The sequence below is a fragment of the Aquarana catesbeiana genome, linkage group LG07 (assembly GCF_042186555.1).
Source record: "Aquarana catesbeiana isolate 2022-GZ linkage group LG07, ASM4218655v1, whole genome shotgun sequence".
Lineage (NCBI taxonomy): Eukaryota > Metazoa > Chordata > Amphibia > Anura > Ranidae > Aquarana > Aquarana catesbeiana.
The window spans coordinates 272713050-272785138 of record NC_133330.1 but is presented as its reverse complement, the minus strand read 5'-3'; positions in this window follow the sequence as shown (position 1 = coordinate 272785138).

Sequence of the window (72089 nt, the reverse complement as noted above, 5' to 3'; positions counted from 1 at the left end):
TATCCTGTATGCATAGATCCACCCCCTGTCTATCTGGGGAAGGCCAGCTAACACAGGCAGAGTAGCCAACCTGCACATGCTCAGTTGTGTCTTTTATGCTGGAGAGCACATTTACTTGTTGATCAGAGCTAGCCAGGTCACATGATATTGACATCACACATGTGGGCATGTATACAGGCTGTAGTGGAACTGGAAATCTCCCCCTACCTAAACTCTCAGCACTGGAAAAACTCTGCAGTTTATCATGTAACCGTGGTATACAGATCATCCAAAAAGATATATAGTGGCAATATTTTAATGTAAAAAGAAGATTTATAAGCTGTGGGCACTGTGGGGGATGAACTATTTTCATATTACTGGGTTTAGTAACACTTTAAATACCTTCCAGAAGATATTTGGACGCCAATGGGATATCTAGTCCCAATTTCACAGTAAGTTATGTATGAGTCTCATTCAGTATCTACATAAACACACTCCATACTATTACCATAATAAGACTACCAATCTCCTATGGTTTCATACTAATCGAATGCTAGAGGCACCTATCATTCCCTGACTCAGTGTTTTATGGGTTTTACGGCATAACTTTCACTTAAGTTATACCTTACATACAGTAGGTGGAAATTTCTCCTCCTATAACCAAGGGCTGTGTGTGAACCATAACATAGGGACCTGCTGCTATTTCTCATACAACTCATTTGACAGACTGAAAGCGTTCACTGATGTGGCATTGCTTTACTTAAGGATGCTTACACACAAGGCAGTGTGCTCCAATGAGTTTTTTTTGTGGCATGGTGTGTTAGGCAGTCTATTGAAAATGAATGGGATGGAATGCACCTCAAAGCATGAAAAAATAGATGCTGCCTGCATTTTTCCACAGTGCAACACAACACACTTGTTCTAAACTCTAGTGTGTTTCAGAGGTGGCACTGCAGTGCACACCAGCGAGTGTAACGTGCGTTATCATGGGTTGTGGTAAAGTGTGCAATGGCCTGTGACCTGCTAATCCTTGTGGTGCCACTTTAAGAAAACAAGAATTTGTATAGTCCCACTGGTGCTCATTAATGGGGTGCCGGCTGAAAATATCACCATCCAGTAGTGTATAGCCTGCTTAGAAAAATTGCCGCTCTCCCAATCCAGTCTGTGTGGTAACATGTGAGATGACCTCAGCCTTGCACCAATCCACAAGCCACGCCCTCTACCGCAATGGCCTGGTGTGAATGAACCCTCACTCTTTGCATTGAGAACAAGGAGGGATCAATCAGATCACATAGAGATTTTTCAGCAGGATGTGTAAAGACAATTGCTTCCAACTATCGGATCAGGCAGTATAAGGCGAGCTTTTAGCAATTAAATAACCTTCCTGTATAGGTAGGTGCAGAAATGTATATGTATGGGCCACACCCTCTCTGCCCTATAGTTCTCTTAGATATCATATGTTAAAATGGATGATGACATTAAGTGCTCTACTGGCACATGTGTATAGCTTTAGAACAGCATTATCAATAATTTCCTGCAAAATCTGTGCTGTTGGTACCTGTCTGGACACCACCAATCCCCCAGCCACATATGCTAGTGTTGACCATCACCGTGGAAGACCAGATCCACTGCAGATCATGCCATCTTCCACTATAAGGAGGCTCTGCACCTGTACGGGCTGCTTTGAGTTGACAGTTACCTTAACTAAGAATTAAATTTAATACCGTCAGATTCCCCCTAAGGTAATATCAAGTTCCTGTTTGCTACATAACACTGCAGTGTGTTTACTTATCTTTTCTGGTTATTACTGGACTGGACGATCTTTCACATCACAAAATTCACACTTGTGTCACCACTAATTAAGAGGCACTAAAATTATAAATAAAATCTTGTTTCTTAGAAGAACATAGCGCTACCTACAACAGTCAATTACTGTTCAGCTGTCGAGTTCTCCTGCTGGTTAGAAAGCGTAACTGTGAAGGTTACAGGTACTATGCTATGCTATGAATCTAGAAGAGGATGTACATCAGTGGAGGAGAGTAGAGAGGACCAGTGGTCTTAGATGCCATTGCAAAGCTAGATTTGCGGTCTCCCATACCAGAACCAACTGGCAAGGTGCCTGGATGAAAAATCTAGGTGAGCATAGCTGGCTTCACTAGGTAAGTGGTAGAAAATACCTGTCAGGATAAGTTAGAGGTGAGAGGGTCCCGAAAAAACATATTTTAGGTTGGCCGTAGACAGATTGTATTTTTTGATCAGCAAACAGATTCCTCCATCCACACAAATGAGGTGGATAGAGGACTCATCCCCGCTGTGCCATTGGATTCTGACAGCGGGACCCCTCTTCTGGTCCAGAACATTTTTTGAACAAATCTGTTTGAGAGAAGTTGATCATTAGATCAACTTCTGTCGAGCGGGAGCAGCCACACATGGATCAAAATTCAGCGGGTCTCTGCTGAACAACCCAAATTTTGATCCATCTATAGCTAGCTTTATACTTTAAGAAATGATTATCATTAGGATATGGGTCTCTTTAAAATACATGTATTGTACTTATTTGTAACGCATGTAGTGAATCTAATCTTAAAATGTATGCAAGCCCTAACAATTAACTTTTCTTTTTTGCTCTGATTCCCCTGTCAGTACAACCCATGATTGCAGGAAAGAAATTCACACCATCTATGGCCAGCCTTAGATGGGAATTTCCAGCTTGGTCAAACTATCTACTTAAATCTCACTAAAAACTGGGCATTAGCTTTAAAGTGGTTGTAAACCCTTACACACCACTTTTACCCACAGGTAAGCCTATAATGGGTAGGTACCGTGAATATCTCCTAGCATTGCACCGTTTAGGGGATATTCACTATATCAGCATGTACAGATAAAGGGGTAAGTACAGCGCTGCGTTAGATCAAAAAAAGGAAGAATACTGAGGTAGCAGCTAACACACCCGTAGACTCAGGGTAAAAATAACAAAAAATTTATATAAAAGTGTAGCGCTATAAACTCAATAAATGTGTACATCAAAAGCCCAGAGATGCATGTGTACAGTGAATAAATTATGTCAAAACAATATATAACTATAAAAGTGATTGACAATATGTAGTTAATCAGCAAAACTACTAAGTGAAACAATAGTGCACCTTATAAGCAAATATAACAGGGACTAGTATAGAGGAAGCAGTAACGATTCAATACATTCAGCACCTCAAATATTATGTGAAAAACCTTAGAACATAATAGTCCATTTCAAATTTGTGAAACAATTTGTGAAAAGCACCAAAAGTCCATGGGGGTAGTGCATAAGCAATGATGGAAAAATGTCTCCCGAACTCACAGGTGGATAGGTAAACCAAATCTGACAGGTAAATGAACAGTGGAAGGACCGTAAGTGCACAGAAGATTTAAATCAGTGGCGGGGCCATCACCAGAGAATGAAGAGGCTTACCGGAACTCAATGACCTGAAATGGCATACGCCATACAAGTCAAAAAAGCTTGATGACCAACAGGTCTGGGCAATATGTCTTGTCAGATGTCATCAGCATACAGCGAAAAGGGATATCAGCATGGCTTCCACATCCATAGACACTCCAACATAAGTCAAACGAATGGTTCGTATGTCATGCGAGTAGTAAAAATACTCACATAGCGTGATAACGTTTAAATACTGGTGTATTAAAATGATTAAAAACAGACTCACATGTTTAGAAGATAGGAAACAGCATAAACATCATATAGCGGCAGTCGTGAGGGGTCCACCCGACATGTTTCAACTAAAAAGTCATCATCTGGGGTGTGGAAACCTCTCACCCCACCGCTCTATAAACAAATAATGACCCCCACTGGGAGTGTCTAAATACCGGAAGTGCACCAAATGACCGTTAGTTCCGGTTATAGGGGTCATAGAAAATTATAATATTAGTAATCCAACATATATAGAAATTCAAGGGCAAAGTCATTAAATACTATCTGACACTGACACTTTAGGGACTTACGGCCGGCCTCAGATTGAGGCTTGGTCTCACCTCTCTGGAGCACAGTGGCGTCTCTATTTGAGACGGGTTGGAGAGTGATTTGAGAGCGAGGTCTGGTTAATGAGTTGGAACGCACTGACGCCATACTCGTGGGCGGGAGTGACGTCAGCGCGCCAAATGGAAGTGAGGCTTGAATATACTGGTGGAGCGCGGCGGCGTCACTGTGCCCACACCAGAAGTATTGTGATACTGATAGCGAGGCTTGGTCTCCGGACGGACGAGCAGGGCCAATGCACAATATTTTACTACATTTTCTGGCTATTTGCAATTCCTGTGGGATAGTATTTAATGACTTTGCCCTTGAATTTCTATATATGTTGGATTACTAATATTTTAATTTTCTATGACCCCTATAACTGGAACTAACGGTCATTCGGTGCACTTCCGGTATTTAGACACTCCCAGTGGGGGTCATTATTTGTTTATAGAGCGGTGGGGTGAGAGGGTTCCACACCCCAGATGATGACTTTTTAGTTGAAACATGTCGGGTGGACCCCTCACGACTGCCGCTATATGATGTTTATGCTGTTTCCTATCTTCTAAACATGTGAGTCTGTTTTTAATCATTTTAATACACCAGTATTTAAACGTTATCACGCTATGTGAGTATTTTTACTCCTCGCATGACATACAAACCATTCGTTTGACTTATGTTGGAGTGTCTATGGATGTGGAAGCCGTGCTGATATCCCTTTTCGCTGTATGCTGATGACATCTGACAAGACATATTGCCCAGACCTGTTGGTCATCAAGCTTTTTTGACTTGTATGGCGTATGCCATTTCAGGTCATTGAGTTCCGGTAAGCCTCTTCATTCTCTGGTGATGGCCCCGGCACTGATTTAAATCTTCTGTGCACCTACGGTCCTTCCACTGTCCATTTACCGGTCAGATTTGGTTTAACTATCCACCTGTGAGTTCGGGAGACATTTTTCCATCATTGCTTATGCACTACCCCCATGGACTTTTGGTGCTTTTCAAAAATTGTTTCACAAATTTGAAATGGACTATTATGTTCTAAGGTTTTTCACATAATATTTGAGTTGCTGAATGTATTGAATCGTTACTGCTTCCTCTATACTAGTCACTGTTATATTTGCTTATAAGGTGCACTATTGTTTCACGTAGTAGTTTTGCTGATTAACTACATATTGTCAATCACTTTTATAGTTATATATTGTTTTGACATAATTTATTCACTGTACACATGCATCTATGGGCTTTTGATGTACACATTTATTGAGTTTATAGCGCTACACTTTTATATATATTTTTTACTATATCAGCATGTGCCAACGTCATCAGCACATGCGCAGTGAAGAAACAGCTCGCTCGTGCCATTTCTTCAGCTGCCGTGACGTCATCGTGGCTCCGGCCAATCACAGCGCCGGAGCCCGCGATACCCGGAAATAACTCTGGGAGACACGTCGCTGGCCACAGCGGTGTGCCGGAACCGATGCGAGGGCTTCGATCTAAGGTAAGTATTTAATTTTTTTTTCCGTGCGTTTACAACCACTTTAATTCCCAGTGATATAATTTGTAATCCCCTTCACAGCACAATGTGCCTCTATGCCACTCAGTGCTTGTAGTGCATGTCACTCATCAGATTCAAATGTCCCCTCTCTAAAAAGGTAATTGAAGGCTTACTTAAACACTAGTCATTGCTTTTTCCTTTACTCCTTGGTTCTACAGTTTAAATTAAAAATATATCCTCATAGTGTAGTATTATAAAGCACTTTATCAAAATGCAAGTAGGTAATACACTTACATTAAAATACCTGTTGAATATCTCTTTAAAAATTATATACTCACTGCTATTAACATCCAATTAGGCACTCCTAGGCTTGTAAGTGGCGTCTGACATCACTTGTAGCCCCACCCTTGATACGTTTCCTCCAGTAGACTTGGGAGGTTGTGTGATCATTAAAACTTCCTTTGCAACATGCACTCATAAACTCTGACTTTCCCATATTATCTAATAATACCAACACCCAACTTTCAATATAAGCTTCATTTGTATATGTAATTTACCTAAAGCAAAAAAAAAATTTTTTTGGCTGGACATTTTATTATGATTTTAATCGAATTATCTCCCTTTGAAGCGCTCAGTAACTTGATAAACAGTTCCTGTACAATATATAAATTCCCCAGGCTTTGTTGTGACCTACAATACCTCACTATGACAACTACACGGTACACTAAATAGTTTTGCTTAGTATTTTATTGTTCTACCATTCTTTTAAACACAATAGATAATGAATCAAGTCAAGAAAGAACCTACTGACCAAATAAAATGTCACCTTATCGAAGATGGTAATGTACTTTAATAGTCATGTGAGGTGAAACTGAAAAAAAAGACAATCCTGTTGCAAGTGTACCTAATGCCACGTACACACGAGCGGACTTTATGGCAGACTTTGCCCGGCAGACGGGATTTCGTCGGACAATTAGATCGTGTGTGGGCTCCAGCGGACTTCGTTTTCTCAAAAGTTGGACGGACTTAGATTTGAAACATGTTTTAAATCAATCCGTCGAAATCGAGTCCGGTCGAAAAGTCAGCTCGTCTGTATGCTAGTTTGACGGACAAAAAGCCACGCTAGGGCAGCTATTGGCTACTGGCTATGAACTTCCTTGTTTTAGTCCGGTCGTACGTCATCACGTACGAATTCAACGGACTTTGGTGGATTGTGTGTAGGCGAAAGTCCGTCGTAAAGTCCGTCGAAAAGTCCGCCGGGCAAAGTCCCGTAAAGTCCGACCGTGTGTACGCGGCATAAGGATAAGAAAGCTCCAGCTATTGCCTTTCGCCTCACGCACACTGCAGCTGTCAAACGCCTGTTTTACACGCGTCTGAGGTTTTTTTTTCCTGCCCCTAAATTCTTCTCTATGTTAGCCTATGTAGATGATTTACTAAAACTGGTGCACACAGAATATGGTGCAGCTGTGCATAGTAACCAATCAGGTTCCAGGTTTTATTGTCAAAGCCTAATTGAACTAGCTGATTGGTTACTATGCACAACTGGACACGATTCTGTGTGCACCATACCCCTCATGTGTCCATGCACACAGGCATTTAGAGGCAATGGTGTTTACAAGCAGAAATCTGAACGAGCCAAAATCTTGTTCGGGAGAGCAGCTTTTGGTCAGAAAAAAAGTTGAGTGTGCCTAAATGATTGGTGTGTTTAGCGCTTAAGCTTTCATTCCTTTCAATTGTGGAATTAAATGTGATAAGTAGTGGCGCCAGAAAAAATATTAATAATGAGTGCAGCTGCCCCTTTAAGAGTGGACAAACCACTCACAATAAGTGTATAGATATATGTGAAAAAAGTTGTGTCGCTAACTCATATGAAACTTCATTTTACAACATAAAATCATAAATTCATATATAATATCCAAAAGTGAAAAAAGAGTTTTACAAATAAAGTCCAAATCAATTTCTTCAATATAAGTTCATTAAAAAATCCAATCACCGTGAAAAAAAGAAACAAAATCTTCAAATGGTGCTCCACCACAAAAAGTGCATAAAAAATGCAAACTCACTAAAGCTATAAAATAATTAAGCCTCATGAAAATGGTAGGTTTCTTCCAACCAACAGCATATATGAGAGCAATCCCTCTATCTTTGGCACTAATCAGATAATAGGGCTCAGGAAAAACATATGGGTGATCATAGCGCAATATGTTTATTGTAAATAGATAAAGGCAAGTAGATAAAGTAATGCGCACTTACATTTAGATGTGCTATATGCTAGCATCAACATGTACAGCTTAGAATCTATGTGCATGTCGTTCTGTTAGCCACGGCGTGTGTTCCGAAGCACAGGGGTTGGAAACCAAATAAACCAGATGTGACGTCAGTAAAATGCAGAAGCCATTTCCATAAGGCTTGATTATTTTATAGCTTTGGTGAGTTTGCATTTTTTATGCACTTTTTGTGGTGGAGCACCATTTGAAGAATTTTTTCTTTTTTTTACGGCGATTGGATTTTTTTATGCATTTATATTGAAGAAATTGATTTGGACTTTATTTGTAAAACACTTTTTCACTATTGGATGTTATATATGAATTTATGATTTTATGTTGTAAAATGAAGTTTCATATGAGTTAGCGCCAACAACCTTTTTCACATATATCTATACACTCATTCATTTCAATGGCTAAAACAAATGACTATTCTGACTAATGAAATGAATGAACACCCAAACAATGTTTGAAAAATGCTCCTTTAGACATGTTTTTGATGCTGTTTTTCTCCTGTCAGAAGAGCATAGTGTGCATGAGTCCTTTCCTGGAATTAGAATACCATGTACTTTTATAAAACTTACATTATAACTTAGATCCTCTTACAGTGAGTATAATAATCATACACTGTGAATTACCGTATTTATCAGCGTATAACACGTGCCGGCTTATAACACGCACCCCAATTTAAGATTGAAGTTTTGGGAAAAAAAACTTTTTAAAAAAATAAACCACTTTGAAGCAAAATAATGGTCAGTGAGCATCAATGCAGCCTGATTAGTGCCCATCTGTAGCGTCAGTGCAGCCTGATCTCTGCCCATCTGCAGCCTAATCAGTGCCCATATGCAATCTAATCAGTGCCCATATGCAGCCTAATCAGTGCCCATCTTCAGTCTAATCAGTGCCCATCTGCAGCCTAATCAGTCCCCATCTGCAGTCTAATCAGTGTCCACCTGCAGCATTGCTCAATGTCCATCTGCAGCCTTGCCGAAATATAGGCTGCCACCGAGGGGAAGGAGTGGATGAGCACTGCCGAAATAGAGCCAGATCTCCTGTGTACTTTGCTCAGCGTCACGCTCAGTCACGCCCCTTGGCCCGGATCCTATGATGGACATAACGCCGGTCCAATGCCGGGACATCAATGCTAGGAGATGTCCAGGGGGTGGGACTGAGCGTGACTGCAAGCCGAGTACACAGAAGATCCGGCTTTATTTCGGCAGAGCTCGTCCCCTCCTTCCCCTCGGTGGCAGCCTATATCGGCGTATAACACGCACACACAATTTTCCCCCGATTTTAAGGGGGAAAAATTGCGCATTATACGCAGATAAATATGATATATAAAATGATAAATAGGGTTGCATGTTTAAAGGGCCTATTTGAAATGAATATATTTGAGACAGATATATGACACTGAGTGTTGTATATATTTGTTTTTCTTTAGTTTTATGTTCACCAGGACAAATAGAAAAAGTGAATCTCCCCGGTGGGGACATAGACAAAGGTTTAAACTGCTCCCTGCTTTATTAACCACTTAGCAACTGCCCCATGTACATTTACTGCAGCAGGGTGAATACGTGCTCAGCGCTCTCGGGTAAGGGGCGTGGACGCCTTTCGCACCAGCTGTGCTGTGATTTGTTACAGCACAAATCGATCAGCGTGTCCTGGCAAATGATTTATCGCTGGGACCCGCTGATCAGCTCCATTATTAATGGAAGTGAGCACTGTGTTGTAAACAACACAGAGCTCTGTACACTGGCAGGTGATCTTGCTGTTTTTTTTTTTTTTTAATTCTCTGCAAAGCAGGGGAAAAACAAGATCGCTGAGTAAAAGCAGCACTCATTACACATTGTTAGACACACAGTTATCCCCTTGATCACCCCTAGATGTTAACCCCTTCCCAGCTAGTGTCATTAGTACAGTAATAGTGTTTAGTATTAGCACTGATCACTGTATTAGTGTCATTATTGATGTCAGTGTCAATTAGTGTACCCCCCAGCCAGCGTCATCACAGTCCCACTATAAGTCGCAGATCACTGCCATTACAAATTTCAGTGTATATATACCATAGTTTGTAGACGCTATAACTTTCACGCAAACCAAATAATATATACTTACTGGATTTTTTTTTACCAAAGACATGTAGCAGAATACATTTTGGCCTAAATTCATGAATAAATTTGATTTTTTACATGTTTTATTGGATATTTTGTATAGCAGAAAGTAAAAAATATTGTTTTTTTCCAAAATGTTCTGTCTATTTTCATTTATATAATAAAAAAAAAAAAAAAAAAAAAAAAAAGTGGTGATCAAATATCACCAAAAGAAAGCTCTATTTGGGTGAAAAAAATTATACAAATGTAAATTGTGTACAGTGTAGCATGACCCTGCAATTGTCATTTAAATAGCGCAGAGCTAAATAGCAAAAAATGGCCTGGTCATGAAGGGGGTAAAACCTTTCGGAGGGCAAGTGGTTAATAAAATGAAGACCAGGGAGATATTTTAATTTCCTACTGACTATCATGTCATTACTTTCTCTAGTAATGATTTAAAAGTGAGCAGGAGAAGCCAATGAGAGGGGTACCCAGAAGTGTTGGTATCCCTGTAGACATCAGTAGAAGATTTCTCCAAATTGGAGTGGTGATTCGTGGTGTGGGCACCAGGAAAGTTAAAGTGATATTAAAGTTTTGGGGTTTTTTTTGCTAAAATAAAGAGATTTTATACTTACCTGCTCTGAACAATGTTATTGCACAAAGCGGCCCCTTACTTCCAATTTTAGAGTCCCCCACCAGTGTTGTCAGGTCCTTGTTCCTTTGGGTACCTGTGAGCAAGCAATGGGGTACACGTGCGGTCATGCCACTCGCTCCCTCCCCACAGGATTTCACTCACAGCAGCAGCAGCCTATGTCTTTTTTGAGACCAGGAAAAGAGAGCAGTGGCACTGCAGTTGGGACAGTGCTGGAGTGTGAGAGGACATTTAGAAATGGGGGGAACAGGTATTTGAAGTTTTTTACCCTAATGCAGAGAATGCGTTAACCACTTGCCGCTCGCCATATAGCAGAATGACGGCGGCAAAGTGGTTTCAATACCCTGACTGGGCGTCATATGACGTCCTCAGGATATTAAGCCGCTGCGCACCCTGGGGGGGCACGCATCGCGGCGGTCGTTGTTGCGGGGTGTCAGTCTGACACCCTGCAACTCCGATCTAGGTAAAGAGTCTCTGACGGAGACTCTTTACCACGTGATCAGCCGTGTCCAATCACGGCTGCTCACGATGTAAATAGGAAGAGTCGGTGATCGGCTTTTCCTCACTGGCGTCTGACAGACGCGAGTAGAGGAGAACCGATTGGCTGCTCTCCTGACAGGGGGGTCTATGCTGATTGTTTATCAGCACAGCCCCCCCTCGGATCCCGCCCAGGACCACCATCATGCCGCCCAGGACCACGAGGATGGCCATCCACACCGGACCACCAGGTATGCCCGCCCTAGACCCCAAAGGAAATACTAATCTGTGCCCAGGCAGCTGCCAATCAATGCCCAGGCAGGTGCCAATCAGTGCCCACTCACAATGCCTACCACTGCCAGTGCCACCAGGGATGCCTATCAGTACCTCATATCAGTGCCGCTCATCAGTGCCACGTATCAATGCCCATCAGTGCCGCCTATCGGTGCCTATCAGTGCCGCCTATCAGTGCCCATCAGTGTCCAGCAGTGCTGCGTATCAGTGCCACCCATAAGAACCCATCTTTGCAGCCTAGTCCCATCAGTGTCGCCTATCAGTGCCCATCAGTGCCCACCAGTGCCACCCATGAGTGTCCATCAGTGCCGCCTATCAATACCCATCAGTGCTGCATATCAGTGCCACCCATCAGTGCCGCCTACCAGTGCCCATCAGTGCCGCATATCAGTGCCCATCATCAGTGCCCGCTCATTGGTGCCACCTCATTGGTGCCGCCTTATCAGTACCGCCTTATCAGTACCGCCTTATCAGTGAAAGAGAAAACTTACTTATTTACAAAATTTTAGAACAGAAACAAAAGCAAAACTTTTATTTTTTTCAAAATTTTCAGTCTTTTTTTTATTTGTTTAGCAAAAAATAAAAATTCCAGAGGTGATCAAATACCACCAGAAGATAGCTCTATTTGTGGGAAAAAAATGATAAAAATTTAGTTTGGGTACAGTGTAGCATGACCGCGCAATTGTCATTCAAACTGCGACAGCACTGAAAGCTGAAAATTGGTCTGGGCAGGAAGGTGTATAAGTGCCTGGTATTGGAGTGGTTAAGGTAAAAAACCTTTTGAGATTAGAACCACTTTAAGTATTTACAATTTTCTTTTGCCTTCAAAAGTTTACTATCGCGATAGGGTCACTTTAAATGTGTTATTATTACTTTCTAAATTATTACAAAATGTGATGCAGTTCAGACTAAAATGTATAAGCTAAGATTGAAGCCCAATTCCAGGCAAAATTTTAATGTGCATTTTGGTGCACTGCAATGCATATGTGTTAGAGTTGTATTGCCAAATGCCGCGTACACACGACCAGACTTTCAGGCAAAAAAGGTCAGACAGAATAATTTCATCGGATATTCCGATCATGTGTGGGCTTCATCGGACTTTCACTTTCAAAAATTCTGACGGACCTAGAAATAGAACATGTTTTAAATCTTTCCGACGGAATCAATTCCTAACGTGAAAACCGTTCGTCTGTATGCTATATCGATGGACCAAAAACAACGCAAGGGCAGCTATTGGCTACCGGCTATTTAACTTCCTTTTTCTAGTACCGTCGTACGTGTTGTACGTCACCGCGTTCTAAACGATCCGTGATCGTGTGTACGCAAGTCCGTTTCAGCGGAACTCCGTCGGAACGCCGTCAGAAAAATCGCCAGAGTTCACTCTGACGGCAAAAACGGTTGTGTGTACGCGGAATTCGTGTGTTGGGTGCATTTAAAGTAATTTTGTGACTGGTCCCTAAAGCCTCGTATGTACGATCCAATTGTTGGCCAACCGAGCGTCTGATTTTTGTCCAAAGGGCGTGTGCCTGGATCTTGTCTTGCACAGTTACATAGTAGGTGAGGTCGAAAAAAGACACTAGTCCATCAAGTCCAACCTATGTGTGTGATTATATGTCAGTATTACATTGTATATCCCTGTATGTTGCGATCATTCAGGTGCTTATCTAATCGTTTCTTGAAACTATAGATGCCCCCCGCTGGGACCACTGCCTGTGGAAGGGAATTCCACATCCTAACCTGCATACTAACGGTACACAATTGTCGGTCAACAAACACGAACATAGTGACATACTAGACGTACTACGTGACTATAAAGAGGAAGTTCATTTCTCAAGCGCCACCCTTTGGGCTCCTTCTGCTAATTTCGTTTTAGTAGAAGTTTGGTGAGTGTTGATTCGCGCTTTTCATTTCATGCCTTTCAGTTAGTTTCTGAACGGCCTTTTGCCAACCAACCATGTTGCGTAATCGGAAGAGAGAACGTGTTATTATTGGGCTTGGAGTTATTGCTTTGACCCAAGTCCAGTCCAGGAACAGGATGAGGAGGAGGAGCTTTTGGACCAAAAATTGGTTGCTTAATCATGACCAATTATGTCATATGCCATTGGTGCGGGAGCTCCAGGAGGATAATCTGAATGATTTTCTGAATTATTTCCGCATGAGGGACCAGAGGCGGCTCTAGGCTTTGTGAGGCCTTAGGCAAAGCTTACACATGAGGCCCCACGGACTGGGACGCTCCGTGATGAGGCCGCTATTCCTCAGGCTGCGGGCAGTATCTGATTTGTCCGTCAGCTCCTAAGCCACAGAGTCCCAGTGGGGGTAGGCGGAGCCGCCGGCGTCAACTTGTGAACAGTGATTGAGAACAGGCAAATTAGGCGACCGTGAGGCCCCTGTGAGTGCGAGGCCTTAGGCAACCGCCTAATTTGCCTAATTAGAGAGCCGCCTCTGTGAGGGACCACTACCTTCACAAACTCTTGGCATTGGTGATCCCCTGTATTAAGAAGCAGGACACATGCATGAGGCTTGTCATCACTCTCAAGCAAAGGCTCATAGCCACCTTGCGGTACTTGGCGATGGGGACAAGTCTCCAGGACCTCAAGTTTACGACTGGGATCTCCCCCGGGCTCTGGGACTCATTATTCCAGAGACCTACTCAGCCATTATTCAAGTCCTGCAGAAGGACTATATTAGGGTAAGCATATCTCCCAACATTTTGAGATGGGAATGAGGGACACCTACTAGCAAATGTATGTAGGCATAGGACACATCCCCTTAAAGGAGAATTAACCAAAATAAAAAGGTTAATTAAATCCACAAGGGTTTTTTTTTTTTTTACCACCAATATTCCTTTATATTGGCTTTTACAATTTACAAATGCAGCAATTTAGAATTTGGATGAAAGGTTTAGCACTGGGAAACACTGTTTGAAAGATAAAAAGTGTATTTTATATACAACTATATAGATCAGACCAAAATGAGGGACAAATGAGGGGGAAAGAGGCACAGAGGGACATTGCTCCAAATCAGGGACAGTCCCTCGAAATCAGGGACAGTTGGGAGCTATGAGGTAAGTTTTTACCTTTAAGATCACATTCTATGTATTAATGTTTGCTAATGTAGCAACCTCAGGGGACTTTTTCTACGACCTTATCAAAGTATCAGATAATTACTTTAATCTCTTCACCCCAAAGCAATTGCTAATTATTTTCTTTCGGGCTTACCGTTACCTTACTTCCAGTGTCCATCCTAGGGGTATTCATCACTCGTTCAATTGAAACACTGGCTCCAACACTTATGCCGCGTACACACGATCGGACTTTCTGGCATACTTGGTCCGGCACACTTTCCAATGGACTTTGTCCGCCAGGTGCGCCGGACTTTAAAATGGACAGACTTGCCCACACACGACCGGACTTTCTGGCGGGCTAGGTCCGCCCGTCTTTCCGACGGACTTTCGCCGGAGTTACGCCGAACCCCCTACGCCGAAAAAACGGCATGGGGTCCCCCCTAGAATCCATACCAGCGGAGGTCCGGACTTCTGGGCTTCTTGTCTTCTTCCCTCTTCTCTTCTCCAGATGTTGACACGTCGCTCTCTCCGGCTGGACTGCTCTCTGAGCACACCATTGTGACTTATATAGGCGGAGGTCACAGTCCCTGGGCATGCTGGGACTGTGACGTTTTAGGGGGCGTGGTCAACATCACTCGGTGACCACGCCCCCTAAAACGTCACAGTCCCAGCATGCCCAGGGACTGTGACATCATAAGGGAGCGGGGTCTCCTCCTATATAAGTCACAACGGAGCGCTCAGAGAGCAGTCCAGCCGGAGAGAGCGTCGTGTCAACATCTGGAGAAGAGAAGAGGGAAGAAGACAAGAAGCCCAGAAGTCCGGCCCTCCGCTGGCAAAAGAGCGGCCTGAAGACAGCGGAGGAGCCGGCCGAAGAACTGGAACACCGGGAGAAGAGGCCGGAGAGAGCGGAGAAGAACCAACCGGACGCCGGGAGAAGAGGAACCGGAGGGACCCCCAAAGCCGGAAGAAGACCCCCGAAGCCGGAGGAAGACCCCCCCGGAGCTGTTTAATAAATTATTTTAAAGACCTGTGTAGTGTGTTTTATTATTGACATTTTTCCCTAGGTGGATGGGTAGGGGTACCATGTACCCCATACTCATTCACATAGGGTGGGGGGCAGGGATCTGGGGGCCCTCTTATTATAGGGGGCTCCCGGATTCCGATAAGCCCCCCTCCCGCAGACCCCGACAACCAACGGCCAGGGTTGTCAGGAAGAGGCCCTTGTCCTCATCAACATGGGGACAAGGTGCTTTGGGGTGGGGGCCCCGCAGGGCCCCCCTCCCCCAAAGCACCCACCCCCATGTTGTGGGCATATGGCCTGGTATGGTTCAGGAGCGGGGGCGCTCGCTCGTCCCCACCCCCTTTCCTGACCGGCCGGGCTGCGTGCTCGGATCGGGGTCTGGTATGGATTTCAGGGGGGACCCCACTCCGTTTTTTCGGCGTAGGGGCTTCCCTTTAAAATCCATACCAGACCTAAGGGCCTGGTATGCCTCACGCTCGCCGCAATAGGAAAATTTGTTTTTCCTATTGCAGCGAGCGCGAAATGCAATACCCTGCCCTTGCGTCGTATCTGGTCCGTTGGACCAGCATACAGACGAGCGGGCTTTCCGTCGGACCAGCACACAGACGAGCGGACTTTCCACCAGAAACTGAGTCTGACGGAAAGATTTAAAACATGTTTCAAATCTAGGTCCAGCGGGCTTTTGGGAAAAAGTCCGCCGGAAAAGTCCGCCGGAGCCTACACACGGTCGGATTGTCCGGCAGACTCTGGTCCGCCGGACCAAGTATGCCGGAAAGTCCGCTCGTGTGTACGCGGCATTAGTCTTTTTTTCTCTTTCCAAGTTTTATTCAGTAACATCACATGCAATAGAAAGACAGAGGGTGAAAAAGGGATTCAGGTACCTTGATTGTTGCGGTCGGAGATAATTTCTACATCCAGCGAATAACACTTCCAAAGCTGGATTCAGCAATCACCGGATAGGCCTCTCTCACTGACCTAGCAGCCGATGCAATGCTCAAAACACGGGCTCTGCCACAGACCTTACTATTCTGGGTGAACAAATCGTGGATGATCTAAACGGTCTCTGCCACAGCCCGTACAGTCTCGAAAGAACTGACTGTGGTACTAATTCAAGATGCGTCTCCGACTGAGTTCCCAGGCTATTCTCAAGATACCAGCCTTATGCTCGGTCCTCTCCCAAAGAGTCCTCCCCTGGTCACTGCAGTCCCTTGCTTCTTCCCGCAGGCCTGACAGCAAAGAGACCATCATGCCGACCCATAGGCCACCAAGACTCTGATCCTTCCTTTAGTAGCTAGGCCTTAGATCTGCCAAGCTCAAGGCAGAACTTTAAGGATTCGTAGTCTCCCAGGCCTGGAGGGCCACGATGTGGGGAGCGCCAACCCACCCCCACGAGCCCGGGGGGGTCAGGACGCGCGGACCAACCGATAGCAAAAAAAAACCCCTAAAGATGGCGCCTGTGCCTTGAATACCCCTACCCAGAAATATCCGGTGTGTGAACCGTTCCCACCGAAAAGCCTCTGAGCAACGAGTAGTCAATGTGTTTGACCAGACTGTATTTCCCAATCCACCAATGATGACAGCACCACCCATGGTTAGATGGAAATCTGCACAGTCCAGCCAATCTGGCACAGAAAATTAAATTAAATTTAGGCAATAATAAGTTAAGCCAAAACTGTAGCTTCAACTAATTTAAATTTCAAAAAGAAAATAGCGTCTGCTTAATAGGAGCAAGGCGCTACACTAATGTATTGTATTAATTTGTTGATTACTTAATTCTCAATATTGTAATATGCTGTGAATGTCCTCTTTGTCTTCATGCATGCTGTAAGCTTTTCCTGCTCCTTTTTTGTCCTACTTGCATATTTTCCTTCGCTAACCTCCCCAGCATGCTATCCTGGGCCCATACACACCTAGCCTAATAACTTAACAATGTATTTTGTCAGCTACATTTTTGTGCTTACCCTAAACAACCCCTAAAATGTGTCCAAATGTTATTGTTGTCCTCAAATTCAGACAGAGTGCAAGAGGCAATTTTTTGGGGCCCAAACCCATTTGGAACACTCCCTCCCCCCCAAAAATGCTAAGTCAACAGATACAAATACTCTATCTGCTGACTTTGCAAAACCCATACACACCTTTTTTGTGTTCAAAATTCTATATACATTTACCAAACCATGCAGTGCAAGGGCCTGCCTGATTACCTACAAATTGTAAGGCAGAAAATGTTTGTCTCCTATTATATTGATAGGTTATTTCTGAATGTCAAAATGTGCTTCAATTTGGACAGTGTATATCCAGATTTTTATCTTACAGTAGACAATGCATCAACCCTGGGCTTCTGCCTCTCCTTCCAGCGGCCCTCTGCCTATCTGCTCCTCTCTCCTCTCGGGACAGTTTCAGGTAAGCCAGCCATAGCATGGTAATGTCATGTCATACAGAAAACCTCATCTTACATGTTACGTTTGTAACAGACTTCCTCAGAGACAGGTTAATTTTGTGAAGTGAAACACAAAGGTGCTAGCAGTTAGGGCTGAGAGGGAATTTAGACATCAGCTGCACAGACACAATCATTTTTTTAAATTATTTTTGTATGGGCAAGTCAGCATGTGATTTAACTGAGAAAAACCACAAAGGAATGAAACATCAAGTGTTGAGTGAGGTTGACCCTACCTTCTAGATCCTTTTGTGAGTATTGTGAGTATATATTTCTTCTCTATTTAAGTCAGAAAACATAGTACAATTTCTGTATGTATGGGAAAGGCAATGCTATATTGCATAGAATTATAGATTTTATCCTGTACTCTAATATTTAAATATCTACAGCCGTGGCCAAAAGTTTTGAGAATGTCACAAATATTAATTTTCACAAAGTCTGCTGCCTCCGTTTTTATGATGGCAATTTGCATATACTCCAGAATGTTATGAAGAGAGATCAGATGCATTGCAATTAATTACAAAGTACCTCTTAGCCATGAAAATTAACTTTGGTGCAATTTGACATGCGATTTGACATGTCAAATTGCACGTCAAATCAGTGGCAATTGCCGGCAATGGCACCGTCCTAATCGGTGCGACACCGCACTTGCGGTGCCGCACTGATTTCAAAAATTTGTTTCTGTACTACTTTTTGCGATTTCGGAGTGTGATTTCCATTGACATCTGTGTAGAAGCCTGCACAGATGTCTGTGAAATCGCAGCCGAAGTCGGGACTGACATGCGGGAGTGAAATCGTGCGAGTTCAGCTGAACTCGCACTGCTTCATTCCCGCAGCTCAGTGTGAACCTGGGCTTAATCCCATAAAAAAATTTCCACTGCATTTGTCAAGAAGGCTTCAGGGCGCCGAAGAAAGTCCAGCAAGTGTCAGGACCGTCTCCTACAGTTGATTCAGCTGTGGGATTGGGGTGCCACAGGTGCAGAGTTTGCTCAGGAATGGCAGCAGGCAGGTGTGAGTTTATCTGCACGCACAGTGAGGTGAAGACGTTTGGAGGACGGCCTGGTGTCAAGAAGGGCAGCAAAGAAGCCACTTCTCTCCAGGAAAAACATTAGGAACTGACTGAAATCCACCAAAAAGGTACAGGGATTGGACTGCTGAGGACTAGGGTAAAATCATTTTCTCTGATAAATCCCCTTTCCGACTGTTTGGGGCATCCGGAAAAAACCTTGTCCAGAGAAGAAAAGGTGAGTGCCACCATAAGTCCTGAGTCAAGCCAACAGTAAAGCATCATGAGATCATTCATGTGTGGGGTTGCTTCTCAGCTAAGAGAGTAGGCTTACTGACAATTTTGCACAAGAATGGTACAAAAACATCCTCCGAGAGCAAATTCTCCCAACCATCCAAGAACAGTTTGGTGATGAACAATACCTTTCCCAGCATGATGGAGCACCTTGCCATCAGGCAAAAGTGATAACTAAGTGGCTTGGGTAGAAGAAAATTAAAATTTTGGGTCCATGGCCAGGATACTCCCCAGACATTAATCCCATTGAGAACTTGTGGTCAATCCTCAAGAGGTGGGTGAACAAAAAAACCCCACAAATTCCGACTAACTCCAAGCATTGATTATGCAAGAATGGACTGCCATCAGTCAGGATGTGGCCCAGAAGTTTATTGACAGCGTGCCAGGACGAATTGCAGAGGTTTTGAAAAAGAAGAGCCAACAATAACTCTTTGCATAAACTTAATGTAATTGTCAATAGACTTGTGCACAATGGAAAATTTAGTTTAGTTTAGTTTCATGTTCATTTGTAAAATACATAATTTTGTTCTGCTATATTTGTTATGTTACGTTAATTTTTTTCGGATAATTCGTTATTTCTGTAGAATGTCGATATTCGTTATACCGAATCGATTAGTTTTGTATGTATATCGATTAGATTCAATATTTATGTATGTATATATATTTGTGATAACTATTCGTAGTTTGGAAAGTCGTTTGTTTATTGAATCCATTAACACACACAATGACAATATCTCTTCTCCTATGCGCAAATACAATACAACACCCTTCTCACTCACTTCTCAGGAATGCACTTTGCCAGTAATCCAACCTCCAGCACAAAACTAATCAGATGATTGGACTCACACAGGGGCAGCATTAAAGTTGTTCCGCCCCGTACAGCTCCACTTCAGCGCGGCTTTCAAAATGACTTCTGTATAGAAGTCAGTGCAAGCCGCTCCAATGTCGCCCCAAAGTAGTACAGGAACTTTGAATCGCTCCTATTAGAACAGTTCTATTGCAATGCATGGAACACGACTTGTCAGGCAGCAAAGTCACCTGACAGGTCGCCCCTGTGTGAGCCGGCACTAAGATTTACTCTGAGTTAACCTTTTATTTCATTAGACCTTTAACAAATGAACAAATCATGCCAAATTCATTTGTTATTTTCGCTATCATTTCTTTTGTATTAGTTGTAATTCGTTATTTTTTTCTTCGGACATTTGACGGCATCCGAATGTCTGAAAGATGCAAAATTCAGCCGAATTTTCGATTAGTTAACAAACGAGTTGCACATGTCTAATTGTCAATGTAGCATGGCCCCCTTGGGGACTGCTGAGAATGACCTGCTCATCTGCACGGCCATGACCAAGTGAACCTTCCAACCCACCTGACACTCTGGGTTCAGACATCCTGTTAATACTATAGAGCAAGAATCAAGCAACTCAGTGATATAAGGTTCTAAAATGTTTTACTTGAACCAAATAGGAAAAGGTTTATTTTACAAAGAGAGGAGTAAATCCGCTGAGCATGCGAAAACAGCATCAACTCAGTAAACAGACTGCTCCCAGGGACACAATAATGCTTAAACAATGAATAACGCTATGCACACAAGGATGCACTATATTAAGATCCAAAGTCACCTCCTAGTGGATGTTCTAGTTAACCACACAAGTGGCCACACTTAGATAGATGTAATGATGTAATCTAGACAGCCTATTTTAGTTTAATGGAAGAGCTAATCTCACGATGGTGTTATATATATATATATATAGGCTTCCTAAGAGTAATGGCAATGAAGTTCCACGTGGCAGGCCTGTTGTTCTTTGCTAGCTAGTTTGAGCTCGTTAACTGTAATCTGTTTTGTTGCAGATGAAAGCAATGGATTCCAAGTGGTGAGGTCCTAAGGCATCTGAGTACAGGGTTCCAGCAATGCAGTAAAGTGTTCTTGGGTAGAGATGTGTGCGCACTGTGTTCTGTAATGGTGGTAGTGAATAGATAAAGATTGAGCAGCTTGCTCTCTCACCAACAACCCAAACATACAATATCTCACAAAAGTGAGTACACCCCTCAGATTTTTGTAATAACTTTATTATAGCTTTTCATATGACAACACTGAAGAAATTACACTTTGCTACAATGTAAAGTAGTGAGTGTACAGCTTGTATAAAAGTGTAAATTTGATGTCCCCTCAAAATACCTCAACACACAGCCATTAATGTCTAAACCGCTGGCAACAAAAGTGAGTACATGCAAGTAAAAATGTCTAAATTGGGCCCAATTAGCCATTTTCCCTCCCCGGTATCATGTGACTTGTTAGTGTTACAAGGTCTCAGGTGTAAATGGGAAGCAGGTGTGTTAAATTTGGTGTTATCACTCTCACTCCCTCCTACTGGTCACTGGAAGTTCAACATGGCACCTCATGGCAAAGAACTCTCTGAGGAACTGAAAAAAAGAATTGTTGCTCTACATAAAGATGGCCTCGGCTATAATAAGATTACCAAGACCCTGAAACTAAGCTGCAGCACGGTGGCCAAGACCATACAGAGGTTTAACAGGGCAGGTTCCATTCAGAACTGGCCTCGCCATGGTCCACCAAAGAAGTTGAGTGCACGTGCTCAGCGTCATATCTAGCGGTTTTCTTTGGGAAATAGATGTATGAGTGCTGCCAGCATTGCTGCAGAGGTTGAAGGGGTGGGAGGTCAGCCTGTCAGTGTTTAGATCATACCACACTGCATCAAATTGTCCCAGAAGGAAGCCTTTTCTAAAGATGATGCACAAGGAGGCCAGTTTCCTGAAGACAAGCAGACTAAGGACATGGATTACTGGAGCCATGTCCTGTGGTCTGATGAGACCAAGATAAACTTATTTGGTTCAGATGGTGTCAAGCGTTTGTGGCGGCAACCAGGTGAGGTGTACAAAGACAAGCGTGCCTACAGTCAAGCATGGGAGTGTCATGGTCTGAGACTGCATAAGTGTGGCGGGCAATGGGGAGCTACAGTTCAATGAGGGGACCATGAATGCCAACATGTACTGTGACATACAGAAGCAGAGCATGACCCCCTCCCTTCAGAGACTAGGCCGCTGGGCAGTATTCCATCATGATAACGACTCCAAACACACCTCCAAGGTGACCTCTGCCTTGCTAAAGAATATGAGGGTAAAGGTGATGGACTGGCCAAGCATGTCTCCAAACCTAAACCCTATCGAGCATCTGTGGGGCATCCTCAAATGGAAGGTGGAGGAGCGCAAGGTCTCTAATATCCACCAGCTGCATGATGTTGTCATGGAGGAGTGAAAGAGGACTCCAGTGGCAACCTGTGAAGGTCTGGTGAACTCCATGCCCAAGAGGGTTAAGACAGTGCTGGTAAATAATGCTGGCCACACAAAATATTGACACTTTGGGCCCAATTTGGACATTTTCACTTAGGGGTGTACTCACTTTTGTTGCTGTTTAGACATTAATGGCTTTGTGTTGAGTTATTTTGAGGGGACAGCAAATTTACACTGTTATACAAGCTGTACACTTAATACTTTACATTGTAGCAAAGTGTTATTTCTTCAGTGATGTCACAAGTAAAGATGTAATAAAATATTTACAAAAATGTGAGGGGTGTACTCACTTTTGTGAGATACTATATATGCAGTTTCTAGACAGGAACACGAATGGCAACACTCCAGCAACGGATCCTCTGTCTCGGCCTTCCGTAGTGACTTGTGACTTGCTCCACATGACAGCACCTGGATAGACGCTGTAACTAATGCTAGTGACAGGATGTCCGACAGTGGGTAGCAGGACTAGGCCACTCAGGCCTCGGGGTGGAAGTAGCGTTCTGCGTGGTAGGCCGTGACCTCTCTCCCTCACAGAGAGGTCCGTCTTGAGTCAGGCCCAGGAGGAAGAGAGCATGCGTGGATTTCTAAGCTCCTTTTATCATCCCTCCCAGCAACCTTCAGGCCATTGCATGGATCCCTGGGATTTGTAGGCTTATGCCCCGTACACACGGTCGGATTTTCCGATGGAAAATGTCCGATCGGAGCGTGTTGTCGGAAATTCCGACCGTGTGTGGCCTCCATCGGACATTTTCCATCGGATTTTCCGACACACAAAGTTGGAGAGCAGGAGATAAAATTTTCCGACAACAAAATCCGTTGTCGGAAATTCCGATCGTGTGTACACAAATCCGATGGACAAAGTGCCACGCATGCTCAGAATAAATAAAGAGATGAAAGCTATTGGCCACTGCCCCGTTTCTAGTCCCGACGTACGTGTTTTACGTCACCGCGTTCAGAACGATCGGATTTTCCGACAACTTTGTGTGACCGTGTGTATGCAAGACAAGTTTGAGCCAACATCCGTCGGAAAAAATCCATGGATGTTGTTGTCGGAATGTCCGAATAAAGTCCGACCGTGTGTACGCCCTATTAGAGTACATGGATGCACAGCAGCAGATTCAAAGAGGACTACATTCTCTCCGCCGGCACACAGATATGAGGTCACTGGCTGCACGAATAATCATGGGGACAAACAATGTTTAGAACACTGGAAGGTACAAAGCTTTGTCCATATCGCTACATCAATAAAAGCCTTTGACACTTATGAATTGCTTGTAATGACATCTGACAAAAAGATCTAGAGAAACTGACGCAGCAGGCCTTGAAAATGAATACTTGTGTCATTCTCAAAACTTTTGACCACAGCTGTATGCTTTGTTAGTATAAGGCAGTGAAGCAGGCATAAAACTCCAGGGGAATTCTCCTCTATTGAATGTAGAACCAGAAATGTCTGCACGGTCAGTTTGAAATAAGTTCTGTCCTCTGCAGAAGTCAGTGGCAAAAAAACATGCAGTGCCTTATCCTAGTGCAAACACGTACGCACAATCCACTGGGTCACCTATTAGCGACAAACAGAACAAGTTAGAAAACTATTTTCTAAAGTAGCACTGCCATCTGCTTGGATACAGCAATATATGTAACTTTAAATGAAATTTTAAGGATATTGCCCAGGCAAATAACATTTTGATTGTTTTTTTTTTAAGCAGTGGTTTCGTGCATAGCATACATCTATGTAGAAAATGAATAACTTTGCAGTCATTGGGATTTAGTAACGACTGCAGGCCATTACTGAATCTTAAAGTTACATAGCTAAAAAAGTCACCAATGCACAAATGTATCCACTAAGAATAATGTAGAAAAAATACAGGGGTTATAACCCTCCCTTACTCTTTTCAAAATTATAAAAAAAAGTTTTGCCTTTAGTGACACTTTAACCACTTCAATACAGGGCATTTTCACCCCCTTCCTGCCCAAGCCATTTTTCAGCTTTTAGCGCTGTCGCAATTTGAATGACAATTGCGCGGTCATACAACACTGTACCCAGATGAAATTGTTATCATTTTGTCCCCACAAATAGAGCTTTCTTTTGGTGGTATTTGATCACCTCTGCAGTTTTTATTTTTTGCGCTATAAACAAAAGAATAGTGACAAGTTTGAAAAAAAACACAATATTTTTTACTTTTTGCGATAATAAATATCCAGTTTTTTTTCTTTAACCGCCTCCCGACCGCCGGCCGTCAATTGACGGCCAGGCGGCGCGGCTCTTGTTGCGGGAGGGCGTCATATGACGTCCTCCCATTTAAACAGGGAATGCGCGCGATCGTGCGCGCGCATCCCTGTTCCTTCGGTGGCGGCGTGTCACGGAGACACCGCTCGCCACCGTGGGGGGTGAACAGCCATTGGACATGGCTGTTTACCACGTGATCAGCCATGATGAAGTCACGGCCGATCACAGATAGGTCCACCCCATTGTGCACGGCGCACACGCGCAATCGCGAGCGCGCTGCGCGTGCACGTCGGTGACGGAGTGTTCCCGGGAACACTACTCGTCACCGACGCCGGTAAACAGCCATTGGCTGGCTGTTTACCCACGTGATCGGCTGTGATCCATTCACAGCCGATCATAAATGTAAACACAGAGCGGTAACTAGCTGTTACCAGCTCTTCTCTCCTCACACACCGTTTCCAGTGTGAGGAGAGAAGAGCCAGAAGCAGTGAGTTACCGATCTGTGTTCTGTAGTGTCTGCACCAACACCACACCTGTCCCATCGCCCCCCCCCAATTGTCATCTGTCACCCAACAGTCACCAGTGTCACCCAATAAAGTGCACCTGTCACATAAGGGACTGCCATCAGTGACCGTCAGCGGTGCTCCTGTCACCCGTCACAAATCAGTGACCATCAGCGGTGCACCTGTCACCCGTCAGCCATCACCCGTCACCCATCAGTGACCGCCAGCCGTCACCCGTCACCCATCAGTGACCGCCAGCCGTCACCCGTCACCCATCAGTGACCGCCAGCCGTCACCCATCAGTGACCACCAGCCATCACCCGTCACCCATCAGTGACCGCCAGCGGTGCTCCTGTCACCCGTCACAAATCCGTGACCATCAGCGGTGCACCTGTCACCCGTCAGCCATCACCCGTCACCCATCAGTGACCGCCAGCCATCACCCGTCACCCATCAGTGACCGCCAGCCGTCACCCATCAGTGACCGCCAGCCGTCACCCATCACCCATCAGTGACCGCCAGCGGTGCTCCTGTCACCCGTCACAAATCAGTGACCATCAGCGGTGCACCTGTAACCCATCAGCCATCACCCGTCACCCATCAGTGACCGCCAGCCGTCACCCATCAGTGACCGCCAGCCGTCACCCGTCACCCATCAGTGACCGCCAGCCGTCACCCATCAGTGACCGCCAGCCATCACCCGTCACCCATCAGTGACCGCCAGCCATCACCCGTTACCCATCACCTGTCACCCATCAGTGACCGTCAGCCATCACCGATCACCTGTCACCTTTTAGTGACCGTCACCCATCGCCAGAAAGTGTCCGTGGCCTGTCACCCATCAGTGACCATCGCCTGTCACACCGTCATCACCGATCAGTGAACGTCAGCTGCCACCTATCGCACAGCCCATCAGTGACCGTCACCTGCCACCTGTCACACCGCGTCATGTCCAAAAGAGTATACAGCAGTGAGGAGGCGTTCCAGATCCTCTCCATGACCGATGAGAGCAACGGGGAGTTCTCATCAGATTCCAATTTGGATTCTGATTCAAGTTCAGCATTTGAACCAAATAGTGAATCGACAAATGATTCGGAGGAAGAATGGGTCCCTTCCAAAAGGGCACGGCACTCTGGAAACCAGGATTATATTCCCAGGCCCAGTACCAGCGCTGCCACCACCAATAGACCCCAGGAACAAATTCCCAGGCCCAGTACCAGCGCTGCCGCCAGCGTTAGGCCCCGGGAACAAATGCCCAGTACCAGCGCTGCCACCACCAATAGGCCCCAGGAACAAATTCCCAGGCCCAGTACCAGCGCTGCCACCAGCGTTAGGCCCCAGGAACAAATGCCCAGTACCAGCGCTGCCACCACCAATAGGCCCCAGGAACAAATTCCCAGGCCCAGTACCAGCGCTGCCACCAGCGTTAAGCCCTGGGAACAATTGCCCAGTACCAGCGCTGCCGCCGGCGATAGGCCCCAGGAACAAATGCCCAGACCCAGTACCAGTCCTGCCACATCACGCATGAGTACCAGCACAGGAAATTCCAATCCAACTACTGGAGTGTCACAACCCCCAAGAGCCAGGGCCTCTACATACATGCCAGATGGTCTTGCCAACCCAATATGGCTGCCTTCCAACTCGGCATCGCCAATTATTCCCCCGTTCACAGCACTGCCAGGTGTGCAGACCAACACCCAAAATTTCTCAGAGATTGATTTCTTTCATACGTTTTTGCCCGACACTATGCTGCAATTTATTGTGGACCAGACAAATTTGTATGCCCAGCAATATATTGCCAACAACCCCCAATCATCCTATGCCCGTCCTTTTGAGTGGAGAGATCTGAATTTGGAGGAGTTCAAAATGTTTATGGGCCTCACCCTAAACATGGGGATTACAAAAAAAAATGAAGGACATGCCTATTGGTCCACCCACCCCATCCACAATATGCCCATTTATTCTGCCCTAATGTCCAGGTCCCGATACAAGATGATAATGCACTTTCTTCACTTCAGCGACAACACCCAGTGCCCTCCCCACAATCATCCAAATTACGACAAGTTATACAAGATTCGCCCACTGATAAATTTCTTTTCTCAACAATTTGCAGAACTCTATGTCCCCGATCAGAAAATTTGCGTCGATGAGTCCCTGGTACCCTTTTCAGGCCGGCTAGGAATAAAGCAGTATATTCCTAGCAAAAGGGCCAGATACGGAGTAAAGTTATACAAGCTATGTGAGAGAGCCACGGGATATTTGTATGCATTCCGCATATATGAAGGAAAAGATTCCCAGCTCCAGCCCCCTGAGTGCCCGGCCTACATGGGCACAACTGGAAAGATTGTATGGGACCTGGCATACCCACTTCTAAACAAAGGATATCACATTTACGTTGACAACTTTTACACCAGCCTGCCCCTTTTCAAACACTTATACATCGCAAAAACCCTGGCCTGTGGAACCTCCAGAAAAAATAGAAAGGGCTTCCCACAATCTTTAGTGAACAAAAAGCTGCGAAGGGGGGAAAGAGCATCATTCAGATGCAACGAAGTGCTGGCCTTGAGGTGGAAGGATAAGAGGGACGTGCACATGATGTCCACCATCCATGAAGACACTGCAATTGTGGTACAAAGAAGACAAGGTCCCATTGAAAAGCCAACATGTGTCCAAGATTATAATCTCTACATGGGGGGGTAGATTTTAACGATCAAATGATTCAGCCCTATTTGTCAATCAGGAGGTCCCGATTCTGGTATAAGAAGGTAGCAATTTATCTCATCCATTTGGCCATTTACAATTCCTACGTAGTCTACACCAAATCCATTGAAAGCCCCGCCCCCTTCCTAAAATTCATAGAAGAAGTTGTCACGTCCCTCATCTATCACCAAAGACCCCCCCAAGAAGACCTTCGCTCTGAGGCTGTTTGCCGACTCCATGAGCGCCACTTCCTCTTCAGCATTCCACCATCTGAAGCAGGCCGAAGACGGCAAAAAAAATGTCGCGTGTGCACCAAAAGAGGATTTAGAAGAGATACCAGCTACCATTGTCCCCAGTGTCCCTCCCAACCTGGCCTTTGCATTGGTGAATGCTTCCAAATTTATCACACATCCATAAACTATTAGCCCATATTTTTAACCATTTCCCCATTTTCATCATCTGTGCTGACCATTTTCCATTCTTTCCCAAATAACCATGCCACTGCCTTCCATGTGAACTGACCCTTGCCTGTTTTTTGACTATGCCTCTGCCTACCATTTGGACTGCTTTCATGTGAACTGACCCTGGCCTGTTTTGTGACTATGCCTCTGCCTACCGTTTGGACTGCCTCCACGTGAACTGACCCTGGCCTGTTTTATCAACTACTCTACTGCCTACCGCTTGGACTGCTTACATGTGAACCGACCCTGGCCTGTTTTATGGACTATGCTTTTGCCTACCGCTTGGACTGATCTGTTGCCCTGCTACTGTAGTACACAGGGGTCTCACATATGTGAGGGGCTCCAGAATTGTTTTTCCGGTTGGAGAAAACAATTATTTTTGTTTTCTCCGGGTTTCGGAATTAGGGTCTGGAGTCCGGAGGCTTCATAGAGATTTGGGTGGGTCGAAGCCTCTGCCCCTGTGCCCCTGTGCACAGGTCTTACCTGATTGTGGCCCTCAGCCTGCTGCTGACTTACTGCCACCATGCCCATGCCTGTCGCGGTACAATAATGAGTGTCTGCAGTTAACAGTGTACCAGGACCAATATTATGGCTGTGCTGGCTGTCTCTGCCTGGACAATTTCTATGGACTGTGCTGTGCCGACTATAGACAATATTCCTGCCTGCTGCCTGGATAGTTAATATTGCTGTCGCTAAGCACCTCCCTGCCTGCTGCCTGGACCAGTGCTCTCCTCTGTGGATACTACTAAAAGCACAGGTAATGCTTTTTTTTTACCCTTTCTGCAATAGAATTTATTTTGGATTGTAATTCTTGGTATGTGCATGCTATGTGTTAGAAATATGAAGGGTTTTCAAAAATGATAGGTTGCCAGGAAATTATATATGTCATTTATGCTCCTAGAACACCTGATGGTGCTACTTTGATGTTGGGCCTCTGTATGTGGCCAGGCTGTGTAAAAGTCTCACACATGTGGTATCGCCATACTCAGGAGGAGTAGCAGAATGTATTTTGGGGTGTCATCTTTGCTACGTACATGCTATGTGTTGGAAATATCTGATAAATGGACAACTTTGTGTAAAAAAAAAATGCGTTTTCATTTTTTTCCACATTTTCCAAAAACTTTTGGAAAAAAATGAACCGTTCAAAAGACTCATTATGCCTCATAGATTATACGTTGGGGTGTTTGCTTTCCAAAATGGGGTCATTTTGGGTGCAATTCCATTGTCCTGATGCTCCAGGGCCTTCAAAAATGCAATAGGTGGTTGAGAAATGAGATGTGTCATTTATGCTCGTAGATCGCCTGATGGTGCTACTTCAATGTTGGGCCTTTGTATGTGGCCATGCTGTGTAAAAGTCTCACACATGTGGTATTGCTATACTCAGGAGGAGTAGCAGAATGTATTTTGGGTTGTCGTCTTTGCTACGTACATGCTATGTGTTGGAAATATCTGATAAATAGACAACTTTGTGTAAAAAAAAATGTGTTTTCATTTTTTTCCACATTTTCCAAAAACTTCTGGAAAAAAAAGAACCATTCAAAAGACTCATTATGCCTCATAGATTATACGTTGGGGTGTTTGCTTTCCAAAATGGGGTCATTTTGGGGGCAATTCCATTGTCCTGGTGCTCCAGGGCCTTCAAAAATGCAATAGGTGGTTGAGAAATGAGATGTGTCATTTATGCTCGTAGATCGCCTGATGGTGCTACTTCAATGTTGGGCCTTTGTATGTGGCCACGCTGTGTAAAAGTCTCACACATGTGGTATCGCTATACTCAGGAGGAGTAGCAGAATGTATTTTGGGGTGTCATCTTTGCTACGTACATGCTATGTGTTGGAAATATCTGATAAATGGACAACTTTGTGTAAAAAAAAAATGCGTTTTCATTTTTTCCCACATTTTCCAAAAACTTCTGGAAAAAAATGAACCGTTCAAAAGACTCATTATGCCTCATAGATTATACGTTGGGGTGTTTGCTTTCCAAAATGGGGTCATTTTGGGGGCAATTCCATTGTCCTGGTGCTCCAGGGCCTTCAAAAGTGCAATAGGTGGTTGAGAAATGAGATGTGTCATTTATGCTCGTAGATCGCCTGATGGTGCTACTTCAATGTTGGGCCTTTGTATGTGGCCACGCTGTGTAAAAGTCTCACACATGTGGTATCGCTATACTCAGGAGGAGTAGCAGAATGTATTTTGGGGTGTCATCTTTGCTACGTACATGCTATGTGTTGGAAATATCTGATAAATGGACAACTTTGTGTAAAAAAAAAATGCGTTTTCATTTTTTTCCACATTTTCCAAAAACTTCTGGAAAAAATGAACCCTTCAAAAGACTCATTATGCCTCATAGATTATACGTTGGGGTGTTTGCTTTCCAAAATGGGGTCATTTTGGGGGCAATTCCATTGTCCTGGTGCTCCAGGGCCTTCAAAAGTGTAATAGGTGGTTGAGAACTGAGATGTGTCATTTATGCTCGTAGAACGCATGGAGATGCTACTTCAATGTTGGGCCTTTGTATGTGGCCAGGCTGTGTAAAAGTCTCACACATGTGGTATCGCCATACTCAGGAGGAGTAGCAGAATGTATTTTGGGGTGTCATCTTTGCTACGTACATGCTATGTGTTGGAAATATCTGATAAATGGACAACTTTGTGTAAAAAAAAATGCGTTTTCATTTTTTTCCACATTTTCCAAAAACTTCTGGAAAAAAATGAACCGTTCAAAAGACTCATTATGCCTCATAGATTATACGTTGGGGTGTTTGCTTTCCAAAATGGGGTCAGTTTGGGGGCAATTCTATTGTCCTGGTGCTCCAGGGCCTTCAAAAGTGTAAATGGTGGTTGAGAAATGAGATGTGTCATTTAGGCTCGTAGAACGCATGAAGATGCTACTTCAATGTTCGGCCTTTGTATGTGGCCAGGCTGTGTAAAAGTCTCACACATGTGGTATCGCCATACTCAGGAAGAGTAGCAGAATGTATTTTGGGGTGTAATTTGTTGTATGCATATGCTCTGAGAGAGAAATAACCTGTTAATATGACAATTTTGTAAAAAAAAAAAAAAAAAAAAAAAATCTTCATTTTGCAAAGAATTGTGGGAAAAAATTTCAACTTAAAAAAAATCACCATGCTACTTACTTAATACCTTGGAATGTCTACTTTCTAAAAAGGGGTCATTTAGGGGGTATTTGTACTTTTCTGACTTGTTAGTGTACCAAGAAATGAGATAGACCATCACTACATCTGTGTGATCAGATGTGATCAATTTTCAGTGATTGGCACCATAGTTTGTAGACTCTATAACTTTCACAAAGATCAAATAATTTACACTAATTTGGGTTATTTTTACCAAAGCTATGTAGCAGTATAAATTTTGGCCAAAATTTATGAAGAAAAATTACTAATTTGCAAAATTTTATGACAGAAACAAAGAAAAAGGCATTTTTTTCACAAAATTTACGGTCTTTTTTATTTATAGCACAAAAAATAAAAAACCCACTAGCGATTAAATACCACCAAAAGAAAGCTCTATTTGTGTGAAAAAAAGGACGCAAATTTCATATGGGTACAGTGTTGCACGACTGAGTAATTGTCATTCAAAGTGTGAGAGCGCTGAAAGCTGAAAATTGGTCTGGGCAGGAAGGGGGTGTAAGTGCACTGTATTGAGGTGGTTAAAACAAATTTTTTCCTCAGTTTAGGCCGATATGTATTCTTCTACATATTTTTGGTAAATAAAATCGCAATAAGCGTATATTGATTTGTTTGCGCAAAAGTTATAGCGTCTACAAAATAGGGGATAGATTTATAAAATTTTTATTATTTTATTTTTTTTACTAGTAATGGCGGCGATCTGCGATTTTTATCGTGACTGCGATATTGCGGCGGACATATCGGACACTTTTGACACATTTTTGGGACCATTCACATTTATACAGCGATCCATGCTATAAAAATGCATTGATTACTGTATAAATGTGACTGGCAGGGAAGGGGTTAACACTAGGTGGTGATCGAGGGGTTAACTGTGTTTGCTAGGGAGTGTTTCTAACTGTAGGGGGAGGGGACTCACTAGGGGAGGAGACCGATCGCTGTTCCTCTGTACTGGGAACATACCATCGGTCTCCTCTCCTCTGACAGGACCGTGGATCTGTGTGTTTACACACACAGATCCACAGTCCTGCTGTGTTACCGGCAATCGCGGGTGCCCGGCGGACATCGCGGCCACCGGGCACGCGCACCGGGTGCCCAGTGACACGGCGGGCGCACGCGATCACCGTCAGCGGCGCGCGCGCCTCCCCTGGCAGGCCGGGAAAGCGAGGCCGTCATCGAGAGCTGCGCCGCCTGGCCGTCAATTGACAGCCAGCGGTCAGCAAGCAGTTAAAGTTGACTTAGAGTCAGAAACCGACTCTACCTCTATGTGCCAATTATGGTGCTTGTGGTGTCTACCAATACCCAAAATACTAACCTGTGAGTGAGAGAGGTTACACTTGGGACTATGTGGATTATTCTGTCCGAATATAGAGAACGCAGCAGGTTCCTTAATACCCCTTATGCCGCGTACACACGAGTGGACTTTTCGACCGGACTGGTCCGACAGACCGAGTCCGGCGGACAATTCGACCTTGTGTGGGCTTCATCGGACCTGCAGCTGACTTTTTCGGTCGAAAATCTGACAGACTTTAGATTTGGAACATGTTTCAAATCTTTCCGTCGGAACTCCGCCAGACCCAGTTCTTATTGAAAAGTTCACTCGTCTGTATACTAGTCCGACGAACGAAAACTGACGCTAGGGCAGCTATTGGCTACTGGCTATCAACTTCCTTATTTTAATCCGGTCGTGCGTCATCACGTACGAATCCGTTGGACTTTGGTGTGATCGTGTGTAGGCAATTTCATTTGTTGGGAAAGTCCGTTGGAAGTCCGCCCAAAGTCCATCGGATAGTCCGTCGGACCAGTTTGGTCGAAAAGTCCGCTCGTGTGTACGCGGCATTAGGGGCAGAGTCAATAGTCTTGGTGGTAAGCCATTAGAATACAGAAGATCATTGTACTTATCCTATGTGTAACAGAAACAGAGACTTGACCTTTTTTTGGATAACATATGCCCATTTCACTGCCAATAAATTAATGACCATATTTTCTTTCCTAATACACAAACATTTTAATGAACTGAAAAGGTTTTGGCAGCTTTTTAGAGCCTGCTAGGTCCAGGCTTAATTGTTTAAAAAGGCTCATTTAGCAATAATTTTCCCTGGCTGTGCACAATAGTTGTAAGGAAATTTTAACACCGAGAGCCAAAATGGCTGCCTAAGGATGTGCATCTTAATGGACTTTAATTGCTGGCTTTCTTCTTCCGTCTCTGCTCTGTGGCGGCTGGTGTTGACCACAATGAATTTGATAAAGATGCAAAACTAAATGTAATAAAAGGTTTCATTGTAAAGGCAAACACCTAAATATACAGATTTAATACATATAGTATATGGAAGCTTGTTTATGTGCCAAAGGATATGTATTTCTGTCCATCCAATTCTGAAATTTACACAGCTTGCCACACAACACATCTAGTCAATTGACACAATCTTCTGTATTACAGTTGACGAATACAGTGATGATTTCTATTTGGAAAGCCCGATCTACATTAGTCTTGACAAGTGAGTGACATGCAGACTAGCCAATAGTATACGACAGATTGCTATGCATAGGCATCTTCCATTGTCTCTGGGTATATTTCTTTATAATACATGACCTGTGCTACAGAAAATTACAAAAAATAGTAAAGCTTTCTTAGTTTACAAAGTAAAGCAAAAAAAAAAGCAAAGGGGGATTTATTTATTTGCTAACGCATATTACTAGCCGCACAGTAAATAATGTCAATATTAACTATTGATCAATTTATTTTCTTTTTCCTCTCTACTGAAATCTTTACGTAAACATTACATACAAAAAGGTACTTCTATGCCAGTTTATACATATGCTAATTTTGCAGGATACTGCATGTGCTTGGATGTGAACAAAGCCAACGTGTGCTATTACTCATTACTCACTAACAATCCCTGACAAATAATATGCCAGATTAAATTCTCTGGCACAATATGTGTAAGAGCCGGGTCGTCGCACAAAAATGGGTTTCATCATCATGTACAGGCTTGTTAAAGAAGGAAGGGAAGGTGTTTTTTTTAATTTTTTATTATGCATTTTAAATTGAGCTTTATATGCATTTGATATCTTTCTTGGTTATGTTTATAAATGTGTTTCAATGCATTTGAATGCCCTTTAGTGTGTTAAAGGTGTCAATATACTGTCTTTTTTTTGCTAGTGGCAGAATCTTGTAGGAAAGTGAAAAGTTTGGTTTGCAAATTTAGATTGTTTACCGTAGGGTTGGGACTGTTCATATTCTTGTATGAACTCAACCTAAACTAACATACCCTAGCCAAGGCTGCCTGGGGGGAAAAAAATTAATGACTAGCATTGAATTATTCAGCCAACCAGAATAATTTCTCCCAGGCCAACCATGCCTTCAGAAGTCATCTAAAGCAAACATACAGGTGTGTAGAATGATTTTTTTGTTACAATATCTGCTATCTTAAAGCGACTCTGTCACTAGGTAAATAGATCAATGAAAAGCAATAGCTGTAAAAGATTAAGATAAATAGTTACCTTTCCCATTGCCAATTGGTGCTCCCACTGGGAAACTGGCCCTTCTGAGGGTGTCCATCTTCTGGTCCCTAGCAGCTTTAATTAGTTCCTCCTACTGATCTCCATGTTACTTCTGTCTTGTGATTGGAAAACTATTCAGCAGTGCATTCAGTGAAAAATTTAGTTTTTTACCCTTTCTTTTACAGCTATGGCTTTTTACATAAGGTGCAACTAAAGTCTAAACAATTCCCAAAATTCAGTTACTATGAGATGCAAAAGCCTCATAAATTGAACAAAAAACTCCCTTTATCTTTCCTGAACCTAATCCTTCTTTTGTGACTCACACACTTCCCTTCCCAAACACTGCAGCTCATAGTGGGAGGATTTCAACAGAGGCAGTGCTGCCAATCCAGAAAGCAGTGGGCAGGACTAAGTGTGGCTGGTGCTGATTGATATGCTACTGGCTTGTAGGCAGGTGCCATTTATCCTGCCCTCTGTAGGTGGCACTGTGTTGCTGGCCGCTGTACAAAGGGAATATAGGATGAGAGGAACATTGTTCCTCTGCAGCCTCCGTAGATGTCACTAGGGGAACAGTGATCCCATTGGACACTGCAAAACTGTCTATCGTGTAGTGGGGGCATTTCTTATGAATAGCAGTGTGTTCTGCAGTTGCCACCCAGTTGTGAAGTGGATGGAGTAAGGACAGGATCCACGTTGGATAAGGACAGCTTCTTTAGCCCTAGGGAGAGGTTCCTGACAAGGAGGAACAGACTAGTGTAGCGCTTGGTTGCTACTAGTAACTAACATCCACCTTGTCACCCTGCTGCCAGACCTCCATCTATCACTTCTGAGACAATGAACAGTCATTTGCGCTGTTTTGTTTTATTTATTTGGGGATATAAATTGGTTGGGGGAAAGGAAATATGGGATGCCCATAGAACAATTGCTTTGCCATCATAGTTAAGAATTAGAACAAAAGGTTGAGCCGTGAAGTATTAATGTACAAATAATATCTACAGTCACTTCCCCTGCATAACACCATGCAGACTATTTCTCCTCCTCTGCGTATCTCCTGTAGAATGTTGCTCCCAGGACTTTCACCCTCCTGCACAAACTTCCACTATAGATCATTACTTTTCCTGTCACATCATCCTCTTTTGACAAAAGAGACCACTCCAAACAGTCCCAGTTGCTGGCTAGAATTGGTTGCACTGTTACTAGGCCAGAGGTCTGCAGTACCTTTCCCCAGTGGCCTAGTAATTTAGTAGCATGTGCAGGTTGGTGGACTACTGTCCCCAGATAGTCCGGCCTGCAAATCCTGTGCCCTCAGACCACAGCAATTTGACACTCTCCCCAAAATCTCTCCTCTGGCCTCGCACCCAGCTCCCCTGGCATACCTCATCCAGAAATCCACTGTGGCCCACTCACCGACCTTCTCCTGCTCTGAGTCCATGATGGAGAACTTTAACTGGACGTATGTTCCAACAGCTTCTCCTGCCCCTCTGTTCCAGAATACTTCATCCATGACCGTGTAAGGGTGAAGCTCCATTCTCCACGTCTCCCGGCCAACAACTCCTCCCCAGCGGGCTGTTACCTCAGCTTATATGGGAGGCTTGCCTCCTGCCAATTCCATTTGAGGATTGGTCAGAGCTCCTCACATGAGCTGCTTGCCACTCCAGTCCTAGGCCCTGCCCCTCTTCCAGAACATTCTCCCTGGAAGCAGGGGAGGCGCCTCAGAACTAAAGCACAGGTGGTCACACCCACTGCTGCACTAACCACTCCCTGCCCCCCAGATCAAAACAAGCAGGCCTAGCCTGAAGCATAGGCCTGCCCAAATTTAACTAAACTGACAGTTTCCCTTACAAAATCCTCACTCTAGCACCTACCTATGGTAGAGGGTGCTACACTAGTGTAGGGACACCGCTGCTGGCCCCGCTATTTCTTGGACTCCAGTGCTATGACAAAGAAAGAGTCTCTTCAGGAGTAAGAACCAAGCAGCATCACTCAGTAACGGGAACTCACAGCAGGGGTACACTAAGGCCCCTTTCACACTGGGGCAGTTTGCAGGCGTTATTGAGCTAAAAATACCGCCTGCAAACCGCCCCTAAACAGCCTCCGCTGTTTGTTCAGTGTGAAAGCCCGAGGGCTTTCACACTGAAGCAGTGCGCTGGCAGGACGGTAAAAAGAGTCCTGCGAGCCGCATCTTTGGAGCGGTGAATACACCGCTCCTTCACCGCTCCTGCCCATTGAAATCAATGGGACAGCGCGGCTATACCGCGGCAATACCGCAGCTATAGCCGCGCTGTATGAGTGGTTTTAACCCTTTTTCGGCCGCCAGCGGGGGGTTAAAACCGCACCGCTAGCGGCCGAATACCATGGTAAAACAGCCTGTGCAGGTGTGGTAAGCAGGCAGGTGTAGTAAGTGGAATCATTTCCCAAGAAGTCTGCGACAGTCACTACGCTGTCCTCTGGAACCTCTCCCTATGCTAGGTTCACTCTCCCTGTCCAGCGGGTTCCTATCCATAACAGTGGCAATCCGTCCATTAGGGGCGCCCGGGTGCCGCCCCCCCATCCATGGCGGCCACCCTATATTCATGTGTCTGGCCCCTTTCAGGATGCCGGGCACATGAATTGCAGCGGCGGGGGTGTTTTTTTGAAGCACCTGATTAGAGCCAGAGGCTCTAATAGGCTTAAAAATCGGGTGGACTCGTGGAGCAGAGCATTGCACCTTGAGCCCACCCAGGTGTTACAACAGCGAATTAATATGGTCAATGCACCTGCCTACATGCTGCTACACCACTACTCTGCCTAACAGCCACCCCTCTACTCAGATGCTGCTTTGGTAAATTAAACCTTATTAAAGTGACAATATTATGGCTGAAACTACCCCAATCTACCGCTAACATTGCTAAGAACTTCTGCACCTCTGTTGAATGTGTTACTGAGATGCTGACACCATGGCATTTGGAACTATTATGCCAAGTACCTTGCTGCTGTTCTCCATGTGTTATTTGTTACCTTTAAGTAACCAAATAACAATTGTGCCATTACTTATGCCCCGTACACACGAGCGGAAATTCCGCCAGCAAAAGTCCAATGAGAGTCCGAAAATGCGACCATGTGTATGCTCCATCGGACTTTTGCTGGCGGAATTCCAGCCAGCAAAAGATTGAGAGCATGTTCTCAATTTTTCGGTCGGAAAAAGTTCTGATCTGAAATTCCAATCGTCTGTACCAATACCGACGTGCAAAATTCCTATGCATGCTCGGAAACAATTCGACACATGCTTGGAAGCATTGAACTTAATTTTCTCAGCTCTTCGTAGTGTTGTACGTCACCGCGTTCTTGACGGTCGAAAGTTCAGCGAACTTTTGTGTGACTGTGTGTATGCAAGGTAAGCTTGAGCGGAATTCCATCGGAAAAATATTGGATGGTTGCAAAATCTTGCAATTTTGCTCATGTGTACGGAGCATTAGTCTCTGTGTGCCATTCTTCCATTTTGAGTACCAACTTTCTGGTCCTGCCCACAGGCTTGTGAATCAATAGTTACAATACTGATAGCCACAGTCCCTGGCACATTATCTCATCCCACTGTGGTGTAATCAAGTACAGCCTCCCTGTATATCACCACAATAAGGGGTCCATTCACAACAGCGGATGTGTGTAATGGTGGGCATAACCCTCGTGTGGGTTTTCATTGACCACCCAGTGAACAAGGCAAGAGGGGTTGTTCCTCTTTAAAGTAGAACTAAAGTAAAAAAACCCTCTATTGCAGTGGTCTGATGCCCATGAGGTCTCTAAACCCCAACTTCTCCCCAGCTTCTTCTGGGTGCCAGTCTTTGGCCACCATGATTACCCAGTGCGGGATAACATCACTCCCACTCATGTGCCATGTACCATGCCAAAAATGTCTTTTCTGCAATTATTTTTTTTTCAATTGAAGTCCCGCTTTAAAGGGTTAGTTCACCTTTACAAAAAAACTGCCTATGCAGGTAAGGGTCTCGATGAAAACAAACTGTGCAGCTTTGTCCTGCCTTGTTGCTAGTAAGTTGCTAAGACACTCCCTGGCCCTTACTGCTAAGCCCCATCATCACAGGATTGAGCTCTCAAATCCCCTCACATGCCTTGTCCACTATATTCTTCATCGCAGCATTCCTGAACTCAGAGCTACTGTGACAGGGAAGAGAGAGAGAGCATGCAAGGGGTTTGAATGGTCTGGGAGTGTCCTAGCAACAAGGCAGGATAGGTTGATGGCCTACTTTGGTCAAAGCTGCAGAGTTTGTTCTTATCTACAGGCACCCCTTACCTACATAGGTAGTTTTTTGGTAAAGGTGAGCTAACCCTTTATGCCCTGGTTCATACTATGAATCACAAAGGACTGCGTCTGCATTCCTACGCAGTTTACATGTGATTATGTGCGGTGCGATTTCAGCCCATTCATTTTGAATGGATGCACTACTCTTGGAAACGCATTGCATTTGCAACCTGCATTTGTGGTTGATCTCCTCCTTTTTATGCCGTAAGGCCACCACTATGATTTGGAAAAAATCCACACCTCCCACCTTTCCTTTTGGAAACACTTAGTGTATGCCAGCCTACTATTATACAAGGATACTTACATTAATCAAGGTTGCCTGAGGAAACACACTATATTACCAAAAGTATTGGGACACCTGCCTTTTCAGGCACATGAACTTTAATGACATCCCAGTATTTGTCCGTAGGGTTTAATATTGAGTTGGCCCACCCTTGGCAGCTATAACAGCTTCAACTCTTCTGGGAAGGCTGTCCACAAGGTTTAGGAGTGTGTCTATGGGAATGTTTGACCATTCTTTCTGGACAAGAAGGCCTGGCTCGCTGTCTCTGCTCTAATTCATCCCAAAGGTGTTCTATCGGGTTGAGGTCAGGGCTCTGTGCAGGTGAGTCAAGTTCCTCCACCCCAAACATGCTCATATATGTCTTTATGGACCTTGTTTTGTACACTGATCCAAATCATTTGGTGGAGGGAGGATTATGGTGTAGGGTTGTTTTTTTCAGGGGTTGGGGTTAGCCCCTTAGTTCCAGTGAAGGGAACTCTTAAGGCGTCAGCATACCAAGACATTTTGGACAATTTCATGCACCCAACTTTGTGGGAACTGTTTGGGGATGGCCCCTTCTTGTTCCAACATAACTGCACACCAGTGCACAAACAAGGTCCATAAAGACATGGATGAGAGAAAAATGCACTGATTACTGTATAAATGTCACTGGCAGGGAAAGGATTAACATTAGGGGGCGATCAGGGGGTTAACTGTGTTCCTTAGGTGTGTTCTAGCTGTGGGGGAGTGGGATAGACTAGGGGAGGAGAGAGATACTTAGTATGAACACACAATCTCTCTCCTCTCCCCTGAGAGAACTGGGATTTGTGTGTTTACACACACAGATCCTGGTTCTCGCTCTGCCATGAGCGATCGCGGGTGCCCGGTGGGCATCGTGCCCGCCGGGCACTCACATCGGCTTGGTGCACACGCAGCGGGCGCACGCACGCCTCCTGGAGCGTCTTAAAGGGCTGACGTACAGCTACGACAACTCGCACAGGGGAGCCATTCTGCCGCAGTATAACTGCGTTGGCCAGTCCGGAACCAGTTAAGCATGGTACACACCACTAGCTGTTTTTTCATTCAACCCAGCGAGTTGAACGAAAAAAACCTGAGCCGCTGTACTAACAATCTAATGTTAGTACAGCTATCTCCCCTGCTGCTCCTTTTGTGTTCTGACAGGGGGACGCCCCCCCTGACAGAACACTCCGATCAGCCATTGGCTTCTGTCGGGCCGGCTGTCTTATACACAGGTCGAATGTCGACCGTTTTTAATTTTAAATCGCAGATCACCGCCATTACTAGTAAAAACAAAAATAATAAAAATGCTATAAACCCTATTTTGTAGACGCTATAACTTTTGCGCAAACCAATCAATATATGCTTATTGCGATTTTTTTTTTTACCAAAAATATGTAGAAGAATACGTATCGGCCTAAACTGAGGAAAAAAAAAATTTTTTTGACAAAAAATTTGGGATATTTATTATAGCAAAAATTAAAAGATATTGGGGTTGATTTACTAAAGGCAAATTCACTCTGCACTACAAGTGCACTGCAAGTGCACTTGAAAGTGCACTTGTAGTGCAGTCGCTGTAGATCTGAGGGGATGCTCTGAAATTAGGGGAAGCTCTGCTGAGTTTATCATCCAATCATGTACAAGCAAAAATGCTGTTTTTTATTTTCCTTGCTTGTCCCCCTCAGATCTACAGCGACTGCACTTCCAATGCACTTGCAGTGCAAAGTGGATTTGTCTTTAGTAAATAAACCCCACTGTGTTTTTTTTTTCAAATTTGTTGCTCTTTTTTTTATTTATAGTGCAAAAAATAAAAACCACAGAGGTGATCATATACAACCAAAAGAAAGCACTATTTGTGGGAAAAAAGGACGTCAATTTTGTTTGGGTACATTGTCGCACGACAGCGCAATTGTCAGTTAAAGCGACTCAGTGCCGAATCGCAAAAAATGGCCTGGTCATTGAGCAGCCAAATCTTAAGCTGAAGTGGTTAAGGAGCACAGACAAGCTGATGCTTCACAGATAAACATGTATTCTTAATATATACTGCTTAGTAATCTGTAGTGGCTGAGTGTGTGCTTCGTCAGCAGTTTGTGTGGCACTCCCCAAAAAAAAAAAAAAAAAACACCGCAGGGTTAAACATAATAATGACATTTAATTAACAGTAGCAACCATATGACATAGGCCAACACATCACTTCAAACTTCCTGCCACTCCTGAAGTTAAAAGTTTATAAAAGTCTATAGAAGACTGTTTATAAGAAGCTGCACCGATTGACACCATGGATTCCACACACACACAAATGCCAGTCAATAAATCTCGGCCTGTACAGCATTGTTCATCTCTTCGGTCCACTAAAGGGTTAAAATAACACCATTGTCTCTATGTACATTGAACATGACTTTGCATTCAGTTTGCTATGACAGGAGGAAGTGGGGGAAAGGTCCTCCCTCTCCTCCTTAACAAAAGGTGCTGAGCACTGAGCAGCAGTAGGGTGTCCTATCCGCTCAAAAACAGTGCCAGGATGCTGCAAGGAACTAGACAGAACTAGTCAGGACCGACCCAAGTCACGGGACAACCCCCCCCCCCCCCCCCCAAGAGTTGCTCCCCTTGCCATGTCAGTGTTCCTTCTCCAGCTTTCTTCTTATGCACTGCAATCCATCCCCTCCTCCTCCTCCTACGCCCCCCCTCCATAGTCTGCTATAGGCTGTTTTATTTAATAAAGATGCTTTCTGGATTAGAATTCCTGTTAACTCCTTCCTTGGGTTCAAGTGACACGTATCTCAAGATTTGACATGCCTATGAATTCATTAGAATTCAATGCCAAGATTATAAGGCTGAACGAAAAGTGAGATATTATGTGCACGCTATATGAACCCGGCACCGTGTCTGCTAAGTATGAACTGGGCTGACAAGGAGGATTTTGTACAGTAGGTATGCTATGTCTACATGTTCAATGGAGATTGCTTTGCACTGCGTTTGTGGTTGCAGATCAGAGGGAATAAATCTGCATTGTGAATGTGGGTGTAGTAGATGCCACTGTGCTTAAAGGGGTTGTAAAGATTCGTGTTTTTTCATCTTAATGCATCCTATGCATTAAGGTGAAAAATCACCTGTCAGTGGCCAGCCCCCAGCCCCCCGTTTTACTTACCTGAACCCTTGAACTTGTCCCATGGTGACGTGCCGTCTCTCTGCTAGGGGGGTCTCGGCTGTTGATTGGATAGATTGATAGCAGCGCAGCCACTGGCCCCCGCTGCTGTCAATCAAATCCAATGATGCGGGGGGCGGGGCCAAGTCCTGCATTCAGCGTCCATGGACGCTGAATGCTGGACTCGGGAGCGCGTCCGCAAGGAAACCCCCCCGGGAGAACGCTTCTCCCAAGGGGTTTTATTAAATTGAGAGTATAGCCTCATATAAAATATTTTTAATAAAAAATTAGGTACCATCGTCCAAACTGATATATAGAAAGGAAGGGATGAGAATGGGAAGGGGGGCAGTTGCTGAGGCTGGCCATAAATCTAATCCCAAACTCAAGAAATTGTGATGGACTATCTCGGTACTAGTAACAAACAAATGGATAATATAAAAAACTATTTATTACATAAAAAACAACATACAGGGTATATTAAAACAACAATTAGGAAAAAATTGATTTTCAAAAAACAAATACTCAGGGTACTCCTAGAAAGTATCTGCTGTTGAAACAATTCTCGAAATTGATTGGGTTCTCTACTAGTTTCGTGGGTGACCGCTTCTTCAGGAGAACTATTCTGTAAGGAAGATAATGAAATAAGGCATAGATCGAATACATAATATTCAAAATTGCACACAATAAGGTTCAGCAAGTTATATAGAATAATGAAAAATATTATTATTAATGAATTGCTCACCAGGCTGCAGAGATGGCCTATGTGTAAAACCACTAGCCCGAACTGGAGGCTCCCCCCGCGGCGGACAAGGGGGATGTATGCAGGTATGAGTTTAAATGAAAAGGTAATATATGAAGATAATACACAAAACTGGTATAAGTCACAATCCAGGGAGGGAAAGGGGGGAGGGGGGAGAGAGGGAGATGGGCAAAGGGGGATGGAAAGAAAGGGGAAGGGGAGAAGAGAGGGAAACAAGGAGGGGGGGTGGAAGGGGATGGGGGGGTAAAGGGGAGGAAAAGGGGATGTTGGGAGGGTAGTGGGAAATGGTGGGGTTGAAAGGGAGGGAAGGGGGAAGGAGGGAAAGGGGGAAAGGGGGGGGTGAGAGGTGTCAGGGCTGGGCTCAGCCCTTCCTTCTCTGAGCTGGCCACTCAGCTGTCGGCTAATTGCCAGCTCCCATCTCTCTCCACTGTTACCCAGCTGTTGTTGATTCTGCTTGTCAGTCCTGCCTACTTAAAGCCGTCCAGCTCACTTGATCTCTGCCTTCGCCTTTGTCAACATCAGAGACTTTCTCCTGCGAACAAAGAGGCCCTCGTGGCTGCTTTTTCTCATGGTCTCTCAGATTCCATCAAGGATGAGATAGCAGCCCGAGATATACCCACTGAACTGGAGAGGTTGATCACGTTTGCCATCCTCATTGACTCCAGACTCAGAGAAAGACTCTCTTTTAAGGATCGCTTGCGGAAGCCTCCTGTACGTTTGCCTCTGAGCTTTGCAGTCCCACCCGTGCATCCCTCACCTCCCATGCCTCCTGGTACCGAGTCGGTCAGTGAAGATGAACCCATGCACTTGGGCTTCACGCGTCTCTCTACGGATGAGAGAGCCTTTAGGAGGAGGGAGAGATTGTGCCTTTATTGTGGCCAGGCAGGTCACTTTTTGAAGTCTTGTCCTACACATCCAGGGAACGCCCAAACCTTGATGTCCTGTCATCGACAGACCTTAGGTGGCATTGTTTCGTCCCCAGTTATCCAGAAGGATAAGCCCCCGGTTTCGGTCACCCTTTCTTGGGCTGAATCGTCCATCGAGATACAGGCTCTAATCAACTCTGAGGCTGCAGGCCTGTTCATTGATGCTGCCTTTGTGATGCAGCACTCGATTCCGCTGCAGCTGCGTGACACTCCACTTGCCATTGAGGCTCTTGACAGGATACCTCTACAGCCTGCCCATGTGACTCATGAGATGGTTCCGTTGTCCATGGCCATAGGGGCTCTTCACCATGAGATAATCCAATTCCAAGTTATTTCCTCATCTAGGTTTCTGCTGGTTATTGGTCATCCTTGGTTACAGAGGCACAACCCCTCTTTTGATTGGCTCCGTGCTGAGGTTCTCTCCTGGTCACCACAATGCAGTGAGATATGCTTCCAGAAGGTAGCCAAGGTCCTGTGCACCTCTTCACTCTCCTCCCTGCCAGAGGAGTACCGCGATTTTAGCGATGTCTTTGACAAAGGTCAAGCCGATAGTTTGCTTCCACACCGGCCTTATGATTGCGCAATTGACCTTCAACCTGGTGCCATTCCCTCTCGTGGCCGAGGATAAGGCTATGGAGGAGTATGTTGCAGAAGCACTTTCTCAAGGTTTCATCCACAAATCCTCGTCTCCTGCTGGTGCTGGTTTCTTCTTTGTGAAGAAGAGCGGTGAACTGAGACCTTGTATTGATTAAAGGGGTCTCAATCGTTTCACAATTAAGAATGCCTACCCAATTTCATTGATTACAGAGTTATTTGACCGCCTCAAGGGAGCAATGGTTTTCACGAAGATTGATTTGAGAGGGGCATACAATCTTGTGCGGATTAAGGAGGGTGACGAGTGGAAAACTGCGTTTAATACCAGAACAGGCCATTATGAGTACCTCATAATGCCTTTTGGCCTTTGTAACGCCCCTGCAGTTTTCCAGGAATTTATTAACGATGTCCTCCGAGATTTGTTGCAGTTACGTGTGGTGGTTTATCTTTATGATATCCTCATATTTTCCAAGTCCCTGGAGTGCCACCACACAGATGTCTGTCATGTGCTTCAGAAACTAAGAGAAAACAATCTTTATTATAAACTGGAGAAGTGCGAGTTCCATCGTAAACAGGTTAAATTCCTGGGCTATGTCATTTCCACTGCTGGACCCAGAGAAATTTTCGGCAGTCCTACAGTGGCCCCGACCCATGGGTTTACATCCTCTGCAGCGTTTCCTGGGCTTTGCCAACTATTATCGGAAGTTTATTTGTAACTTCTCATCTTTGGTCAAGCCCCTGACTGATATGACCAGAAGGGACGGTAACCCACAGAGTTGAAAATTTAAAGGGATTGGCTGGAAGTCTGAGAGACAGGAAGTGATGCAAAGAGCGTGTTTGACACATGAATACAGACAGATAAGCTTGTTTTTATCTTTTTAAATGTAAGAGGCAACTTGGCATTTCTAATAAACTGTATTATCTTTACATATTACACTATGGGAGGCCTGTTTTCTTTTATTTCTTTTAATGGCGAATATTGAACGTCCATAACGGAACCACGAGATCCTGAGGTTAACCAAGTTGTAAGCAGGGAGAAGGTTTATTCAGCAGATTGCGAGCCACGTCCATAACCATCCACACGGACGATATACAGGCGATCCCATCTCAGGATACCGATCTAAGGCTTATTGTTCTCCATCTGGAGGTAAGAGCTCTGGGAGCATTAAGTGACTATTTAGTCACAAAGATTAACATCAATCTCACAACATAATTGTCTATTTAAAAGATTCACCAGGATTCTGGACACTCATGATTATTGTCACTAATTTATCACTTTGATTTGGACTTTTTTTGATGTATACACACTCATTTTGGATTTCAATTACTGTGTTTACTTTTTTACCAATAATTTGGATTATTTCACCTCAATATTAATGTGTTAGAAGTCTGCGCAGATCACTTTTATTATTATTAACCCAAAGAGTTGGTCTCCGGAGTCCATTAAGGCCTTTGAGAGTCTCAAGGCTGCCTTTGTTTCTTCTCCTGCGTTGGCACATCCTGATCCTACATTGCCTTTTATCCTACAAGTTGATGCTTCTGAGACTGGAGTTGGCACCCTTCTGTCTCAACGTCCTAATTCTGAGAGCGCTATGCATCTGTGTGGCTACTTTTCCAGAGTGCATATACGAGATTGGTGACAGAGAGCTGTTGGCAATCATTTTATCCCTGAAGAATGGAGACATCTCCTTGAAGGTACCACTGTGCCAGTTCTCATTCTTACTGAGCATAAGAATCTCACATTCTCGTCAGGCTGAGCGCCCCTCTCCCAGAAGGGCGCGATTGGCTCTTTTCTTGTCAAGTTTTAATTATATTGTCTCACTCTTACCCGGTACTAAGAATGTAAGGGCTGACGCCTTGTCACAACAATTTTCCTCCACTTCCAAGTTGGAGTCGGTTCCGGTTCCTGTGATTCCTCCTGATCGTATTCTGGCTACGGTTTGCACCAGTCTCACTTCTCCTTTGGGTGACAAAATTCTTGCTGCTCAGGTCCATGCTCCTCCTGAGAAACCTTGTGATCGCTGCTTTGTCCCAGAGAGTCTCTGTACTGCTGTGCTCCAGACTTACAATTCTCCCAAGGCAGCAGGCCACCCTGGGAAGAATAAACTCGTTTGGGCCATTTCCCAACAATTCTGGTGGCCTAGTCTACGGGCTGATGTAACTGCCTTCATAGCTGCCTGTTCCGTGTGTGCTCAGAGTAAGACTCCACGACACCTTCCAGTGGGCCTCCTACAACCCATACCCAATGGAGCGAGGCCCTGGACCCACCTGTCTATGGATTTCTTTGTGGAGTTACTCAGCTCCCAGGGAAACACTGTTATCCTTATGGTGGTTGACCGGTTCTCAATAATGTGTCATTGTATTCCACTTAAGAAGTTGCCCACTTCTAAGGAACTGGCTTCCATTTTTGCTCGGGAGATCTTTCGCTTACATGAGCTATACAAGGTGATTGTCTCGGACAGGGGTAGTCAATTTGTCTCCCGGTTCTGGCGAGCCTTTTGTGCATAGTTGGGAATTCAGCTTGCTTTTTCCTCTGCGTATCACCCACAGTCTAAGGGGGCCACAGAACAAGCCAATCAGTCCCTGGAGCAATTCCTACCTTGCTATATTTCTGACCATCATAACAACTGGTCAGACCTATTACCGTGGGCAGAATTTGCTCACAACAGTGCCTTGAATTCTGCTTCCCGATTGTCCCCGTTTTTGGCGAATTATGGTGTCCAACCTTCCATGTTGCCTGACTTGTTTGTTCCGCAGAGTATTCCTACGTTAGGGGAGTATCTTCAGGAGGCTTTGCAACATGCTAACGATAGGTACAGACTCCATGCTACCAGGTTGGGGACAGAGTCTGGCTGTCGTCTCGCAAACCCCCGACTTCGTATTCCTTCTTTGAATTTCGCACCTCGGCTTATTGGGCCTTTCTGTATCCTCCGCAGGATTAACCCAGTGGCTTACGCCTTGGGCCTTCCTCCTAGTATGTGCATCTCAAATGTGTTTCATGGCTCCTTATTGAAACCTTTGGTCTGCAACCGCTTTACCACCTCGGTGCCACGTCCTCACCCTATACAGGTTGAGAACCATGAGGAGTATGAAGTACAATCCATTGTTGACTCCCAGAGGTTCCGTGGGCGCATACAGTACCTGATGCATTAGAAGGTGTACGGTCCGGAGGAACGCTCTTGGGTCTCATCCTTGGACGTACATGCCCCTATCCTCCTCCGTGATTTCCATAGACGTTTTCCCCTCAAGCCCGGTGTTCGTTGAGGAGGGGGTACTGTCAGGGATGGGCTCAGCCCTTTCTTCTCTGAGCTGGCTGCTCAGCTGTCGGCTAATTGCCAGCTACCAAAACTCTGTTACTGTCACTGTTACCCAGCTGTTGTTGATTCTGCTCATCAGTCCTGCCTACTTAAAGCCGTCCAGTTCACTTGATCTCTGCCTTCGCCTTTATCAACATCACAGAGACTTTCTCCTGCATTCCTGTTGAAGACTTGCTTTGCTTACATTCCTTCTGGCTCCTGATCCTGCTTGCTGTACTACTACGTTTATCTCTGGCTCTCTGACATTTGCTTGGCTAACTACCCGATCCGGTTACTGAACTCTGGCTTGTTTTGACTAGGTTTACTCTGTTTACATTATTATTATTATTAATAAACAAGTGTGATTTATTATTTCTAATTATTATTATTAATCAGTGCCCTGATTACCTGTCCGGGTGTCCCCTGTGAGGAGATGCCACTGATTGGCTCTCCTCGCCACACACTCTGTCAGTGTGAGGCAATTACCGGTGCTTCTGCATCTACACGTGACCAGCTGTGACTGAACACAGCCAATCACATGATTAAAGAGCTGTGTGATCGACTCTTTACAGAGATCAGGGTAGCAGCGGCTCTGGGTGCCGTCATATGACTTCCACCCAGAGCGAGAGTCGCACCGTCCCTCCGTCATTTGATGGTGGGCGGGCGGGCCGGGGTTAATGAAAAATTTAATGTACAGTACTGTGCGAAAGTTTTAGGCAGGTGTGAAGAAATGCTGTAAAATAAGACATTTTTTCAAAAATAGATGTTTCAATTGCTTATTTTTTATCAATGTACAAAATGCAAAGTGAGCAAACAGAAGAAAAGGGATTAGAGTCAGGTGTATGCTTAACCAATTATACCAAGCAGGTGCTAATGATCATCAATTTCTTATGTAGGTTGAAGCACAGCAATTAACTGCAAGAGAAACAGCTGTGTAGGAGGCTTAAGGGGTTCACACTATCGCCACATGCGGCTCACAGCAGGGGTCCAGTGCATCCCCATTCACCATTTCAGGTCGGATTTCAGCCCAAAGACGCACAGGGTTCCTGTGCAAATTTGCACCAGAGCCGCAGCGGAGATATTAGAACCAGCTTCATAGAGAGCCGGTCACAATCTCCTGCTATTGCTATAGTGTGAACCCAGCCTAAAGCTGGATGAGGAACAAACAAACTCTGCTACTAAGGTGAGGTTATGGAAGAAAGGTTCATGTCACAGGTCATACACCATGGTAAGACTGAGCACAGCAACAAGACACAAGGTAGTTTATATTGCATCAGCAAAGTGTTTCCCAGGCAAAGATTTCAAAGCTGAAGAGTAGGGATGAGCCGAACACCCCCGGTTCGGTTCGCAGCAGAACTTGCGAACAGGCAAAAAATTTGTTCGAACACGCGAACACCGTTAAAGTCTATGGGACACGAACATGAATAATCAAAAGTGCTAATTTTAAAGGCTTATATGCAAGTTATTGTCATAAAAAGTGTTTGGGGACCTGGATCCTGCCCCAGGGGACATGTATCAATGCAAAAAAATTTTTAAAAAAGGCAGTTTTTTCGGGAGCAGTGATTTTAATAATGCTTAAAGTGAAACAATAAAAGTGTAATATTCCTTTAAATTTTGTACCTGGGGGGTGTCTATAGTATGCCTGTAAAGGGGCGCATGTTTGCCATGTTTAGAACAGTCTGACAGCAAAATTATATTTCAAAGGAAAAAAAGTCATTTAAAACTACTCGCGGCTATTAATGAATTGTCGGTCCGACAATACACATAAAAGTTCACCCGGTGACCCCGCCCTCCTCTGGCGCACGGGGAATTCACTGGACTTCCCTGTGGCTTTCCCCATGTTGTCAGAAGTGGGCGGGGTCATCGGGTGGCCCCGCCCTCCATTATATAAAAAGTGTCAGAAGAAGCCAAGTGTCACATGGCTGAAGACTGCCACTGAGGCGGATCATGCGGACGGAGTGGAGAAGAAGCCTGGAGGAAGATCCAGGACAAGAAGAGCGGAGGAAGAAGACGATGGAGAAGAAGAAGATGAAGAAGAAGATGGAGGAAGAAGAACACCAAAAGAACACCAGAAGAAAGAAGATGGAAGAAGAAGCTGAAAGAAGAAGAAATTAATAAAGGACTTGTCAAAAACCGTCTCTTGTGTTTTTTTAAAGTTTTTGACACTTTTTTATGTGAAATGGTAGGGGTACATTTGTACCCCATTACCAATTCACACGGGGGGCGGGATCTGGGGGTCCCCTTGTTAAAGGGGGCTTCCAGATTCCGATAAGATTCTGATAATAAACTTTTTATGACAATACCATGCATATAAGCCTTTAAAATTAGCACTTTTGATTTCTCCCATAGACTCTTAAAGGGTGTTCCGCAGCTTTCGAATTTGCCGCGAACACCCCAAATTGTTCGCTTTTCGGCAAACTGGCGAACAGCCAATGTTTGAGTCGAACATGAGTTCGACTCAAACTCGAAGCTCATCAATACAGAAGAGGTGAAGGGGAGAGAGGCGCCAGGCGACCAATAGTGTAAAACTCTTTAATGAGTAAATATAAAACACAGTAACATGTTCAACTCACAGGGTAATCATGAAAGGCTGTCTGTGCCCAGTTGGGTTGTGTGAAGGATCCTGCATGAGATAGTAAGATAGTCCTAGGCTCCATGAAGACAGGAGAAAGAACCCTGGACCCACGAGCTGCAGGGAGCTGAATGACAGCTGTCAGACCCAGAGTAGAACTGACCATATAGAACGAATTTCAGAGGCAAATCGTGCCTCCTACCTCAGTTGAGCATGTTACAGTGTTTTATATTTACTCATCAAACTGTTTTATGCTATAGGTCACCTGGCGCCTCTCTCCCCTTTCCCTCTTCTGTTTCAGTGTGGGTTCCCTGACCCCAGAGCAGGCTGCCTGTTTCAATGGATACTACAGACATTTCTCATTGATTATTTGTCTCTCATTCTCATCCAGGTGATGTATATAAGGGACACTGTTTCATCTATAGGTGCATATAGGTGCTTAACTGTTTTCATTTCCACAAATCTGGACATTTCATTTACCATCTTTTGGATCTTTTATCAGACAAGCTAGGGCAGCGCTAGTAATTTCTGTTTGTTTTTTAAAGATTTCAAAGCAGACTGGGGTTTCAAGATGTCCTGTTCAAGCTCTTTTGTGGAAGCAGAAAGAAACGGGCAATGTTGTAGACCGTAGATGCAGTGGTTGGCCAAGGAAACTTAATACAGCAGATGAAAGACACATCATGCTTACTTACCTTCGACATTAAAAGATGTCCAGCAATGCCAACCAGCACAGAACTGGCGGAAACCAGTGGGACCCAGGTATACCCCATGGGCGTCTGCAGAACTTTTTTCAGGGGGGCATCATTTTAAGGTCACCCATGCTCTGACCCTTTTCAACAATGTCATTATCACATTATCACGGTCAGAGACTGCAGACGTAGTACAGGAGAAGGTCAGAGAGAGACAGGGGGGTGACAGAGAGAGAGAGGGGGGTGACAAAAAGAGACAGAGGGGGTAACAGAAAGTGACAGAGGGGGGTGACAGAGAGAGGGGGTGACAGAGAGAGACAGAGGGGAGACAGAGACAGAGGGGGTGAAAAAGACAGATGGGTAAGAGAGAGAGAGGGGGTGACAGAGAGGGGTGATGGGGGGTCAGAGAGAGGGACCCCCTAGCCCTGTCTGCAGTCCCTCAAGTGCTCCTATGTCTCAGTGGTGTGTGTAATGCTCAGTATGGTACCTTGCATGCCAGTAGGATGTCCATGATGGGCAGCAGCTGGCAAGACCTGTTTTCATTCTGCGTGAGGACAGGAGGTGCTCTGTTCCTTCCATTGGATCTATGATGTGATGTTGAGCGGTCCCAGGATGCTTGCATTTCCTACCTGTCCTTGTTCTCTGAACCCCTGGTCAGTCTGTCCTCCAGTCCTGGGAGCAGTAAGGAGATTTAAGAAGTCCAGGGGTTCCAGGCTCTGGGAGGTGCCAGGGACATTGTGTCCGCTGTTCCTGCCATCTTGCTGCCCTCCTTTCCCAAGGCTTCTGTCTCGTGGGCCGCTCGCTTGCACTATGTAGACCGGGATGGTGTCATCCTGCCCACCCCTTGAGGCCTTTGCTGTCCTGCTCCTCCCACCAGCTGTCACTGGCCATGCAAAACTGTATACAGGTGCAAGCAGGGCTGACCGCTGGTGTTAGAATAAAGACCGAGTAGGGAACTCCTGATCCAATCCCTGGTTCCAGGGGGGGCAATTGCCACCCCTTGCCCCTACCTGCAGACACCCATGGTATATCCAAGTACTGTCCAGAGAAAAAGAATTAAACAACAAAAATGTTGCGAGCTATCATAAACATATACTGAATTCTATCTAGACAGCTGCTAGCACTTATCACGTCCCATATGATCGTGCACAAGTATTAAAATAAATCCAAAGGTAAGTGCTGCGCTATCTTAATTGGCATGTGATATCCATAATAAATTAATACCACAAATCACTATAAATCATATACTGAAACTGTGTCTAAGTGCTCCAAATATAAACAATTCATAAAGTCCCCTAGTGATAATACTTTTATCAATAAAGTGACTGTGCAACAATATAATGTAATGTGTAAAATCTTATCATCCCATGTCACATATAAAAAAATCTTTTTTTTAAAGTGCTCCAATTCAATGCAAAAAAGTATTCCATTGCACTAAAGTGCTAGGTGCAAAGTTCTATGCCAAACGATTCATGTGAAGACATACGTTGATAAAATAAAAAATATAAAGTCCATTCCAAAAAGCAATAATCAAATAGCAATCGTGTTCTTGTGTCCACTCAGGTCCTCCCCCCTTCAATGTATGCGCTCACCTTAGAGTGTGTGACCTTGCAGTTAAGCTTGGTCAAAACATGCATATGAACCACTCCAGGGTTCAGTATCTGTGGTGGGATCCTGGGCTGATTGATGGCACATTTTTCACATACATATATGACAAAGGAAACTAGATAGTGTGATATCCATTTTACTATGATTTTATTACTAAACAATAGTCCCTTTACTAGGGTATTCACATTTCATGGGTGGCTTCAGTGCACCATTCTTTAAAAGCCAAAAAAATGCTGTGACCGCTGAAATGGTGTGTCCCTTCTGTGTTGAGACCGATCAGCTGTCTCCTGCATCGTCCTGTCCGCTGTCGATACAGGGATGTGACATATCTTTCTCAGGGGGAATTGTATTGAACGGTTATTATGTCAATCAATAAGTAGTGTCTCAGCGGCCATTTTCTTGTAGACCGCGGACACTTTATTGTCCGCGTCTTTTAGTACTGCATATCAACATCAATTTTTCATGTATAGTGGATATCACAACAGTATCGATCGTACGTTTCGAACTGCTATTCATTTTATATTCTGTGGCCTATTCAGAGGGTAAATAATACATAAAACCATGAGAAAAATTCCATCATTGACTAATTTTGAACTCAGGACGATGCATAGAAGAGGACCCACCATTTACAGCGTCATGGTACATTACATGATAAAATACTATATATTAGAAGCGTAATAGCCAATAGGGATCAATATATATATATATCTGACTACGTTCACTCTTGTATAGAAGGGAAATTTATAAAATTAGGTTAAAATTAATATGAAATACTATCAGATATCTGTGTTTTGTTTTAATTATATAAAATGGTGTATATACTAAATGAAAATGAAAAAATATTAATATAAAACAATATACAAAATATAATGTCAAATAATATTTTAATCTTTATAATAATCTGTAACCCTATCAGGTGCTGCGCCCAGAAACCACTATTAAAAAAATATAATATACTTCTTAACATCCTCTCTAAACACTGATTATGGACCAATAAATTGTGGAATGTTTACTGATACACAAGAACAAAACTAACCCCCCAGGTAGACCCATTGTAAGCGGGATAGTCACTTACTTCCAGGCTTGGGGAATGATTTGCATCTGCAACCTCTGGTCAAGGAGACTAGGGCCTTTTTAAAGGACACTAAGCATACACTTCAGTTACTAAAAGGATGTGACAGGAGTGAAGATATGGTGATGGCTACAGCCGACGTAGCCTCCTTGTACACTAACATTGACCACCAGGGAACTATGAAAGCAGCCAAATGGGCTCTGAAAAAGAATACCAATATGGAGCGAAAACATCATAGGTTTATGTTGAAATGTTTAGACTTTTTTTTAAAGCATAACTATTTTTCGTATGAAAACACTTACTACCTACAAATAGGCGTCGCTATGGGCGCTAAATTTGTGCCTAGTGTTGCAAATTTGTATATGGCAAAATGGGAGGAGGTAGTTCTATATGATCTAGATCCAAGGATTTTATTATATAGACGTTTCATTGATGATATACTGCTAATTTGGAAGGGAACTACTGAAGATATAGAAGGTTTTTTACAATCCATGAAGGACAAAGATCAAAATATTACGTTATCGTGGGATATCCGTAAAGACAGTGTACATTTCCTGGATCTAATAATCAAAAACACCCCTCAAGGCATAGAAACAAAAACTTATTTTAAGGAAACGGACCGTAAATCATATATCCCTACTTCTAGCTGTCACCATAGGCCCTGGATAAATAATATCCCCAGAGGACAATTCATGCAAACTAAAAATAATTGCACAAGGAATGAGGACTTTGAGGTACAAACAGAGAAATTAATGAAGATGTTTTTGGACAAAGGGTATCAGGCTGATTTTCTGGAACTGGAAAAAGGAAGAATCAGGGATATAGAAAGAGAAAGCCTATTAATGGATAAAAATGTAAGTGACAACACTAATGCCAGTGGGGGTACTTGTGTAGTCCATAGGCGTGCACACAGGGTGTGCCGGGTGTGCCCAGGCACACCCTAATCACCCCATGCGCATTAGTATTATCGCAGGAAAATGTGAAAGATCTACCTCTTACTGGCTCTGCCATAAGAGAAGTGTCTATGCTCTTCTCTTTCACTGTACCGGCAGAGAGATCAATTTGCCGGGGTCATATATATGTAGATACACACACATGCATGTGTGTTTGAGCTTTAGGGTGCACACCCTAATGCAATAGGCTGCGCACACCTATGGTATAGCCTTAGACATTTATAATTTACAGAACACAGATGTGGCAAGGATTATCAATAGATATTGGGGGGGGTCCTGAAACAAGATGCACATTTAAGAGAAAGCCTACTAGATAAACCAAAGATCGTTTATAAGCGAGCCCCTAACTTGAGGGATACGTTAGTACGTAATGTTGTTGAGCCGTCCCAATCCAGGCCAATAATGTTTTGGGATGTCAAGGGCTTTCATGGTTGTGGTAGCTGCTATAGCTGTACAAGGGTTCCAAACAACATCAGGAAATTGAAAACATTTACTAATCCCAACACCCAGCAGTTGTACACCATTAGAGACTTTATCTCATGTGACACTATTGGGGTTGTATATGCTATAAAATGCCCCTGTAATTTAATTTATGTAGGTAGAACCAAAAGAGCGTTAAAAGTTAGAATGGAAGAGCACGTTAGGAACATCCACAAGGGCTTTGACAAACATTATCTTTCAGTGCACTTTAGGGACATACACAACAAAAACCCGTCAGGGATGCAGTTTTGGGGCATAGAGGCCCCAAAACGTCACTGGAGGGGTTCCAACTTTATAAGGGAGATAAGCAAAAAAGAACTGCTCCTTGGCGCTGGGGGGGTTGAATAAAGAATTTGACCTTAAATGCTTTCTAAGTAATAGTTAATCCTAAAGGAAGGTAATGTAATACGTTTTGGCTAAGGCATGTGACCTATGGGGGTCCACTGCATCCTAGATTGAGTTAATCCCAACGGAAGGTAATGGAATAAGTTTGGGCCAAGGCATGTGACCTATGGGGGTTCACTGCATTCCAAATTGAGGATATAAAGTTGTATAGGTTGGACTTGGTGGACTTGTGTCTTTTTTCAACCTCACCTACTATGTAACTATGTATGGGCACTGAGGATATACAGTGATATGGGCACTTACTCTATTGGGTTTGTAATCCTTGGTGGTCTCAGTGGGTAATATCATCTCAATGAGTTGTTCCTAGTGGCCGTCTCACAGATATATGGGTTATTGCATCAGTAAACATTCCACAATTTATTGGTCCTTAATCAGTGTTGAGAGAGGATGTTAAGAAGTACTGCATCATCCCATCATAGTGACAGTGGAGGGGGTAGTATATTATATTTTTTTAATAGTAGTTTCTGGGAGCAGCACCTGATGGGGTTACAGATTATTATAAAGATTAGAATATTATTTGACATTATATTTTGTATATTGTTTTATATTAATATTTTTTTCATTTTCATTTAATATATACACCATTTTATATAATTTTATATAATTAAAACAAAACACAGATACAAAACACACCATTTACAGCATCATGGTACATAACATGATAAAATACTATATAGTAGAAGCGTTGCATAGCCACCAATAGGGATCAATATATATATATATATGTTGATCCCTATTGGTGGCTATGCTACACTTCTACTATATAGTATTTTATCATGTAATGTACCATGACACTGTAAATGGTGTGTTCGCTTCTATGCTTCTATACTGCTGTGATATCCATTATACGTGCCAAATTGATGTTAATATGCAATACTAAAAGACGCAGACGATAGAGTGTCCGCGGTCTACAAGAAAATGGCCACTGAGACACTATTTATTGATGGACATAATAACCGTCGCATACAATTCCCCCTGATGAAGATATATCACATCCCTGTATCGACACGCATTGGGGAGGGGACAGGACGGTGCAGGAGACAGCTGATCGGTCTCAACACGGAAGGGACACATAATTTCAGCAGTCACAGCATTTTTTTGGCTTTTAAAGAATGGTGCACTGAAGCACCCATGAAATGTGAGTACCCTAGTAAAGGGACTAATGTTTAGTAATAAAATCATATAATACTATCTAGTTTCCTTTGTCATATATGTATGTGGAAAATGTGCCATCAATCAGCCCAGGATCCCACCACAGATACTGACCCCTGGAGTGGTTCATATGCATGTTTTGAACAAGCTTAACTGCAAGGTCACACGCTCTAAGGTGAGCGCATACACTGAAGGGGGGAGCACCTGAGTGGACAGAAGAACACACTTGATATTTGATTATTGCTTTTTGGAATGGACTTTATATTTTTTATTTTATCAACGCATGTCTTCACATGAATCGTTTGGCATAGAAATTTGCACTTAGCACTTTAGTGCACTGGAACACTTTTTTGCATTCAATTGGAGCATTTTAATAAGGACTTTATTATGTATGACATGTGATGATAACATTTTACAAGTCACTTTATTAATAAAAGTATTGTCACTAGGGCACTTTATGTATTGCTTATATTTGGAGCACTTAAGACAGTTTCAGTATATGATTTATAGTGGTTTGCGGTATTAATTTATTATGGATATCACATGCCAATTAAGATAGTGCAGTACTTACCTTTGGATTTATTTTAATACTTTACGGAGAAGTCTGTCCAGAAGTGGTCTTTGTGGAAGAATTTCGGCCAAAAGCCATACTTCTGACCTGGGAACAAGGCTAATGCCGTGTACACACGGGCGGACTTTTCAGCATCAAACGTCCGACGGTCTTTCCAACGGACTTTCGACGGAGTTGCGACCGACTTTCGGATGACCGGACTTGCCCACACACGAACGGATTAAAGTCCGTTCGAAAGTCCGTTGGTATGAACGTGATGACGTACGAAGGGACTAAAATAGGGAAGTTCATAGCCAGTAGCCAATAGCTGTCCTTACGTCTTTTTTTGTCCGTCGGACTAGCATACAGGCAAACGTTTTTTTCGACCAGACTCAAGTCCGTCGGAAAGATTTGAAACATGTTCCAAATCTAAAGTCCGTCTGATTTTTGACAGAAAAAGTCAGCTGAAGGTCCGATGAAGCCCCCACACGGTTGGATTGTCCGACGGATTTGTCCTATCGGACCAGTCCAGTCGAAAAGTCCGCCCGTGTGTACAAGGTACAAAAAACTCAACTATGCACAGAAACATAGGAACTGGGCTGCAGAAAAATGGCAGCAGGTGCTCTGAACTGATGAGACACAATTTTAAATATTTGGCTGTAGCAGAAGACACTTTATTCGCCGAAGGGCTGGAGAACAGTACAATAATGAGTGTCTGCAGGCAACAGTGAAGCATGGTGATGGTTCCTTGCAAGTTTGGGTCTGCATTTCTGCAAATGGAGTTGGAGATTTGGTCAAGATCAATAGTGTCCTAAATGCTGAGAAATACAGGCAAATAGTTATTCATCATGCCATACAATCAGTGACTGGCTCTAGATTTATTCTGCAGCAGGACATCAACCGCAAGCATACAGCCAATGTCATTAAGAACCATCTCAGTGTAAAGAATAATGCCCTGTACACACGACCGGTTTTGCCGTCGGAATAAACTCTGAAGGTTTTTCCGACGGAGTTCCGACGGAATTCCGCTCAAGCTGTCTTGCATACACACGGTCACACCAAATTCTGACCATCCAGAACGCGGTGAGGTACAACACGTACGATGGGACTAGAAAACGGAAGTTCAATAGCCAGTAGCCAATAGCTTCCGTCTCGTACTTGCTTCAGAGCATGCGTCGTTTTTGGTGCGTCGGAACAGCATACAGACGAGCGGTTTTTCTGATAGTAATTTGTTCCGTTGGAAAAAATAGAACATGTTCTCTATCTAAGTCTGTCTGAATTTTCGACAGAAAAAGTCAGATGGGGCATACACATGAAATATACGATGAAAAGCTCCCATCGGACTCTTTCTGTTGGAAATTCCGCTCGTGTGTACGCGATATAACAAGGAATCCTGGAAGTGATGGTTTGACTCCCACAGAGCCCTAATGTCAACATCATTGAGTTTGTCTGGGATTACATAAATAGACAGAAGGATCTGAGGCATCCTACATCCACAGAATATCTGTGGTTTGTTCTCCAAGATGTTTAGAACAACCTACCTGCCGAGTTTCTTCAAAAACTGTGTGCAAGTATACCTAGAAGAAATGATGCTGTTTTGAAGGCAAAGTGTGGTCACACCAAATATTGATTTGATTTGGATTTCTCTTCTGTTGATTTACGTTCCATTTTGTTAACTGACAAAAATAAACTATTAACACTTCTATTTCTGAAAGCATTCCTAATTTACAGCATTTTTTCACAACTGCTTAAAACTTTTGTACAGAAGTGTATATCTGAGCAAGAAAATTCACTTTTAATATACTACAGCTAAAAAGGTAAATGGCTTTTACAAAAAGAGCATCGATATTACACAATAATAATTAGTGTCATAATGGAATGGAGGCTCTTTCCACCACATCCTCTCCTTTAATCCAGATTATGTAATAACTGCTTGGAAACACATTTAAATATTTGTCTTAGATTGTGTAACAACTTCACCAATAATTTCTTTTGCATCATTTTATGTAACAAAATAAAGATTTACTGATAAACATGGCATAAGTGTACATAAAGCACCCATTCTACGTAATTTCACTGCTCTGTGTTTGTAAGGCCCAGTTTACACCCCACGTAGCGGGAAGGTACATTCCCACTTGTGATTTTTTTTTTTTGGGGGGGGGGGGTAATTTATACACATTTCCCTGTGTCGCATATAGGGCAGCCCATTCAAGTGATATGCACATTTGTTGAACCAAAGATGCTCATGCAGTAAATTTTGGCACCAAGCCAGGTTTCTTTAGTGACGTATGTTTTACAGTGATTTTCATGTGTTTTATTGCACAACAATTGCAGCAAAATGGCACCGTATTTGGGGTGCCATTAACAAATAATAGCACTTCAAGCACATTATGCGTTTTGAATTGCATGATTCTGCCACGATTCCAATACGCGTAGGTGTGAACAGGGCCTTAGTGTGGTTATAAGTGTGCTCCTAAAGGAAACCTGTCATAGGTATAGTGGACATTGGCAGAAATATTAAGTAGCTGGCTGTCAAGCTGACGAGGCTTCAAAATCTTCTGAAATACTGGCCTATGGGCTGGTTTTTTGCACATTCCTGTGTGTTCAGGTTTTGACAGACCATTCATTTTAATGGAAGGTGTAGCGCTTAAAGAAATACATAAACAATAAAGTCCATCTGTAATAAAAAACTGGAAAGACGATCAAACTGAAGATCTTCATCCAGAGCCAGATAGAGCAGATAGAATAGCCACCACCAGCACCCAAAACAACTGACCCTTCCCATCAGTGTGTAGGGTACACACAATGTAAGTACTGATTAATGGTCCCAGCAGTCCCTCTGCATCGATCGATCCACTCCACTGATAGTCTAGCCTATTCCTCTCCATACGGATCAAATACACCCAAAGGCTGCTTCTAATCATAAACTTCACTGGATCACTTCAGCATCCACATGAAGGTATAAGAGATAAAAAGGGCTCATTGTGCAGACATCCAAATAAATAAGATGTTTTATTGAATAAAAGGCTGATAAACTCACATTGATGAAAAAACTGCCAAGCATATAGAAGCAAGCATTGTTTCAAACCAGTAAGATGGCCTTGTCTCCAGTCAGCGCCCCGTATCACACGTCCTTTAGCTAAATTTAGCCATTAATCAGTACTTACATTGTGTGTACTCTATACACTGACGGGAAGGGTCAGTTGTTTTGGGTACTTGTGGTGGCTATTCTATCTGCTCTATCTGGCTCTGGATGAAGATCTTCAGTGTGATCGTCTTTCCAGTTTTTTATTACAGATGGACTTTATTGTTTATGTATTTCTTTAAGCGCTACACCATCTATTTTATATTGTGTTATTGTGTCCAGCAATTTAGTGTCAGCTGCTTTTTTTTAATTGCTTATTGTTTATTGCTGGCGCAACAGATTTTTTATTTTTAACATTCATTTTAATGGATTGCCAAATGTACAGGAATGTGCAAACAGTAATGCAGTCGCTACTTTTATAAATAGTGTCACACCAAACCGCATGGTACCGCAGTTTGGTGGCTGTAAACATGCTGCGTTTGGGTGCCATTAATAAGTAAGGACATCCGCACATCTAGCAAGAGCAGCTCGATCACATGCGATGTGGGAAGCGCATAAGGCAACGCGTCTTTCCACACTGTGTTCTGGTGTGAATGGAACCTTTGAGTTCTGAAATGTCGGTGGCTCAGGAAATATTGCACTATTTTGATTGGGCTGCTAACACAATGGGTCCCAATGGGCAAAAAAACATGTACATGATGGTGTTAATGGCCCCCTACAGATGGTAGTTTGTAGATCAGCTAAAAAACTTTAGAACCTGAGCTTTTCAGCTTTAAAGTGTAAGTGAACCCTCCTATTGTTTTCAGCCAAGGAAGCTACCATTTTTACCTCTGTTTAAAGAGGAAGTAAAGCCTCTGAAAAGAAAAAAAAAAATACACCCTGCAAGACAAAGGCATAATGAGCTAGTATTATCTAAAAATTAGATAAATCAATAGAAATATGGTGCTGCGCTAATCCATTTGAAAAAATGGTACGTAAATAAGTGAAAATGTATAAATATATATAAAATAATATAAAACATAAAACACGTGATAAAGCAACATGTGATCAATACCATGTGCAGGGTAATCACGGATAAATATAATAACAGTAATTAGCTTCAATAAATATGTGTAAATAATGTGCAACCAGGCACACAGCAAACAAACATAAAAAATAAATAAAGTGACTAGTGCAAACAGACAAGGTACAGGTGACAACTTGGCTGGAGCAATGTGACAATGAACTAAAAAAATCCACAAATAAAAGTGCATAAAAAGTGATCCTCTTAAGGCAAGTAAAGTGACTGGAACCAATGGTGATATTTTCTTTCTTCGTGCAACACACCACACAATAGTGGGCAGTGGCCCCTTACCTGCAGGTAATGGGGTAATAGCATTAGCCAATTTTAGGCATGGCGGCCCGTATTCATGGTGTAGGGATAAGGAGATTTTCCAAATGGCGGAATGCCAACTTCAACCAGTAGTGAGAGCGACAATCTTTGGTCCTATCCTCGCTAACATATGGGAACTGCGTCCCTCCAAGTAGTGTACCGGGGTCACCAAGATGGTGAAAAGAGCAAAGGAAGGTCCTACAATTGTGTGATATTGTTTGGCAGTAAGCTGGGTTTATTTAAGCAAATAAATGTACTCACATAACAACAGTAATACAAGGTAAAAATCCGACGAGCGGCGAGCTCGTATCTCCAATCCACATAGAGTGCCTATCCCGTCCCTACGCGTGATGTCACGACCCACGTGACTTCATCAGGGGATACAGGGAGGCACTGAGACTGTCCTTAAATAGCTCGCTCATAGGCTATAATGGGCGGCCATTTTCTAGATAGACAGATATTACTAAATAATCATAATAAAGATAAAAATAAAAATTAAAAATAGCATAATTGGTAGAGAAAGTATGTATCTATCGCATGATATTGGAATAAGAACTAGTTGGTACTAGTTGTAAAAAGTGGTGCAATAATAGTTAAAATGTACATATCAAAAGGACGATAAACAAACTTAGACAGATATGGTCTCTCAAAATTCCTAAAAAAAATATAAAAAATAATAAAAAATAAAATAAAAGATAAAAAATAAAAAATCTATAAAGATTCAAATGTATAAATTTTAAAAATCACTGAGGAAGCAGTTCGGATCAAATTCAATGTTCAGGCCTCTTGGCCAGAAAGTGTCTAGAGTAAAAATCCATTTGGATTCCAGCTGGCTGAGGGTCCTGACCTTATGTCCCCCCCGCCAGTACCCACGTACAATTATTATGCCCCTCTAATGAACAGGGAAGAAGAAGAGAGACAAGTGAGACAATACTCCACACAATACGAAGACCCTGATCATAATAGGCCTTTTTTAGACAGAGACAGGTTAAACCATCCACCGAGAAACTCACACGAGATAAGAAATCCCAGAAGAAGCCCAGAAAGAAGGGAGGACGGAGAGCCGGGAAGAGAGAACAAAAGAAAAAGAGAATGAAGGGAGAAGGCATTTTTAATCTTAGTGGCCAGGTACTTACCCCGGAAGAGATTGGGGTTTTAGATAAAGGCTTAAAATACGCGCCGACTAAGAATCTGGATACATTTGAAATGTACATTGAGATTCAGAAATTCGTGAGGAAATTTAAATTTTCAGAAATATATCGCAGGAAATCCTATTAAATATACAGAAATTGAGAACAACAAGATTTTACACAGCACACTGAGGAACAGTTCAGTTTTTAATCCACCTATTAAAGATAATAAACATATAGAGGTTTTTAAAAGAATTGTTGTAGAAGAAATGAAAGATTTGAAGATTAAAAAGAAAGAAGACCCGAAATACATTAAGAGTGGGATTCGTAAATTGACTAAAAGGAAGGAAATTGTGATCCGACCAGCGGACAAGGGAGGAGGTATTGTTATCCTGTCAAAAGAGCAATACCACAATTCAATGACGAATATGCTAAATGACGTGAATACCAAACCAAACTATTGCATAATCCTATGTTCAGGTGCAGAAAACAAGTAGTGTACCTAGGTACAAAGAAGAATATTTTGAGCAAAAAAGAAGCTAGATTCCTTGTCCCTGACTCGTGCCGTACACCAATTATATATTCACTACCCAAAGTTCATAAAAATAAAACAGATCCACCTCGGAGACCGATAGTGAACGGGATCGACTCTCTTACGTCGAGGATAGGTCAATACATAGATTTTTTTCCTACAACCCGTGGTTCAGAGCACAAAGGCGTACCTGCGAGACACTAAACAAATATTACAAATTCTAGATAAGATCCCACAAAGAGGAAAGACGTGCATTATGGCCACCGCAGACGTCGCATGCTTATACACGATCATACCCCACCATTTGGCGTGTGAAGCTGCCAAATGGGGTTTGAGGAAATACTCCAAGTTGTCATGCTTGCACAGGAGGTTTTTGATAAAATGCTTGGACTTCAGTTTAAAAAACAATTACTTCTGGTATAATAATATGTATTATCACCAACAAACCGGAGTAGCCATGAGAGCCAAATTTGCCCTGAGTATAGCTGGGCTCTTTATGGCCCAATGGGAGGAAGAGTATGTTTTTAATGACCAACTAGAAGAACTGCTGATCTACAAAAGATATAGACGACATTTTTATATTATGGGAAGGCGATGTAAACCAGTTGACCAAATTAATACAAATGAGAGGAATATCCAACTCTCATGGGACGTGAGCGAGAAGAAAGTAACTTTCCTAGATTTAGAAATTCTACAAGAAGATTCAACATTTAGCACACTAACGCACTTTAAAAACGTTGACAGAAACAGTTATCTTCCAATAGAGAGCTGTCACCATAAAAACTGGCTCTTCAATGTCCCTAAAGGCCAACTGACGCGACTGAGGAGAAATTGCACCCATTTTGATGTTTTCTTAGAGCAGGCAGAGAAAATTGGAGCCAGGTTCACCTCAAAAGGGTATGATCAAGGCTATATAGATAAGAAAATAGTAGAAGTATCAGAAATGGATCGGAAAATATTAATTGAGGATAAAGCGATACAAAAACGCCCAATGGAAGGACCGTCACTTATTCTTGATTACAGTGTGCAACACAAGAAAATAGAAAAGATCATCAGACGTCACTGGCATATTTTGCTGGCAGACACACAATTACAAGGGAGTTTACCAAAAAACCCCAAATTCATTTATAGAAGAGCACCGACAATCCGGGATAAAGTGGTGAAAAACGTGATAGACCCACCAAAGAAGACTTTTACGTTCTTTATGGGTAAAGGATTCTTCCCATGTAAAAGATGCTTCGCATGCGTAAGAACCAAACGTCCGAATGAAAAAGTGTTCCACTTCTCATCTACAACCACGGGGGATACCTATGATGTCCAAAACTTCATTTGCTGTAATACGGAGGGGGCGGTATACGCCCTACAATGCAGCTGCGGTCTGCAATATATTGGCAGTACAAAAAGACCTTTAAAGGTGCGAATCAAGAGCATGTGAAAAACATCATAAATGGATACGACAAACATAGCGTATCCAAACACTTCCTGCTGTGTCATAATAAAGACCCCTCCCATCTGAAGTTCTGGGGTATCGAACCATACATTAGACACTGGCGGGGGGGACATAAGGTCAGGACCCTCAGCCAGCTGGAATCCAAATGGATTTTTACTCTAGACACTTTCTGGCCAAGAGGCCTGAACATTGAATTTGATCTGAACTGCTTCCTCAATGATTTTTAATATTTATACATTTGAATCTTTATAGATTTTTTATTTTTTATCTTTTATTTTATTTTTTATTTTTTATATTATTTTTTTAGGAATTTTGAGAGACCATATCTGTCTAAGTTTGCTTATCGTCCTTTTGATATGTACATTTTATCTATTATTGCACCACTTTTTACAACTAGTACCAACTAGTTCTTATTCCAACATCATGCGATAGACACATACTTTCTCTACCAATTATGCTATTTTAAATTTTTATTTTTATCTTTATTATGATTATTTAGTAATATCTGTCTTACTGTATATTTATGTATTTTTGATCCTGTGGTATCTTATTACGGCAATGCACTGGCACTTTGGGTACCTGGTTCCCTTAGTGCCATACCCTGCATCTGCGTTCTCTCTATCCCGGTCAGCATAGATGCCTCTCCCTGACCAATCGATTTTTTAAAGTTTTTTACCGTTTTTTCAGTATTCCAAATTTTATTCACCAAGCTGACCTTTTAAATGATTTTAGATTAAATTTAAATGTTTTTATTTCGTCCTGTACTTATACTTGTCTGTGTGTTGATGTTATCTACGCTTTCACACACAGTACAATAGCTATGTTATTCTGCCGATTTTGTTTGTCTCCCCCTCTGCTGACAGTTGCTGCCAGTGCTGCTACTGATTGGTTATTCCATCACAGCCATCGTGGATCAGCACCCGATCCTGACCGCTCTGTTAGTTACTTAGAATATGGCCGCGCTCATCCATCTCCGGGAAAATGGCCGTGGCAGCATTTCCTCCCGACTATTTGCTTAAATAAACCCAGTTTACTGCCAAACAATATCACACTATTGTGGGACCTTCCTTTGCTCTTTTCCCCATCTTGGTGACCCCGGTACACTACTTGGAGGGACGCAGTTCCCATATGAGGTTAGCGAGGATAGGACAAAAGATTGTCGCCCCCACTACTGGTTGAAGTTGGCATTCCGCCATTTGGAAGATCTCCTTATCCCTACACCATGAATAAGGGCTGCCATGCCTAAAATTGGCTAATGATATTACCCCATTACCTGCAGGTAAGGGGCTACTGCCCACTATTGTGTGGTGTGTTGCACGAAGAAAGAAAATATCACCATTGGTTCCAATCACTTTACTTGCCTTAAGAGGATCACTTTTTATGCACTTTTATTTGTGGATTTTTTTAGTTTATTGTCACATTGCTCCAGCCAAGTTGTCACCTGTACCTTGTCTGTTTGCACTAGTCACTTTATTTATTTTTTATGTTTGTTTGCTGTGTGCCTGGTTGCACATTATTTACACGTATTTATTGAAGCTAGTTACTGTTATTATATTTATCTGTGATTACCCTGCACATGGTATTGATCACATCAACGTCATTTAGCATATTCGTCATTGAATTGTGGTATTGCTCTTTTGACAGGATAACAATACCTCCTCCCTTGTCCGCTGGTCGGATCACAATTTCCTTCCTTTTAGTCAATTTACGAATCCCACTCTTAATGTATTTCGGGTCTTCTTTCTTTTTAATCTTCAAATCTTTCATTTCTTCTACAACAATTCTTTTAAAAACCTCTATATGTTTATTATCTTTAATAGGTGGATTAAAAACTGAACTGTTCCTCAGTGTGCTGTGTAAAATCTTGTTGTTCTCAATTTCTGTATATTTAATAGGATTTCCTGCGATATATTTCTGAAAATTTAAATTTCCTCACGAATTTCTGAATCCCAATGTACATTTCAAATTTATCCAGATTCTTAGTCGGCGCGTATTTTAAGCCTTTATCTAAAACCCCAATCTCTTCCGGGGTAAGTACCTGGCCACTAAGATTAAAAATGCCTTCTCCCTTCATTCTCTTTTTCTTTTGTTCTCTCTTCCCGGCTCTCCGTCCTCTCTTCTTTCTGGGCTTCTTCTGGGATTTCTTATCTCGTGTGAGTTTCTCGGTGGATGGTTTAACCTGTCTCTGTCTAAAAAAGGCCTATTATGATCAGGGTCTTCGTATTGTGTGGAGTATTGTCTCACTTGTCTCTCTTCTTCTTCCCTGTTCATTAGAGGGGCATAATAATTGTACGTGGGTACTGGCGGGGGGGACATAAGGTCAGGACCCTCAGCCAGCTGGAATCCAAATGGATTTTTACTCTAGACACTTTCTGGCCAAGAGGCCTGAACATTGAATTTGATCCGAACTGCTTCCTCAGTGATTTTTAAAATTTATACATTTGAATCTTTATAGATTTTTTATTTTTTATCTTTTATTTTATTATTTATTATTTTTTATATTTTTTTTTAGGAATTTTGAGAGACCATATCTGTCTAAGTTTGTTTATCGTCCTTTTGATATGTACATTTTATCTATTATTGCACCACTTTTTACAACTAGTACCAACTAGTTCTTATTCCAATATCATGCGATAGATACATACTTTCTCTACCAATTATGCTATTTTTAATTTTAATTTTTATCTTTATTATGATTATTTAGTAATATTTGTCTATCTAGAAAATGGCCGCCCATTATAGCCTATGAACGAGCTATTTAAGGACAGTCTCAGTGCCTCCTTGTATCCCCTGATGAAGTCACGTGGGTCGTGACGTCACGCATAGGGACGGGATAGGCACTCTATGTGGATTGGTGATACGAGCTCGCTTTTACCTTGTATTACTGTTGTTATGTGAGTACTTTTATTTGCTTAAATAAACCCAGCTTACTGCCAAACAATATCACACTATTGTGGGACCTTCCTTCGCTCTTTTCCCCATCTTGGTGACCCCGGTACACTACTTGGAGGGACGCAGTTCCCATATGAGGTTAGCGAGGATAGGACCAAAGATTGTCGCCCCCACTACTGGTTGAAGTTGGCATTCCGCCATTTGGAAGATCTCCTTATCCCTACACCATGAATAAGGGCTGCCATGCCTAAAATTGGCTAATGATATTACCCCATTACCTGCAGGTAAGGGGCTACTGCCCACTATTGTGTGGTGTGTTGCACGAAGAAAGAAAATATCACCATTGGTTCCAATCACTTTACTTGCCTTAAGAGGATCACTTTTTATGCACTTTTATTTGTGGATTTTTTTAGTTTATTGTCACATTGCTCCAGCCAAGTTGTCACCTGTACCTTGTCTGTTTGCACTAGTCACTTTATTTATTTTTTATGTTTGTTTGCTGTGTGCCTGGTTGCACATTATTTACACATATTTATTGAAGCTAGTTACTGTTATTATATTTATCTGTGATTACCCTGCACATGGTATTGATCACATCAACGTCATTTAGCATATTCGTCATTGAATTGTGGTATTGCTCTTTTGACAGGATAACAATACCTCCTCCCTTGTCCGCTGGTCGGATCACAATTTCCTTCCTTTTAGTCAATTTACGAATCCCACTCTTAATGTATTTCGGGTCTTCTTTCTTTTTAATCTTCAAATCTTTCATTTCTTCTACAACAATTCTTTTAAAAACCTCTATATGTTTATTATCTTTAATAGGTGGATTAAAAACTGAACTGTTCCTCAGTGTGCTGTGTAAAATCTTGTTGTCCTCAATTTCTGTATATTTAATAGGATTTCCTGCGATATATTTCTGAAAATTTAAATTTCCTCACGAATTTCTGAATCCCAATGTACATTTCAAATTTATCCAGATTCTTAGTCGGCGCGTATTTTAAGCCTTTATCTAAAACCCCAATCTCTTCCGGGGTAAGTACCTGGCCACTAAGATTAAAAATGCCTTCTCCCTTCATTCTCTTTTTCTTTTGTTCTCTCTTCCCGGCTCTCCGTCCTCTCTTCTTTCTGGGCTTCTTCTGGGATTTCTTATCTCGTGTGAGTTTCTCGGTGGATGGTTTAACCTGTCTCTGTCTAAAAAAGGCCTATTATGATCAGGGTCTTCGTATTGTGTGGAGTATTGTCTCACTTGTCTCTCTTCTTCTTCCCTGTTCATTAGAGGGGCATAATAATTGTACGTGGGTACTGGCGGGGGGGACATAAGGTCAGGACCCTCAGCCAGCTGGAATCCAAATGGATTTTTACTCTAGACACTTTCTGGCCAAGAGGCCTGAACATTGAATTTGATCCGAACTGCTTCCTCAGTGATTTTTAAAATTTATACATTTGAATCTTTATAGATTTTTTTATTTTTTATCTTTTATTTTATTATTTATTATTTTTTATATTTTTTTTTAGGAATTTTGAGAGACCATATCTGTCTAAGTTTGTTTATCGTCCTTTTGATATGTACATTTTATCTATTATTGCACCACTTTTTACAACTAGTACCAACTAGTTCTTATTCCAATATCATGCGATAGATACATACTTTCTCTACCAATTATGCTATTTTTAATTTTAATTTTTATCTTTATTATGATTATTTAGTAATATTTGTCTATCTAGAAAATGGCCGCCCATTATAGCCTATGAACGAGCTATTTAAGGACAGTCTCAGTGCCTCCTTGTATCCCCTGATGAAGTCACGTGGGTCGTGACGTCACGCATAGGGACGGGATAGGCACTCTATGTGGATTGGTGATACAAGCTCGCTTTTACCTTGTATTACTGTTGTTATGTGAGTACTTTTATTTGCTTAAATAAACCCAGCTTACTGCCAAACAATATCACACTATTGTGGGACCTTCCTTCGCTCTTTTCCCCATCTTGGTGACCCCGGTACACTACTTGGAGGGACGTAGTTCCCATATGAGGTTAGCGAGGATAGGACCAAAGATTGTCGCCCCCACTACTGGTTGAAGTTGGCATTCCGCCATTTGGAAGATCTCCTTATCCCTACACCATGAATAAGGGCTGCCATGCCTAAAATTGGCTAATGATATTACCCCATTACCTGCAGGTAAGGGGCTACTGCCCACTATTGTGTGGTGTGTTGCACGAAGAAAGAAAATATCACCATTGGTTCCAATCACTTTACTTGCCTTAAGAGGATCACTTTTTATGCACTTTTATTTGTGGATTTTTTTAGTTTATTGTCACATTGCTCCAGCCAAGTTGTCACCTGTACCTTGTCTGTTTGCACTAGTCACTTTATTTATTTTTTATGTTTGTTTGCTGTGTGCCTGGTTGCACATTATTTACACATATTTATTGAAGCTAGTTACTGTTATTATATTTATCTGTGATTACCCTGCACATGGTATTGATCACATCAACGTCATTTAGCATATTCGTCATTGAATTGTGGTATTGCTCTTTTGACAGGATAACAATACCTCCTCCCTTGTCCGCTGGTCGGATCACAATTTCCTTCCTTTTAGTCAATTTACGAATCCCACTCTTAATGTATTTCGGGTCTTCTTTCTTTTTAATCTTCAAATCTTTCATTTCTTCTACAACAATTCTTTTAAAAACCTCTATATGTTTATTATCTTTAATAGGTGGATTAAAAACTGAACTGTTCCTCAGTGTGCTGTGTAAAATCTTGTTGTCCTCAATTTCTGTATATTTAATAGGATTTCCTGCGATATATTTCTGAAAATTTAAATTTCCTCACGAATTTCTGAATCCCAATGTACATTTCAAATTTATCCAGATTCTTAGTCGGCGCGTATTTTAAGCCTTTATCTAAAACCCCAATCTCTTCCGGGGTAAGTACCTGGCCACTAAGATTAAAAATGCCTTCTCCCTTCATTCTCTTTTTCTTTTGTTCTCTCTTCCCGGCTCTCCGTCCTCTCTTCTTTCTGGGCTTCTTCTGGGATTTCTTATCTCGTGTGAGTTTCTCGGTGGATGGTTTAACCTGTCTCTGTCTAAAAAAGGCCTATTATGATCAGGGTCTTCGTATTGTGTGGAGTATTGTCTCACTTGTCTCTCTTCTTCTTCCCTGTTCATTAGAGGGGCATAATAATTGTACGTGGGTACTGGCGGGGGGGACATAAGGTCAGGACCCTCAGCCAGCTGGAATCCAAATGGATTTTTACTCTAGACACTTTCTGGCCAAGAGGCCTGAACATTGAATTTGATCCGAACTGCTTCCTCAGTGATTTTTAAAATTTATACATTTGAATCTTTATAGATTTTTTATTTTTTATCTTTTATTTTATTATTTATTATTTTTTATATTTTTTTTTAGGAATTTTGAGAGACCATATCTGTCTAAGTTTGTTTATCGTCCTTTTGATATGTACATTTTATCTATTATTGCACCACTTTTTACAACTAGTACCAACTAGTTCTTATTCCAATATCATGCGATAGATACATACTTTCTCTACCAATTATGCTATTTTTAATTTTAATTTTTATCTTTATTATGATTATTTAGTAATATTTGTCTATCTAGAAAATGGCCGCCCATTATAGCCTATGAGCGAGCTATTTAAGGACAGTCTCAGTGCCTCCTTGTATCCCCTGATGAAGTCACGTGGGTCGTGACGTCACGCATAGGGACGGGATAGGCACTCTATGTGGATTGGTGATACGAGCTCGCTTTTACCTTGTATTACTGTTGTTATGTGAGTACTTTTATTTGCTTAAATAAACCCAGCTTACTGCCAAACAATATCACACTATTGTGGGACCTTCCTTCGCTCTTTTCCCCATCTTGGTGACCCCGGTACACTACTTGGAGGG